Source organism: Protopterus annectens, chromosome 1.part1 (assembly GCF_019279795.1).
Source record: "Protopterus annectens isolate FY-2018-M chromosome 1.part1, PAN1.0, whole genome shotgun sequence".
Taxonomy (NCBI): domain Eukaryota; kingdom Metazoa; phylum Chordata; order Ceratodontiformes; family Protopteridae; genus Protopterus; species Protopterus annectens.
The window spans coordinates 975,174,300-975,246,388 of record NC_056726.1 but is presented as its reverse complement, the minus strand read 5'-3'; positions in this window follow the sequence as shown (position 1 = coordinate 975,246,388).

Sequence of the window (72,089 nt, the reverse complement as noted above, 5' to 3'; positions counted from 1 at the left end):
CATGCAACATACAATTAAAACTGTTATTTGATAATACAGCAAGCAATACTCATGATATGCGACTACGTAAACCTAGTATTTTTGTCCCTAATTTACATCCACTTTTGGATGCATTTTGTAAAATTGTTGAAGAAGATATATATTCTAGTTATAAAGATGTACACTTCAATACTAAGAAACTTAATCTATCTTTTCAACAGAAAAGGGCATTAGTTAACCTTAGGAAAGATAGAAATATCTCAATTAGACCAGCAGACAAAGGTGGTCCTATAGTTATTTTAGATGCTCAAGATTATAATAGATATAGGCATGAGATGTTGAGTAACACCACATTTTATTTGTCTATTAGAGAAAGTGATGTTCAAAAACATGTCTCTATGGTATACAGTGCTTTGCATGAGTTATCCATGAGTGGATTTATTTCCACAGAAATATTACATTTTTTGTTAGTTGAGCATCCCCTAATCCCTACCATCCAAGGACTACCTAAGGTACATAAAAATCCTATGTGACCCCCTATGAGACCTATAGTGGCAGGTAGAGGTTGGGTTACAGAACCCCTTTCTGTATATGTAGACAAATTATTGAGACCTATAGTCAATTTAAATCCTGTTATATTAAAAGATACCAAACAATTTTTATTTGAGTTAAATAGGGAAACAGCTGAAATACCAGATCATCTACCATATATGTTAGTAACCATGGATGTTAAATCCCTTTTTACAGTTATACCAAATCAGCAAGGTGTACAAAGCATACATAACTATTTAACTAAATATGCAGATTTTTTGGATACTAAAATTGATCTCATTTGTATATCGCTTAAAACAGTGTTAGAAAATAATATTTTTCTTTTTGATAAAAAATTGTTTCTCCAAAGGGATGGCGTAGCTATGGGCACTTCTTGTGCCAATAGCTACGCCAACCTGGTGATGGCAGTATGGCAGAAGGACAAACTTTTTCAGTTACCTAGTTATAAAGAATCTGTTATATTTTATAAACGGTTCGTAGATGATACGTTTTTTCTCTGGAAGGGTAATGAGGTTGATTTATGTAAATTATTTGAAGAAGTGAATTCACTCACTAACTACTTAAAGTTTACTATTACTATGTCACGTTACAATATTTCTTTCTTAGATGTTCATGTTGAGCGCCTTACCAATGGGAAATTAAACACAGGGATTCATAGGAAATCATGTCATAAGAATACATTATTACATAGACATAGCATGCATCCTGGATACATCTTTAAAAATGTAGTAAAAGGACAGGCAATTTGAGCTGCTAGACTGAACCCATTACAGTCTAACTTTGAAAGAGAATTAACTGACCTCAATGATAGGTTAGTAGCAAGGAAATATAATGTTAGTGAAATAAGTCATAGTTTTCTGAGTATAGAGAATTTAAGGTCTAGTCGGGCATGCCCATATTTTTCAGAGGAAGGGAATAATAGATATTTAGAGCCTGATAACTCAAATAATAATAATAATATATCCACACAGAAGTTATCATTATTTTTTACACATGATGTCCATCAGATAAAAGATATAATATATAAACATTGGAATTTATTAACTGCAGATCCCCTCATTAAGGTTATTGTAGGGGAACAACCACAGTTTTTATTTAAAAATAAGAAAAATTTGTTTAGACTTTTATGCCATCCTTCTAATAATGTGCATTCCCCTCAAGATAATTTACATCTAGGAACTAGACCTTGCTATAATTGCAATTTCTGTTCATTATTATCAATTATGTTTGATATAACAGCTGATTGTAACACCAAACATGTTGTTTATCTTGCTGTGTGTTCCTCCTGTCCTGCCTTTTACATTGGAAAAACTGACAGGAGACTTAGAAACAGGGTGAGAGAACATTTGTACCAAATACGTATTAAATCAGGCACAAATGCATTGTCAAAACATATTATAGCCACTGATGACACACATTATTTTAAATTTATGGTTATTTATACTAATATACCTAGTTTAAGAGGTGGTGATGTTAGGAATTTTACAGAGAGGAATGAAACGAATTGGATCATCAGACTTCAAGCCCATTTATACCCTGGTTTAAATGAGAAAATCCCTATTAAACCAGCTCTTAAAAATAGGAGGCTTGTTTTTAAGTAAATTTTATATATGTTTAAGTAATACATACTATATATATATATATTTATGTTTAATGATATATTTTTAATAATATATTTTATATATGTCATCTATTGATTAAATCTCTCTGATATATGTGATTTATATATTTAATTGTATCTTGTATTTAAACAATGTACTTTTGCTGGCATATTTATATCTTTTATGTTTTCCTTATGGGATACTTGTGGTACAGATGATTTAAGGTTGAGGAGTATGTGGATTCATTTATTAACTAATTAATCTCATGTGCTCATTTACCAATTGTGATGTCATGATTGAATAAGTTATCCACCTACAAATAGTGAAGTACATTCACTCAAATTGTATCTTTGAGGTCTGAAGAAGCCACTTTGGTGAAAGCGCTTGCTTACCTGTTTTTCATTTTCAAATAAAGGGTTTTTACTTGAAGTCTTTGCGATTCCTTTTTGAGTTATAGAGTGGATATCACTTGGTCTGAATAGACATCTATGTGGTAACTGCTACTGACTGCCAAAGGTTGTCACTGAGCCTATTTTATTGTTTATTGTTATTATTATCAGCTGCCAAAATATGCTGTGAACTGTTTTTTTTTTTTTTTGGTGTTTTGAATTGTGATTAGACTGTTGTTTGATGTGATTACTATGGTATGGCTGATTGGACGATTGATTGTTTGATGAAATATACCTTCCAAGCTAGTAACAGTCCATTGGAAATGTAGCCTTACTTGTGCAACAGCTAACTCAGTGAATGGATTCTTATATTTCTTCTTCTTCTTAACCGAGTTCACAGCCTGGACATCCAAAAGAAAACTTGAGGCCTTCAAATATCCCAGCAAGCAGTGAGCATTCAAATGGGAGAACCGGAATTTCACCAGGTATTTCTTCTGTTTCAAACATTTTGGCAGTTGATACTAATAACAGTTTAAGACAACCTAGTAATGGTTTTACAAATAATCCACCAGCTTTAAGTGAATGGTTGCAACATCATTTTAATCTAATTGTAAACCAATAGACTGGCTAAAATCCAAATCCAAACTGGATAGAAAACAAGCTGAGTGAGTTTGATTATAAATGATCAAAAATTAAAAAGTTGCAATTAGAGAATGCATATTTTGGGGAATGTATAATAGCTAATATGGTACCAAAAGGTTTGAGGATACGGCAGTACCCTTCTGGACTTTCGGCAGGTTCCCCATTGCATAAAGAACTTATGGTGTTATTCGATCAGCATGGGTACGATTATATGAATTCACTAATTAAATATAACAGCATGCTGATCAATGAACTAAATAAAGACATCCAATTACTGGATGCAGAATTTACTATTAATAGTCAGTATGAAATTCACAAATTTGATCATGGACAAAATTTTACAAGCACTGATGCAGATATACAGTCTATAGGAAAACATAAGATAAAAAAGCTGGAGAGAGAGAGACAGAAAGGATTACACCTGTAATAAGGCTTACCCAAACCACCCACCCTCACAAAACTGAGGAAGTAGATTTAATTCAAACCAATTTCCAAATAATTCTGAACATAGAACTGATATAATAAATGTTAACCATTCTCAGGTCTCACAACTTAATAATTAGTCTAGACAAAATGTTTTTAGATCAATAGGAAAAATTTATCCCAAGGAGATTGTAATGCCTCAAAGAGATACAACACCACCAAGTGCAACAATCAAATAACTAAACTTTATCCTACCTCCTGGGGAGTGGCAGAGGAAGAGGACAGTACCAGAATCAAAGGGTTTAAAAATGCTACATTAGAGGCACCAGTGTCTATTGTTCAGAATATGAGTGGAGATTTTAAAGTGCACAGTTATTCCTCACAAAATATTAATACCACATGTTGTGATTTATTTGCAAGGAGTTTTACATTTATCCCAAGAAAACTTGCTAATATAGCTAATACATTAATAGACTTGAAATGATATGGGCAAAAACTTAATTTTAACATAATATTTCAACAAGTGGATGAAGCTTTGAGTACACTACATGTTTCTAGCACATATAATTCCCCCTTACATCCAGCCATTCATCTCTATGAGAAAATGTATGAACTAGACTTCAGGCGACAACTGAATTTAAGGCCTAAGGTTCCAAATTTCAGTAATCCCACAAAGGAAGAGATGACCAGCCTACATGAACTCATGAGCAATTCAGAGATTAGTATTATGAAGCCAGCCAAGGGAGGAGGAGCTGTGGTAATGGATAAGAGAGATTATTCCAACAGGTTGAAACAATTTTTGACTGATAAAACTTACTGTGAAACTTCCAGTAATTAATTAAATGGGGCATACAGACAAATATGAGGTAACATTCAATACCTATTTATAGATTGTCACATCACGTAGATGAATTCACTTATTTGAATGTGGCATCCCCTTAATTCCATCTATCTTTGGGGTGCCCAAAATTCATAAAAAACATTGAGCAATCTCCAATAAGACCTATATTAGATGCACAGGGATCAATTTCTTATCCCAGTGCAAAATTTCTTGGTGAAAAACTAAAATTCCTAGTCATGGATGAGGAACATGTCTGTAAGGATTCATGGGAGTTTTTCTATAAGATGAATGGCTTACCATTTAAGGAGTCATATAAATTTATCACAATAGATGTAAAGTACCTGTACACAGTCATCCCACATGAATTGGGGATGGAGTGGTTTGTTGAATATTTGCACCAAAAAGGGATACAACAAGATTATATTAATCTTTATGAGAATCTATTGGAGATGGTGCTAAAAAATAATTACCTGGTCTTTGAAAAAAAGTTGTACTTAAGTACTTACAAAGTAAGGGTATCATTATGCATTCATCGTGTGAGGATCTGTTTGCCAATGTCATAATGGTCCAGTGGGAGAAGAAATATTTGTTTCCTTCAGAATTCTTTTCCCATTGTAGATTTTATACCCAATTCCTGGATGATATGTTTATCCTCTGGGATGGGCACAGTGAAGACATCCCAACATTTATCGAGTACATTAATGCAACTACAGAGTTTTTAAATTTTACACATGAATGTAACAATGACCAGATTGCCTATCTCGGTATCCTTTTGATGAAAGATACAACAAATCAGATGTTTGTGTCTGAAATTTATAGAAAACCCACTTATTCTAACAGTTTCTTTCAGTTTGCCAGCTCTCATCTGTTAAGTCAAAAGAGAACAGTAGTGAATGGACAATTTGTTTGGGCTGCAAGAATGGTGATAGTTGATGAAACTTTTTGGGATGAATGTCAGAGGTTGAAGGACATGTTCAAAGTATGAGGGTACCCAAATGAATTCATTGACAATGTATGAAATCATGAATAAGTGAGAACAAAAGATATTTGATACAGTTTGGGAAATATGAAGGCTGTCTGACACAAAAATGGGAATTGGAGTAAGACGATTGAGTGTACTACTACCCAGACTTCAACCACACCCCAAAATCAGAGGACATTTAAGTGTGCCTTTATTACCACTTTTACAACTGACAGTATGGTGATAAAGGACATTTTGGTAAAGAATTGGCCCATCTTAAGGAGTGAACAGGGAATAATTGAAAATGTTGGCTCATGGCCACATGTGGTATATAAAAGGGGGGTGAATTTAAAGGCAATGTTCGAAAAAGAGTTGAGTATACCCAAGGTAATTATTAACACCAACAACCCTGGAATATTCAAGTATGGAAACTGTCCTGAATGTCAACATATTCTTGTTAAGAAGGACTGCATTATCTCCACCCATGAAATCACAATTAGAGGGCATTTCAACTGTAATACAAAACCGGTGGTATGCTGCGCTCTTTGTTCAGCATGTACATTCTTTTACGTTGGCAAGACAGAGAGAAGACTCAGGTTGAGAGAATCTATGAACATATTTATGACATTAAAACAGAAAAACACAGATGTACTGTTTAAACATGTACACCAAAACCTTTCCCATTGTTTTAAATTCATCATACTCAAACAAATTGCAGTGAATGAAAAAGGGGAACCTTGAACTTTAACCCTTGAAAAGAGTGAACTGTATTGGCAACTTTATTTGAATGCTGATCTCCAGCCGAGTTTCAATGAAAATTTATCAATAGCTTGTTTATTAAAACTAAGGGCCCAACAGATATAGTAAATGTATTTAAGTTGGTTTTATTGAGGAGCAACATTCAATGATAAGTTTGAACTTACATTTATAAAAGCTAACTATTAAGGGGTGGTGCTGGGCTGGGTGCTGTGGTGAGGCATCTGGATCCTGATGGCTTTCCCCAGATGAGAGTCAAATCTTGCATCTTTTGCTTGTGGGGTGGATGCCTTGACTGCTAATCTAATCTCACAACAGTGTGTCATTCAAATTTTGTAAACTGCTATGAAGTAAACGTGTTTTATGAATTAAGTGGAGCTTGTTGAGAGGCTTGAAAATCACATGATTTTATTAAGTGATTTTTGTTGGTTTAACATACTTTTTAAGCATGAGTGTAATTTGATTCTTTGTCTGAGGAATTCTTTCACATAAAAAGATGAAAGTGCTCATCATTTTATGTATAAAAAATGCACTGGATTTTAAATCTATGAGCAGTGATTTTAAAAACATTTTTTAAGGGAATTTTCCTTAAAGTACAGTTCTGGTGCCTGCATTTCCAGCTTTCAGTGAGCCGTTTGTTCCAAGTTGTTTTTGATGTTTTGAATTGTGATTAGACCCTATTTAAGCATAACTTGGACAAATGGATGGGAATTCATAAATTTACCCCGGGAGTTTCACATATGTCCCTTTTGAACAGTAGCAGCTAGTGCTGATCTTAGATTCGCATTGTAAATATAGACTATATATTTTAGTCTATAAGGGAAAAGGGTATAACATGGCTAAGGTTGTAAAGTCTCTAGGGCCAATAGCCTAGTAACCTCCTATGATCATATGAGATATCATCATTACGTCTAATTGTAAGGAAATTATACAAGTAAATTTTCAACAGGTTATTGATAAAATTATGTCTAGTCACAAGATGGGATAAATTTGTCTTTACTATGGAAGAACGCTTAATGTTAATGAAGATGATAATTCTCCCTAAAATATTATTTATAATGCAATTATTAACATTGTCTCTAACAAAAAAATAATAAAAATGATTAATAACATTCTACTTAAGTTTCTCTGGAATTCCAATAAGTCAAGAGTTTCTTTTGACCGACACTCAAAAGGTTGGAATAGGATTCTTGATATTCATTTGTATGCCACTTCAACTATTGTGAAAATCATTCCATTATGGATACATTCATCATATAAATCAAAATAAAATGAGTACATCAGGTAATATTATCTAAAAATAACAAACATATTACTACTTGTCATAAACAGTTCGCTAACAATTTTGTGTGACTATTAAAAGATTATTGCTTAAATGGAAACATTTTCCTAATTAAATTCTCTTTATAAATAATATTCTTTTTTCCTACCAGGCATTCATATATTCTAATTATTGTATTAAAGACATACCCCCAGATTATCTATGCCTTGCACTGCATGCAAGATCAGTGCAGGAGCTCTAGAAGGCAATATGTCTGCAGTGCGATCCAGGAACAGCCTGCAGGGGCATGCACGAGCGCTCCTGCACTAATCCTGCACGGACTAAGCCCCTGTATGCAAATCACCCCATTTGCAGGAGAAATCCATGCAAATGAGGTGAATTTGTGATCCAGGAAGCTTGCAACCTGGCTGTGCAAGACTAGTGCAATCTGCAGAAATATACTAGGTTAGTAACCAAGTACATTTCAGTAAAATCCAAAACAGAGCTGTGACAGCTCCAAATAAAAGCTGCACATCAGTTAGGAAGCATGCCAATGGCCAAGAATAAGGCCATTGGCATTGCAAACAGCCAAAAATTAAAAATCAACTTTTATTTTTTTTTTTAGCCAATCTTGGCTGTTTGAGCGTAGGGCAGCGGCGCGCAAATGGAATCAGGGGGAAAATAACAAAATAAACCTAAATTAAGCATTCTAACTAAAATCACTATTCTGCCATGCAAGTCAATGGCAGGCAGAAGACAACGTGGCCAGTGAGTAGTGGTTGCTAAGGGGGGAGGCTCAGTGTGAGACATGTAACTATCCATTAGCAGGCAATCTTAGGCAAATGAGGGGAATGATAGTGAATCCCAGTTTTCCCTAGCATGCTAGTCAAGTCCCAACAGTGTAAGAGTAGGAATATTTTGGTGCAAGCCTAGGAGTTAGCTGACATCATGGGGGTGTGTGTCAGGCATATTGTAAGCGGATTGGAGCCCTGTGGCCTGAGGTTGCTCTTAGCTTAGCACAGCTAAGCTAGGGGGTGTGTCTGAATCTGCCTAACACTCTTTACATTGCCTAAGCAGGTGTGCATGCCACGCACTAGATTTTAAAGGTTTTAAAACAAAGTTAAACCAGGAAATAGCAGCAGTGTGCACATTTGAGCACTCTGTTTGTGTGGCGTGCCCCCGTGCTTAAACAGGAAGACAATGGGAAAGGAAAACAGTAGTAGGAAGGTAATCAAGCAGAACTAGCATAGCTGGCAGGTGAAATGTTTCAGAATCAGCCAATTACACAGGCATCAGCCCAGCCCAGCCCAGAGCACTACTATAAACTATGCAAACACCTTCCCCTCTGTTTTTTCCCCACACTCTACACCACTGAAGTAAACATGCGGGGAACTTTTAACACTCACAACAGATAAATGATATGGGCTGCAAAAGCTATCATACAACAAGTTGTGGAAGAGGCTGAGGGTGGTGAGGATGTTAATGCTGTTGACCAACCCACAGTGAGGAGAAGTAGAAGAGTGTACAGATCTAGGGTAACCTGCCAGAAGCTACATGAGCTGGAGATAGTAGACAGCTACAGGGTGGACAGCGACCTCCTACAGCAAACTGTTGAGCTGTGCCGGCCATGCCTGACACACAGAACTAACAAAGGGGAACCCATCTCAGTGGATACCAAGATATGTGTAGGCCTAAGAATACTAGCTACAAGTACTTCCCAAAGGCCAACTGAGGATATGATGGGGATCTTACAGGCATCAGCATCCAGGGTACTCCCCAGTTCCTGGATGCCACGTCAGCACATGTCGGTGAGCACGTATATTTCCCCAACATCCATGAGGTGTTGGCCAGCAATATGCAACTGTTCCATCAAATAGCAGAATACCCTGAGGTAGTCGGTGCTATAGACTGCATGCACATATGCATCAAAGCACCACCCAGTGAGCGGGTTGGGTCTACGTCAACCACAAGGGCTTCCCCTCCATCAAATGCCATGTCATGTGGGATGCCCAGGGCATAATAATGAATGTGTGTGCTGGCTGCCCTGGAAGCTATCATGATTCCCACATCTGGCATCTGATGCAGCTGTACCAGAGATTTTTCCATAGGGACATGCCTCATGGTCACCTAGTGGGGGATGATGGATACGCACTGGAGTCGTGGCTGATGACACCCATCAGAAATGCACAGACACCCAAACAAGAACTCCATAATGAGGACATGCACAGACCAGAATTATAGTAGAGGGTGTGTTTGGGATGCTCCAGTCATGGTTCCAGTGCCTGGACACATCCAGTGGAACCTTGCAGTACTCACCAGCTACATGTACCCAAATTGTCCTCATATGTGCCATGCTACACAGTATGATCCTGCAGAAACAGCTGCAGCAGGAAAAGCATGGGACAGGGCACACAGCCCCCCACCATTGCCAAGGCCTGCACAGGCACAGAGTGATTCAGAGGAGGAACAACCTGAGCCTGCCCCAGTAGGCAGAAGCAGGCATGCCCAGTATGCCCTGGCCTTGGCAAAGAGGCATCACATAACACATACACTGAAACAGGATGGACTCAGGGAATAACATCTTTCTCTGACTCTCACATACAGTAAAAGGGATGCCAAACCTTACACTACCTGTGCTCAACCATGTGTAAGGCGTGTACTATGTGTATCCAACATAGGCAGCCCTGCAGCACCAACCTCAATACTGAGGCACTCACAAGGTAAGTGACTCACACATGCCAGTCAGGGTGGTTCACATACCCAACAACAGTCACAGCCAGTAGGACAGATGTAGACAAACACAAACAAAGGCTGTGCTATGGCCTTTGAATGAGGCCTATGGGTAACCCCCCCCCCCAAGCCAACATAGACTACAGCAGGTCAGGCAGTGGGACATCAGTTCTGAAGGGTAGGAAGTCAGAAACTAATATGTAGGTAAATGAAAGCTAAGATCTGTAGTGCACTGGTATGCCTCTAGTCAGCACGATAAGTAAGACAACAGAATGAAATGGAGTACCTGACATACCTGTACAGTCATAGCAAATGTGTACAAGTGTCAGGTGTGCCCCCCCATCCTATGAAGAAATGTAGAAACAGTCAGGTGTGCTACCCCAATCCTCTGTAGAAATGTAGAAATAGGTGTGCCCCCCCATCCAATGTAGAATGTAGTAACAGTCAATGCCAAATGATCGATGGATACCTTGCAGTGACAATATGCTACCTGTAGGTGTACAACACATAGGTCAGCACTGCAGTACAGACTACCTGGACTTGATCCACACATTCAATACACATGGGCATACTGGGCATGCTCATACTCTTAGAGAAATTAAGGCAATGTCAGTCAACATACTGAAAGGTCATACTGGGCATGCTCACACACTTAAACACATGAAGGCCATGTCTTCAAATACCAGTGGACCAGACATATCTGGCAGTTGCAGATGTTAGTGCAGACACTCCTCAGTATGCACCACACATGCTTTGCACACACAGTGAACAGGAATACAGACATATATCTAAAGACAACACACTATAAAAAGCCAAAGGTAGACGTACATAGATGTGTAGAAGAGGGTGATTGTGACAAGGAGCCATCCAGGCCTGTTCCACCCAGCACACAACCAAAGGGCCACAACCGCATGAGGTTCAAATGTCACTCACTGTAGATACTAGCCACTGGTATCTGTCAGCATTACAGACTATGTGGTGCACGTGCTAGCTGTGCAACATGACTGTACAAAGAAGTGGTCATCTAGCAGCTGTATATATGTACCTGTGGAATATGACTCTGTGTGTATCTGCATGTGGTGTGTCAACCTCTAGATGAATGGTTTATGGCCCATGCACCCACACTGCCCTCCCCATAGCCCTACAATGACAAGCCTGCTGAGGTCATCCACTGTGAAATACATCTTTGGGAGAGTTGTAGCCCAGTAATCTCCGTGGCACATCCCATAACTGCATACTGCTGTAGTGTGATAAACTAGTTAGGTAGGAGTTCCAATCCTGGACATGGTAACTGTGTGTGTGTGTTTGTGTGTGTCTCTGTCTGTGTAGAGAGCAATGCTTTTTAGGGTAGTCACACTCCCTACAATTCAAATGCTCTACTTTGGCAAGGCTGCTGATGTCATCCACCTAGAAATACACCTCTGGTAAGTTTGTAACCCAGTAATCTCTGTAGCACGTCCTATAACTGCATACTGCTCTAGTGTGATAAACTAGTTAGGTAGGAGTTCTAATCCCAGATGTGGTAAGTGTTTGTGTGTGTGTCTGTCTGTGTAGAGAACAATGCTTTTTAGGGTAGTCACACTCCCTACAATTCAAATGCTCTACTTTAGCAAGGCTGCTGATGTCATCCACCTAGAAATACACCTCTGGGAAGGTTGTAGCCCAGTAATCTCTGTAGCACATCCTATAACTGCATACTGCTGTAGTGTGATAAACTAGTTAGGTAGGAGTTCTAATCCCAGATGTAGCAAGTGTCTGTGCTTGTGTGTATGTCTGTCTGACTCTGTCTATGTAGAAACCAATGCTTTTAGGGTAGTCACACTCCCTAAAAAAATTAAAATGCTCTACTTTGGCAAGGCTGCTGATGTCATCCACCTAGAAATACACTTCTGGGAAGGTTGTAGCCCAGTAATCTTTGTAGCATGTCCTATAACTACTTACTGGTGTAGTGTGATAGAATAGTTAGGTAGGAGTTATAATACCAGACCTGGAAATCGTGTGTGTGTGTTAGGCTAGTCACACTCACTACAATTCAAATACCCTACTTTGGCAATCCTGCTGATGTCATTCACTGAGAAATACACCTTTGGGGAAAGAGAACTCCAGTAATCTCCATGGTGCATCCTATAACAGCATCATGCTGTAGTGTGATATAAAACTCTGGTAGGGGTTCTATCCCCACATGGCACTGGTGGATGTTTTGTGTGTGTTTCTTTGTTTGTGTAGGGAGCAATGCATTTTAGGCTAGTCACACTCACTACAATTCAAATGCCCTACTTTGTCAATTCTGCTGATGTCATTCACTGTGAAATACACCTTTAAGGAAGGAGAGCTTTAGTAATCTCTGTGGCGCATCCTATAATGGTGTAATGCTATAGTGTACTATACCAGTTAGGTAGGAGTTCTAATCACAGACATGACAGGTGTGTGTGTGTGTGTGTGTGTGTGTGTGTGTGTGTGTGTGTGTGTGTGTGTGTGTATGTGTGTGTGTGTCTGTGTTTGTCATTTGTATCCTGTATGGCAGTGGTTGTGAGTGTGTAACAACTAGATTCAATGTGGAGCATTTTTTGCAAACTTCTTATATGGTGGGCCAAGTATATATCACAATGTCCACCGTACAGGGATAACAGATGTAAAACATCCAAGAAGCTGGGATGCAAATCCATACCCCTAAATGGGACATCAATGCCAGCTGAACAATGTTAGCAAGCCTTGTATTGCCCAGGGTACACTCTCAACCCATGTCTCATACAAACACACACACACACACACACACACACACACACACACACACACACACACACACACACATGACTAGGCAACAGCCGCTATGTTGGTAGTACCCTGCATATTGCCCCCTAATTGTAACTGTGGTGTGATTGCAGTGGGCTACAGAGGGCATGGCACCCTGTCCATTAGTCCAATAGGCATGTATATGCCGACAGTTCACCTCCCCCATGTTCCCCACTGAACACCTGCAACACCTGTGGTGCCATCAAATGTGACCCACAAAGGACATAACATGCCTGAAACAAAAGCCCTGTATGGACAGATGCCACTGACACCAGGGAATACTGGTATCATGCTTTCAATGTAGGTGCAGGGCCAACCCACTATCCATGAACAGTTCCCACCACAAGAGGCCAGTACTGGCACATCTGATGATAATGATCAGTGTACACAACATAGGCCAGACGCCCCAGGTACAGTTCCACATGTCACTGTACATGCATGTGGGAGGTGTGTCCATCCCAGGCACTGTCCATATCATTGACTAAGGAACACATACATACATGGCAAGCAATGCACAGCATTGGTCATATGCATTAGTCACCCAGGTGACTGGATGGTGAATACAATACCCACCTGTGTGGGCAACTCCAGACACTACAGCCCTGAGCCAAAATGCAGACCATTGTCATGTGGCCTGATGCCAAGGTATACCCATCACCTAGCCTTGTATAGCCATCTGCCACTGTCAACCACAACACAGCCATGAAGCAGTGCACACATGCATGTCAATACTGGCACCCGTGTCTGTGTGGTGTATCATGTGTATGACCACATTCACACTCACTACAACCCCCATTGGCATACTGAAGCATGTTGTCTGATGTCAGACACCTCCACATACCCTTTGCACATATAACCTTCATATGACCCCTGTGGTGCATGTGATACCTGCACAGTGCAGTGATGTGGCAATCCCACTAGTGATGAGTTGTATTCCTGGCCCTGCTAAGCATGGAAATGTGTGCGTATCCCTGTGAGAGTGTGGCTGTGTTGACGCTGACACCTGTTCATGTGGGCAGGCATGGATACTACACCTACCACATAGCTACCATATCCCTGTTGCAGATGTCACTCACCATCCCATATACGTTCTGAGGGCTCCCCAGCATGTAACCTATGTGGTGCATCCAATAACTGCATGGACATGTGATAGCACTGCATAGTCATTGGGGGTTTGATACCCTGTACTGGTAGGTGTGTGACACAAACATGCATAAGTTTTACTCTCCCACCCCTCCCTGGCTTTCCTGTGCCTCTATCTTTCTCTCTTACTCCCTCTCTGGTAGATGTGGAGACTTACACCTGCTTTGCTTAGGCAGCAGCATGTGTATTTTAAGTGATGCTCAGGATCAGCTGATGGTCTCTGCATGAATTGCAGCCCTCCTCTAGCAGATTGCATGTGGAACAGCTGAGGCAACATTCCCATAGCCAATTGCATGGAAACACACACCAATATCTAGGAACATCATGTTGCTGTTGGGTGTTTCATTCACTGTGAACAGGAACTCGAGCTGTTGTTTGGCAAACAGCATCTGAGATGGATTGGGGTGTACCTCTAACAACATACACTGCACAGTCAGGCCAACACACAGAAGGGGGATGTGCCTGACCTGACTACAGACTATAAGTGCTGCTATACTGCATTTGGGGTAATGTTGGTTTAACAGAGTGTGTGTGGATATGGCTGTCATACATGTTTACATACCTGCCATGTCAGTGCTATGTTAATGAGGGAACACCCATCTGTTGGGCCATCTGCAGACTGGCCAGTATGTGGTGCCTTTTGTTTCAGGTGTTACCCACTGAGCATCTATCTGTGAACTGCAGAAGGTAGTGTGAGGATTGCAGTCTGTAGATGGTGACAGCAGTAAGAGTTACTGACTTCAAATCCCTCATAGGACATATGGTGCAACAAACCCTGTTACAACAGTAAATGTATGAGGTTATCACAGCAACATGTCAATACTGTATATGTGCCTCCAGCCACAGCCCTGACAACCTTTGTACATATATCATGCAGTAAGGGCTGCATATGTACTGTACAACATAATTAGTGACATCATATCTGGTAACAACCCAGTGAGATATCAGACTGCTACACATGTAATGTATAGTAGGGGTTATATTTGATGACATAACCTGGACATTCTGTGGTTGTGTTTACAGTAATGAGGTCTTTGCACTTATGGTGATTGTTGGCAGTGTGCGTATTGTTAATATGTACCTTTGTAGAGGTACAAACTGTGGTAGAGGTCATTGTTCTTGGTCCTGTTCGAGCTGATGTTACATGCTGCTCCACTGTATGTTACCCTATCGGCTTACATGTTTGTAGGGCCATACATGCACATGTCCCAAACCACAGACAAGCAGTGAACCACAGTGTGTAGCGGCCCAGTATATGTAGGGTTAGTGTGTGGGTGGCACATATGAGGTTGGTGTTGAACAGATAGTCCATATACTATAATAATACGCTAGCATGCCATATGTAGCTGTGGCTGTGTTCACATTGGTTGTGGTGATGCACTTACACACAGGTGTATGTTACTGTGTGCTGTGACATGCCTGTAGAGCCTGTTATGCCATACAGACTGTTCTGTTTGTCAGTGTGCTTGTGATGGTGTCAGTTGTGCCTTGTTATATAACAGTTACATCCCAGTGTGTCAACAGAGGTCTTTACGCCCTAAGGATTGTCTACAAAGTGTAGTTAGAGGCTGTTGAGCTATACACCTGCATTACTTACTGTTAATTGTTTGGTATCCTGTGGCCCAGTCTGTCTTGATTATTGTACTACTTGATGGCCTTGGCCTGGACAAAAACATTTGTTAACATTTCCGAGCTACTGTATTACTATACCTGTTTCACAGTTGCATTACTCAGTTTATATGGATGTATGTGTCTAAACAGCTATATGACATGGCATATACAGCTATAATCATACACAAATAAAGCTTTCCTATTTATGCACACCTGTGTGTGGTGTTATAACCTTTGATATCTCTGTGGGTATATGTTAAAGGCAATGAATGTCATTTTTATGGGTGGTTCATACAGTCTCCAGCTGGTAAGGTGGTAACTGTAGGAATAGTGGCTGTTCCATATTGTGTGCACATACTACATATGTAACTTAATGTATATATATAGCTGCGTGTATATGTGTAGTTACATTATATGTATACATATATATATATATATATATATATATATATATGTATACATATATATATATGTATACCTGTATCTGCATATGTGTGTCTGTGTATATGTATCCTAGGGATGCCCATGCCGTGTCTGGTCCTTGTTATGGGATCTGCAACACTTGGTAGAGTATTGGAGGGGGGAATGTGTTTGGCTGTTGGGGTGGTATTCCTATTCGTTCAAGACTTATATTGTTTGGGCCATCTCAATCCCATTAACGTTGCATGTGGACATACATGTTTTTGTTATGTCCCCATTGTTATCTATGGATGTATGTCTGTATATATATATATATATATATATATATATATATATATATATATATATATATATATATATATATATATATATATATATATATATATATAAAACCTGCCGTATATATTTAGAAATATAGATGTAGACATACATATCTATAGCTGTAGACAATTGCATGTATATAATTTATATATATATGTATATATTTATATATATGTATATATATATATATATATATATATATATATATATATATATATATATCTACATATATAGATATGTTGTATCAGTATAGATATTAATATATTTACACACACAGATACATCTAAATGTTGAATACATTCTCTGTACTGTTGAATGACTGGGCTGGATGATATGTTTTTGAAAACATCAGGGCTATGTATATCTGACATGGCTTAGTGGTAAATCACTTTGGCTATGGTGTTCAGGGTCCTGGGTTTGTGCCTTGCAGAGGCTGTTTATTTTGTTGCTGGGCAGAACATGGGCCATTGGATACAGAGTGATTAAGGCACTTTAAAGCAGTTGTAAGTGGGTTTGCGTGGAGGTAAGCACTGCTAACCTCCGGTTACAGTTTCTTATACTCTGTTAGCTTCTGAATTGTTTAACCTGTGTAGGCATTGCTTACCCCCGCGCAAACAGGCTTAAACCTGCTTACTGCTGCTTAAAAGTGCTTACTCCTGCTTATCCCCACACTAATTTCTTTAAAAGAAAAGAAAAAGGGGTTGATAGGAAAGTGGTGAAAAAAGGGCACAAAGAGGGAAAGACAGTAGGGAAAATAGCCAGGGATGTGCAGGAAGGGTATAGGGAAGGTCTATAGCTGCCCATTACTTCTACAGCAACAGCTGTGCATATACACTGAATTTGGAGGTAGATTTGGACACTCAAACCCCTGGGAGTGGGTGAGGACAACAATAATACATTGTGATGCCAATTACACCAGATTACATGTGTCCAGTGGACATGTGTGCAAAATGGACAGCTGTGTATGGGGTGAGATTTTTTGTGGGAACAGATTGCCCTTTTTTTCAGGTGAGAGTGGGCTGTTGGGGAGGGGTAGTAGATATATTTGGGGAGGTAGGTTGGGTAGGTTAACAGACAAGACAAACAAGATGCATACAGGGGTGGTATATGACACATATGGGGGATAAACACCTTGATTGGGAGGGGTGTTGGGATAGCAGAAGCCCACAAGCCCCCTAGTGGTAACAGTGGGACTGACGTGCCCACCAGTGGGCAGTCACCTTCACAGCTCCGAAGGTGGCTGTGCTGGGGGCTGAGTCACAGAGCAAGGCTGACTAACCATGACATGCAGCCCTTGAGCTAGCATAGAAGATCACCAAACTGCTGGTCGATCTGTCTACGCACCACGGCCCCGACCTAGTGATGGGTGAACGGTGCCTGTCCATGCCCACTCCCAGGGGGGGATGAGCCCCATCCTTTGAGGCGGTTCCACCTGAAGGTGGTGCAGGACCAACGGACAGGGAGGTCCCAGGTTGGGCCCCATACATGCTGGTGCCCGGTGCCATGGCCAGCTGAGGTGGGACAGGTGGGTCCACTGGGACCAGCCTTCCCAAGCGTGCTATAGTGTTTAGATTTCATCATCATATGTGGGTTAGTAATAGTCAACACATTTCAGGGTTAGGTATAACAGCATGCATAGATATTCACATTAACGCCGACACCAGATACGGAGCAGTTGCATGGCAAACAGAACACATGCATATATGGGACCACAGTGGTAATAAGAACAGCATGCAGGTACATTAATGGTACCATGCCACCAATGTTGGAATAATTCAGTATTACACATGCATGGGAACCATTAAAATATTTATCAAACAATTGGACATTATCAGTGTCATTACATACCAGTTGGGGTGGGTATGTTGATTATTGTTGGAGATATGGTGGGGGGAGAGAAAGATGTCAATTAACAACTAGTATATTCCTGTAGTCCACATTAGTTTCATAGTCAGTGCTGTTATCTGTACCTTACAAGTCTTACTACACTACCCTATAGCCTTAGTTTGGACAGTGATATGGCTGTCATCATCATTACACATGAACTAGTTTTACCTGCAGTATACAGCTCTTACCTGGTATACCTGTGGAGGGACTGTTTGTTGACACTAACTAACTGTTTCTTCACATACTCCTGGATTCCAGGTTGATGCTTTGCACATAGCTATCCAACTCTTTCTGCACAGACTCTGGCCATGTGTTGACCACATGCTGGTGTGCCAGGACATATCTAGAATATTGCACTCTTCCACCTTTATTGACCTGACACACACATATACATGCTTTCCTACACAGTTATATTATGTAGCACAGTGTGGGTAACAGTGACCAGTGATACTTTATTATTTAGAGAAACAGCAACATTCACAATTCCCTACAATACCAGAGTGAACAGTACCAGTACAGGTTATAATGGTCTGTATTCCTCAGCACAGTGTTTGTATCCAACGTACCTGTGGGAGCAATGTTTGTTATCACTACCTTACTGTTGCCACACAAAGTTCTGGATTACACATTAGTATTATGCAAATACACCTCACTCTGGTAATGTACACACTCTGGTCACAGCTTGAAAATATGGGAGTGTAGACAGGACATACTTGAATTATTACTCTCCTAACAGTTTTGGGGGTTGCTACAGTGACAGGTGTGTTCTCATAGATGTTTGACAATCACTTTTATTTCCTATTTGCTGGCTAAACATCTGGGATCATCCCACAGACTTACCAGGGGGACAGGCAGCAGATACGGGCACATATACTGGACATTCTGGCCTCATCTGTACAGTTGTGAGGTATGATTCTGTATGCAGCCTAATTCCACTCCCACGATTCAGACCATGGCTGTGTCTGCTACAACTTAAACACTGTCCATCATAGTTGTGTCTGCTATATAGATATTGCTGTATATCTCCTATCTGCTTTCTGTCTTATTAATCCCCTGTGCTTTTGCATTCTGATCTTGTATTACAACACTCTTATACAGATGTCCTAGACAGTTATATGTTGTAGGACAGCATGGGTGACAGTGATGTGTAATACCTCATTATTCAGAGCAACTGCATATCATTCTTGCATTTTTGGGCACAGTGTTGGTACCTGACAGACTTGTGGGAGGAATGTTTATTAGCACTACCTGAATGTTCCCATACACAGTACCAGATTCCACATTACTATTATGCAAATACATCTCACTCTGTTACTGTACACACTCTGATCACAGCTTGACAAGTTGGGGTGTAAATGGGACATACATGTCATCTTACTCACATAAGGTATTGGGGAGTTGCTAGTGTGCCAGCTTTGTTCTCATAGATGTGTGTCAATCGGTTGTACTTCCTGTTTGCTGTCTGTACATCTGGGATCATCCCACTGAGGGGGTCAGGTTGATAGGCAACAGATATGGGCCACTTTACTGGACATTCTGGACATATCTGCACAGTTGTGGGGTATGATTCTGTATGCAGACTATTACCACTGGCAGGATTCGAACCATGGCTGTGTGTGCTAAAGAAACAACAGTTCACATCTCAGTTGCATGTGCTATTCAATTTTTGTTATCTGCATTTCCCCTGTTTATTGTCTATGTGTCTCTCAGTTGTACTAAATGGCCTCTGGGGATTACACCTGTCATATACAGGCATTACTACACATTCAATTTATGGTGCACAGTGTGAGTAACAGAGTACTTACTACAACAGTACTATTACATGATTGCGAATCTACATTACCATATGATACCAGAATATACACATGTAGTCCAGCAGTTAGACCTGTTTTATCAGGCTATTACAATTTTATTGACATACAAACAATATGAGACTCTTTCTCCCATATTCTGTAGTGTATGCAGTACTTGCCTTGAACAATACAGGTTTTATACAGGGAATTAATTTACTACTACTTTTAGTTTTATTTCCTATGACAGTAAATGTGTGAGTATTACTGACTTGCCTCATGTCGCAACCTCGTCAGGCGACTGATGTGGGCCTCCTGGTTCGTGGCCCACTCCATTGCAGCTGTGGGGGACATAAGAGAAATATTAAGCCATACATATCCATGATATACCTGAGCTGGCAGTTATTACAAACATACTGGGGTGATACTTACACACGACTGGAACATCCCTTGCCGCTCTAGCCCCTTGGAGCCACTCCTCCAAGAGGTCCCCCTTACGCCGCTTCAGGTTGGCATAGTGGTGCCTGACATGCTCACCAGTTCAGGGTATGCCAGTGGAACTGGTGAGGTCATGGGGGAGATGGTCCCAGGCCTCTGCCTTATATTGGGAGCCCTGGTAATGGCCCTGAGCAGTCTCTGATCATGGTCTTTGACAAGGAGTCCTGCCATGACCTTAGACTCCTGGATGCACTAGCACTGTGCCTGAAAGCACATACCTTCTCCCTTTACTGACATAGTACCTGCAAGGGGAAGCTACAACCAGTTATGAGATGTATTCCCACCTCTTGGGTTTACGTAGGGCCGATTACCCACACTTTTCCGTGATTGGCCAGTTTTGAAAAGGCTAAGCTATGGACAAACCTGCTTACCTATGGCTGGCATTGTTTAAAGGGGTATACCACTGGGCAGAATGAGTTAGCTGCCCTACACATTGCCTACACCTCCTAAGCAGCCCTGTGCAATGCTCTGTGTTACTTACATTAGACTTTGCATTATAATTCCTTTTTGGCATTGCGTTATTATTCATTACACCTTATATGTATGCCTGGTATCCATGATTAATGTGTACATTCACACAGATTCAGTTTTGTTTACTATGGTGAGGATGTGCTTGTTAATACCACATTCATCTGTACTTCTCTGATGGCTTGGTGGTTAACTACTGTGACTATAGTGTATAAGGTCCTGGGTTTGAGACCTGCATGGCTGTTTATTTTGTTGATGGGTAGAACAAGGGTCGTTGGATACAGAATGATTAAGGCACTTTTGAGCATTTGTAAGCAGGTTTGCATGACAGTAAGTACTGCTAACCTGCCGTTACATCTGCTTACAGAGAGTTAGCTTTACAATTGCTTAACCAGTGAAGGCATTGCTCTGCCAAATTGTAGCATGTTACAGGCCACCCTCACAAACTCAGGAACCTCACATGGCCTTCCTGAAGACACTAGAGGGTATAAATGTATCACCAAACACCATCAAACTAGGTGACTTCAATTACCCAAATATAGACTGGGAACATTACTCAAGCCCAAACTTTCTAGCCCAAAGTTCCTGGAATTCATAAACTCAAATGCCATGGAACAACTAGTCACTGTTCCCAAGAGGAGAAAATATACTTGATCTCATTGTCACAAACATGGGGACACAATGCTCAACACGAAGTATATCCCTCACTGGTGAGATCAGATCATAAACTAATCTCACTGGAGGTCCTCATCCCACCCCACCTGAAATAAAAAGACCACAGTGAAGAACTTCCCAAAAGCAAACTTCACACTTCTCAAGACTGGTGTGGTCTCCTTCAAGGCCCCTGAGCCAGGAAACCACAACCTCAAGCTGAATCACTTACAAATGCCTTCTACCAGCACCTGCAGGACTGCATGGATCAGGCAATCCCAAATAAAACAAAGACTCTTTGTACCAAAGGCAAGCGTCCAGTCTGGTGGACCCCAGCCATAAACAAACTCTACAACAAGAGGAGGAAGCTACTACAAGATAGAGCAAAATCCTTAAAAGGTAAGACACCCTTGATCACTATAAGTAAAAACTAAGAGCTCTCATAAAATCATCCAAAGCAAATTTTGAGAGAAAAATAGCTAAAGACTCAAAGGACAATCATAAGGCCTTCTTTAGCTATGTTAGAAACCTAGGAGGAAACTCCCAGATATGCTCAGAACTAGTTCAAAATGATGTGAAGATTACTGATCCTACAGACATTGCCAACATACTGGCTGACAGGTTCAGTGCAAACTTCACCCTCTCCCCTAAAGAAGAGATATCTATACCAAATGATTGCAGCCTCCCAAACATCTCAAATGCCCAAGTGAAAACTGCTCTCTCTAAAGCAAAAACACAGCATCCATGGGACCTGATGGTGTCCCGGCTGTGTGCTCCACGAACTCAATGAGGAATTAAACCCACAGCTAGGACAGCTGTTTAATCAAAGTCTTACCTCTGGATACGTACCCAAGGAGTGGCGCACTGCAACTGTGGTCCCACTTCACAAAGGCGGTGCCTCCACCGACCCTGGTAATTACCGCCCATTAGCTTGACAAGCCTTATCTGCAAAGCCATGGAGAGGATCATAATGGACCTCATAAATAAAGACATTGGGAATTTGCAGACTTTGGATCCAACCCAGTTTGGCTTTGTCAAAGGCAGATCATGCCTTTTAAACTTGGTTGACTTTTTGAAACAGTCACCAAAGCCATTGATGAGGGAAAGGCAGTCCATACAGCCTACCTCGATCTGGCTAAGGCCTTCGATACAATACCCACTCGGGTATCATTGAAAAACTCATCAGCTTAAATGTTAACCCATACATCACAAGATGGGTTGCAAACTGGGTGAGTGACAGAACCCACAGGGTCAGAGTTGCTGGCGCCATGTCAGACTCAAAGCCTGTCACAAGTGGTGTCCCACAGGGCTCAGTCCTGGGCCCACTCTTGTTTGGCATCTACTTTTCTGAAGTACAAGCAAACACAGGAGGGTTATGGCTGACAAAGTTTGCAGATGACTGCAAACTGGGCGCCATAGTAGAAAACACATCTGACACAGATATCCTTCAGAAGGGTCTCACAGAAACGGATAACTGGTGCCAGAGCCATGGCCTAAAGTTAAATGCCAAAAAATGCATAGTCATACCCTTCGGGAAAAACAAGGTTACCCCTAGCTACCAAATAGGAGGCAATCCACTGAGCACAGAAGAAGTTATCAGGGACCTGGGGACCCAGGTTGATAGTAGTCTGTCATTTGACACCCATGTAGCTAAAGTAGTTAGGAAGACCTTCTACATTGCCCACCTTATCATGAAGGGATTCTCATCTAGATCAAGTGAGGTTATAGTCTCCCTTTACTCATCACTCATCAGACCAATGATTGAGTACAATGCCCCATTTGGAATGTATCTGACCCGACACTTGCAGCAGCTGGAGAGACCCCAAAGTTCCTCACCAAAAGGATGAAGGGTCTCAAAATCTGTCATATGCTGCCAGACTGAAAGAACTCCAGCTCTATTCAGTCGCATACCGCTGCTCAGAGGTGACCTTTGCCTAACATACAAGGCCATGTCAAACCCAGATTTGATGAATATGCTTCACCTCAAAAATCTAGATCCATCAAAACCACAAGAGCAAGACTTAAACCTCGACACGGCTATTAATAGGACGTGCTGGAGGGATAGATTCATCACCAAAGACTCCCTATGCTGTGGAACAGAATCCCGGTACATGTGAGGCAGAGCACCTCGCTGGCCTTGTTCAAGAGAAATCTTGACCAATGGATGGGAGATCGCAGATATACCCCAGGGATTACCTCAGTGTCACTGCTCGACAGAAGCACAGCAAAATAATGGGTATAGTTCCCCATACTAAAGGGGTGGCGTAAGCCACAAAACGATGGGCTAGGCTTGTAAATGCTCTCGGGCAGATAGCCTAGTATGAACCTATGAACCTATGAACCTATGTATGCCTGGTATCCATGATTAATGTGTGCGTTCACTCTATGGGGTCCTTGTGTTTTACTGGGGACCTCAACACTCTATTATAATTACACCTCACTTCTGGGCTTACTGCTGTACTCCAATTCACATATTTATGTTATGTAGTGGGTTATGGAACATATGACTGTATACTGATTCCTTTCACAGATTCAGTTTTGTTTACTATGGTGAGGACGTGCTTGCTGATGCCGCATTCGTCTGTACTTCTCTGATGGCTTGGTGGTTAACTACTGTGACTATAGTGTATAGGGTCCTGGGTTCGAGACCTGCATGGCTGTTTATTTTGTTGATGGGCAGAACAAGGGTCGTTGGATACAGAATGATTAAGGCACTTTTGAGCATTTGTAAGCAGGTTTGCATGACCTTACAGAGAGTTAGCTTTACAATTGCTTAACCAGTGAAGGCATTGCTTACCGCCAAACAAACAAGCTTAAGCCTGCTTACTAGTGCTTAAATATACTTACTACTGCTTATTTGTGCTTAAACCTGCTTACTAGTGCCTTATTCATTATGACACTGACATTTCACATGTGCATTTGCTGCAGTACTCCAGTTCATGAAAATACGTTATTTAGTGGGTTATGCAACATAAATATTACTCATAACATGCTTTGCCATGGAAAATGGAATGGGCTGCAGTGGGACTCGAACTGGAATGCCTGCCCATAAGGCGAATACTCTGCCCACTACACTATTGCTATGCTGGTTCATTTGCATATATCTTTCTTGTTATCCTCTTCAGCCATTTAAGCTGCATTAACCGTAGCTAAGCAATAGGCACACCTGCGCACCTACGGGTAGCTTTAATCGGATTTTTACACAAGGGGGACTGTTGATGGGGATATGCGGTCACCTATGAGTAGTCTCACTCATTTCATACCCCTTTCTGCTGTTCTTCATTGTGGGAGTGTATATATTCTGAGAGCTCTGCTCTCAGAAATGTCCCCTGCACTCTTACACGCTCCTTGTAAGCCTAGAAGCTCAGGCAGCGCGCCTCATTACTATGCATGGCGTGCTGCCATCCTGCTCCTAAATGGCCACCTCCATGCATGAATAAGCTAGTCCTGCATGGAGGAATAATAAATCCGGGGGCTAATCTTTTCAATTTTTCCAAGAGCATATGCACATGAATGCTTAGAATCTCACAATTTCACTAGAATCTTCTTCTTCTTCTTCTCCTTTCGGCTTTTCTCGGTTAGGGGTCACCACAGTGGATCACCTGTCCGCTCATGGTTGGCAGTGGAGTTTTACGGTGTCAAGTTGCCAGCCTGGCACCCAACCTTCCACAGAAGGCGCACACATGCATGCACTCACGCCTAGGGCCAATTTAGAGTGTCCAATCCTCCTACAGCATGATAGATCTAAAAGAACCAAATAACTTCATTTATTGGCATCAATTTTTTAATGGAACCGGAATACATACTATTGAAAACTGGATGTCTAGATACACTCATGATTCTAATAACTGGTTAATACTAATATGTAGAGATTTTGTAAACACAAAGCTAAATAAGATATGTGACTTGAAGGAGTAATCTTTCCCCAAATATTAGAATTCCTAATTAATATTAATAATAGAGCAATGGAAAATAAATTTTACTTATCACAGATTTATAGAATTCTTTGATCAGACTTCTTATACTTAGACAATATTTTTTGGAATTATTCCACAAAAATGAATAACAGAAATTTTATGGTGATGATAAAAAACGGTATGCAAGTCAATAGGAAAAACCTACATCCTCTTTATATTGGAAAATGTTCACCTGGAAATTCTTGCACAGGGTATTTATTACACCTAACGAGGTTACAATTATGCATAAATCAAGCAGAATCAAATGTTGGAGATGTGGTTTTAAAGTAACAGTAGGTTGGATACATATGGTATATGAATGTGAGGTCATCTCCCCTTTTTGGAAAGAAATTAATAACTTTATTCAAGCATTGTAGTTGGATAGATGTAATATTTCCACGTCATTGATTTTATTTAATGCTCTGATCACCAGAATAACTCCAAGAACTCAAGTGCCTCTTCTTTTGTCAATGGGGGAAGTAAATATTGTGGGAAGAAATAGGGAATTGTTATGATTAGGCTTGTATAGGCCCTAGGGCCTATAGCCTAGTACCAGCCTATGAACCTATGAACCTATGAATACTAGCAATAGCTAGGAAAATAATAACCAAGAATTGGAAGAGTAAAACTATTCCCTCTTGTACTGAATTTCTTTGTATGGCAAAAATTATATGTAGCAGTGAGCTGCATATGATTAGGACGAGAACTTCAAATACTACTCATTCATTTAAGTTGTGGCTAAAACATAAAGATTTGCTTGAAAAATATTAACTGTTATTAATTTGTGTTGCATTGATATATTACACACCTGTGGATGTAGGTGAATAGTTACTTGTTTGTTTCATTTTACTTTGTTATTAAAATAAAATAAAAAGTTTTTTTCAAAAAAATAAATGCTGTAAGCATCAAGTTAAGAATGTTAGCTGTGTGAGTTTTGGTATCAATCCTTTCTGATTCTGCTATGATCTGGGACTGTCCCATTGCAAGGCATTCCATAATGCCATCATTAAAATTATCACTGATGCTAATGTACTCAAGGTTAATGTGCTTTATCAGGCGTAATGTCAGTGTGTCTGATGTACATGTATTTATCTGGTCCATTGTGCATTTTTAGAAGTGCTTTTCTTCCTTCAGTAGTTGCAGGCAGAGTAACATGAATTTTAACTAATGGAGTCATGCACAAGAACTGTAATTCCTTCTACTATCTTACCAAGTTAATCTTTGTAATAGGCATAGGTTATACTTATTTGGAATGTTGAATTCTTTATCCTAGGTATATGTTTTTTATCCACATTTCAGAAGCATTTAGAGTATGTGGACTGACAGCCGTAATCCAAGGTTGCAGGTGAGATGTTTGATTACCAATACTTTGTACATTTGATGTTGGATTACCAATACGTTGTGCATTTATGGGTATATTACCAATACTTTTTGCATTTGTGGGTATAATTTTCAACTATTTTGATTATTGATACAATATGTCTGGGTCATATAACAAGAGGTAAGCAAGACATTTGTCCTGGATTGCTTTTAGTGTTACCTGTGTGTATAACAGGATTACTTGTAGTAGTTGTCATTTATTAATCTTTTAACAGCAGGTAGCTAACATATTGCATTGATATAATCTGAATCTTCTGTTTTCATTGCTCATTAATACTTGAAGTAATGGTAACATGTTGTGTTAGTGTTGTTCAAAGTATACATGCATGTAATTGTTGTTGCCAGTGTTTGCATAACTTAATGGACTTCATATTCTTTTAAAAGACAATTTGCTATCATGCCTAGTGTTACAGTAATAGCACTTAATTGTAATGATGTATTTCAGTGAAGGGAATGTTTCTGAGTATCAAGCATGAATTAACATGACAGTCAATAGAAATGGGAAGGGCCAATTTAGGAAGTTTTAGATAGGTTTTAGTAAGACTGCAGAAACTGGTATGATATAATGACTTAATGAAAGTATAACAAAGTGGAGAATGTGTTACAATTTATAACTTATAGTTAATGAAGTGAATATTATTATTTAAGCTATAGATAGGCAAGAAGGGTGTTGAAATATGAGTATGACTGTTGTCGTGCATGTGCTCTGTCATTTATTAATATTATGATACAGGGTGGTAAATGGGAATTGGGAGTGGGTAAAAGAGCAAGTATGGGACAATCAGTTCATGTACATTTGTTTTATAATCAATGTGAGTTGTAATGCCAGCAGATGTAAACCCAGTGCTGCAGTGTAAATGTTTATAGAAATATCTGCTTACATTTTAAGGAGCTACACACTAATGCAGAGAAAAGTATGAGTATAGGACACAAAACTGTAGAATCCAAAAAGAAAAAACAGAGATGGAAGGCCTCACACGGCTGGAAACTTTGCTTACAATATTTAATTATCACTCTATCTTAACCACCTAAATAGCTGTTCAACTCTTCTCCTTTAATTTCCATGCCAACTTTTTGACAGCCACCTTTCATGCATTGTCTCCCTAAGTCTGCTGTTTTCTTTGTCAACATTAACTTAGGTTCATAGGTGTGTACTAGGCTAATGGACCTGGAGCCTTTACAAGCCTAGCCCATAGAAGTGCCCTGGCATCGTGCCACCTGACTTTAGTTCCCAGTGCCTCTATCAAGTAGAGCCACTGGAGTGATCCCCAGGGTGAACTTTCTATTACCCATCCACTCATCAAGAGTTCTCTTGAAGAGGGACAGCGAGGTGCTCTGAGATTCATAATCTACATCCATTGCTAATCCTTAATATCCTCCAACTTCTCACTGACTTTCCATTGCCTTCGTGTACATTAAATAACCCCCACCTCACTTTATTCTTCCTTCACTTTCTTCAGGTATGGCATGCATAATTTCATCTTTCCAGGCAACCTTCATACCATCCCTTTCCAATGTATGCTTCTCTTCCCTTGCCCCTTTTAGATTTTTGCATGGATCATTTCCAGTATCATACGTATCTACTCAAAGCCTATGACCCCTCTGCATTTTCAAGGATTCCATCTCTATTGCCACAGTCTAAAAAAGTATTCTAAGCAAATGTGATACTCCTATCCTCAAACCTCAACTTCAATACCTCCCCAATTTCCTTATCCACAATAAATCAAACCAGTATTCTGATTTTCCCTGTAGGTTCATAGTTTAAGTATAAGGCGATCGGTCTGCACACAATTTCAAACCTAGCCAAAAAACCCAATTCTAAAGTTCCTTCAAGTCTCAAGGAGGGCAAGACAAGATGGACTGAGGAAGAATTTGAGGCTGCATATGCAGTTTTTGCCTTACTCCTGGAGAATGTAAACATTTCCATTCAGAATTCCTCAACCTCCACACATTCACAAGAGCCAGGACATCCATATATTTTATTATAACATTCCCACTTCCTGCAGCAAAACCACGTTTCTCTATTTTTTTCAGCCCTGTCATTGCCTGAATAGGTTCAGATTTCTCACATTCCATATAATAAAGCAGACTCTATTAATCTCTCTCCCTTCAAACCCCAAATTTCCCTGACTATTGCCTAACTCTTTGTGAGATAGACCTGTCCAATCTTGTAAGTCCAGATTGCCCTTAATGTCCACCCTCCTATGCAACTGGCTGCATACAGTATACATTTCTGCCTACAGCCAAACTCACTGCTTTCTACCGAAAGAACCTATCACTCTTTTCGGTATCCACCATGCTAAGTTTTATTTGTAACCACCATCCACTCTGTCATACTACCTCTGCAATCAGCTTCCTAGAAAAGCAGAGTCAGGGACACTTTTTCAGATGAATAAGTAAAGTCTGGCTAAATCGTATCCTCCCACATAATCTAAAAGATTTCTTCCAAATTTTCAGCCTTCATTCAGCAACACATAAGCTACACCCCCTTCATACACCCATACATGCACCCCTTGTTGCATCCAGTCTGTTAAGAAGCCTTAGCTAGATGAAACAACACTACACAAACCTTACATATGCATCTAGCCAGCAAAATTCTGTTTTAGACTACGTCAAGCACACACACCTATTCAGTAAATCCACACTCCATACTGTACTACCATAATGACCCACAACAACTATACTTCACTAATGACCCCAAAAAGGGGATTAGGAACCTCATACCCACATGCACTCTCCTTAACAACCTTCATCTTTCTTTCCATCTCATAACTAACTTTCAGCCCAGTAATGCAGCAAAGTCACAGAATATCAACACATGCTTTGTATAAAAATGAACATACTTGTCAGCAATACCAGGCATACTCTGGGTCATGGTTGAAAAGGGGCTTCAGACTAGGCTACTTATCTAATTAATGAATATATATAAATAAATAAATACACAAGACAGAGTTGGAATCCCCAATGCATCACCCAAAGGTACACTCTTAAATAAAGGTCTACCCAGATAATGATTCACAACCACACTTCCAGCACACTTAATCATTGCATGCTCAGTACCTGTCCCATGGAAAGATCTGTAATATACAATGGAATATTTTTCCCTGACAGGTAAACAATTGACAACAGTTACAGCACTACCAGAAATACAAAAACAACTCAGAAAGTCACATTCCTTACCAAACATAAAAAGCTCATACACATATCATAGGCCCTCTTTTATGCTCAAAGTGTCATAGACACTTTTATATAACCACTCCTCACCATGCACGCCCTGTCACTTCCATCCAAGAGCCCCCTACAACTAGCTGCATGCTACCTTTGCCCTGATCAACAAAAGAAGACTCACTTCTCTAGTTCTACCTACCTGGATAAGAGACCCCAGTTATCAATGTCAATACCTTTCTAGTAATGGTTAGTAGGTGACACCACTGTCTTGTAGAATCGAGAAAGCTGAAAACTGCCTAGTGGTGCATATTGATATTATGTGATACAAATGTTATGAAATACTATAAGCAAAAAACAGAATCACAGCCACAGGCTCAGTTTGGACTACCTTACCTCAGTGTAGATGCTCCTAAGTTTTGCAAACAGGCCCACATCAGACAGACAATGACCGACCATCTATATATCCCTAAGCTACCCACTGCAGAATGGCAACATATACCTACTTGCAATACTCAGAAGACCGCAATATAAACATGCTTATCACACAACAAACTTCCTGTATAAGCTCTGAGCACTCCAATTACTCTCTGAGAAGGGATCTCAACTATAGTTATATAATAGGACACTTATCAGGTTTAACACCCGAGACTGTGGGTCCTGAATGTAGAAAAGTGACCTATGATACATAAGAAAGCAGCAAGTTTTCAACATGAGAATATATGAGCAATACTAGGCAAGCCATCACTGGGACCATAAAATACCTAGCCATATACATCTTTAAGCAGACACATTTAAAAGTTCTTGTCACCCTTTTGAAATGTTTAACAGTTTTTTCCTCTCAAATCAAGTAGGGTCATACATGATAAAGATTTTGTAAATTTGTGTCAGCCCATCCAGTCATGAAGACTACTATTCGAAGTAGACAGAGTGGTACTTTGTTTGGCCTGTAATGGTAATTTATTCTATAGGCTGGGAATACATTAAATTAGGAATCTATCCCTTTAATGAGTCATGTTTATTTCTTGATGTACATTTTGTTCGCTTGGGGGGGGTGATTATTCAGACTCTGGTTTTGCAAAATATTGGAGATAAATTAGGACTGGAGCTTTTGTAAAGTGAAAAGCAAGACACAGGTCACCTTAGAGGAGGCTTTAGGCTACTAAGAATAAAGAGAGTCCTGTTAGTCCATAAGGACAGATGAAGGATTTAAGGCCTTTAATTTTCTTGGGCCTTTCCAGATGAGCAATATGCTTTAATTTATACATGCCTAATAGGGTACTGTAAGTGATTATTGGTCTGATTAGGGAAGACTGCAGCTGTGGGATAATTTCTTTGGATCTTGAAGATATCTTCTGGAAATAAACTTACTATTACACTGCTAGAATATTTTTCTGAGAGAGGCTTTGCTCACTGCAGCCCCAGTATAGGTGTCTGTGTCCCCACATCCCTGTTACTTGCATGTACTAACATGATACTGCTGTAATCTGAGGTAATACAAACTTGGACTTAGGGCATATATACTTCAGTTTCACATGTGAAGTATTACTATTCTGAGCATCTTGGGTATGTTTTTCAAAGTTTCAATAGGTACCCTTCAATACACTTCATCCTTTTACCTCACTTTGGAGAGGGATAATGTCAAAACAAAACCTAAACCTGTATTTAATTTATCTATTTGTTAACTGTGAAAATGAATTGGTCCTTTCTGGACCTTTTTCAGCCATGACCTGCAGCACAAGGCAAGGTAAATACAACATGTGAATGGACTACTTATTATGGCCAATTAAACAATGTCTTTTTTGACAGGAAACTAGACCACCCAGAGAAATTCATACAAAGAAAAGGAGAACTAGATAATTTCCACATAAAGAGTGACAAGAGGTCTGACTGAACCAAGGCCCTTGGAGGTGTGAAGCAGAGATCTTACTCATAAGCTAACATGATAACAGTGGGTTCCCATAATATAGTACATACATGCAAATATATATGTGGGTGTGTGTGTGTGTGTGTGTGTGTGTGTGTGTGTGTGTGTGTGTGTGTGTGTGTGTGTGTGTGTGTGTGTGTGTGTGTGTGTGCATATATATATCTGTATATATATATATATATATATATATATATATATATATATATATATATATATATATATATATATATATATATATATACATATATATATATATATATGGATCTACTTCAGTAGATCGGGTCTATATTACATCGTCGAACTCACAAGAGTTCGAACAATGTAATATCGACCCATGAAGTTTGAAATGCAAGAATTACGAAAAAACAGAACAGTGATTTTTTTCCAAGGGAAAAGAATCGCTGTTCTGGTACAAAAAAAAACACTTACACTTTAAACTTAAACTAATGTGGGGGACTTTGCCCCCACACCCCCAATGTGGGGGGCTATGCCCCCCACAACCCCACTACTTAAATATACCAACTCCGAAATCGTACCACAGTGGAGGAAATAGCAAAGCCCCGAAAACGGCCCACCGATTTTTTTTTCCTGTGAAAAAAATCGTTGTGCCGTGTCTTTGCTGTTTTCATATTTCGAACAATGTTCGGACTCCTGTGAGTTTGTCATTGTAATATAGACCAGTGTAGATCAACTTACCTTAACACCGAAGCCCAGATAACTGAGACGAAAGCACCGAACAGACCAGGATACTGAATTGCAAAATATTAGAAGTTTAATACAGGAAAAAGTCAGTGGCCGACATGGTGACCTTTGCTCTTTTCCCCACTGCAGTGCGATCTCAGAGTTGGTATGTTTAAGTAAGGTGAGGGGTCTGGTTTGCAAAGCCACCCCCCCCCCAGTTGGATGGGTTGAATTTAGTGTGGTTTGTTTTTGTGGTGGTGCTGGACTGTTTTCTCAGTGTGACTTTACAATGTTTTGTATGTTCAGAATCCTCGTCTGTTCAGTGTTTTGTCTTGGTTATCTAGGCTTCGGTGTTAATGTAAGTTGATCTACTGAAGTAGATCCATATATATATATGTATATATATATATATATATATATATATATATATATATATATGGGTCTACTTCTCCTCACCAAATGCACATATTACCGAATCACAGAAACTTGACTTGAGATACGAAAAGTACAGTCTCAACGAAACTTCTCCGAACGAACTGCACATCCGAAAATTAAAAAAAAACATGAAAAAAAAAAAAAGCAAACAAAAAAATCAAAAACAAGCATTTGCAGCGGGGACAAGCCCCTAACAACCCTAACCCTATAAACTTCCAGTATGCCAGTACCAAGAAGGTATATATCATATAAAAATATATATATCCTGTTCTACCTTTACCGCTATGTACACCGATATACCATACTACACACTCCATAGTACTTAAAAACTACAAACCCACACCTTACTTTTTTTGCATATAGTAAAGAAGTGCAGAGCATTCTTTCTTTGATCATCTTTTTATTTAGAACTGAACTTTCTATAATCTTTAGGAATAGAATTTCTGGGTGGTTCTGTATATTTGGTATTCCGTGGTGATATATATATATATATATATATATATATATATATATATATATATATATATATATATATATATATATATATATATATATATATTTATATTGGTATTTTTATTTATGGGTTTCATTTACTTCAAATTTTTTTAGGAAGAAACAAACCCAAAAATGGAACAAACTCAAAGAGAAAAAAAAGAAAAATGGAAAAATCCTCATAAAAAATAAAATAAAAAATAAGTAAAAAAATAATGAAATATTAAAAAGGTTATTAACTAAAAACCAACAATAAAATTATTGTAATTATTAAATTTTTATAAGCAAAGGATAATAAATAACTACCATAAAGTGGAAAATAACAATAGAAATATAAATAAAAATCAAATAAAAAAATAATTATAAAAATAAAAATACAATATAAAAGCAAAATATATATAAAAATAATATTAATATATATATATATATATATATATATATATATATATATATATATATATATATATATATATATATATATATATATATATATAGTTATTAGTGGTGCTGATATAGTGTTGTTGTCAGTTCAGGTGTGTGAGACATCGTTGACCTGTTGCTAAGATTCGTCTGAGTGTCTGAATGCCAGCTAGAGGGATACGAATGTTGACCAAAAAATGGGCACATAAAAAAACATTGGGGCACATAAAAAAAAAGCTACCAATGGAAAAAAAAAATCTAGCTGACAATATATTCTGATATATATATATATATATATATATATATATATATATATATATATATATATATATATTATATATATATTATCAATATATATATATCCATCTATGTAAAATGGAACATCAAATTCAAACTTCTAAATCAAAATGGTCAAAAAAATATGATCCCAGTGTCTTGAAAACTCAAGCATCAAAAAAAAAAACCCCAAAAGCAAACCCCTGCTTCTTTTTATGCACAGCTAATACACGCGCACATATCAGTCAAAGTTTGCTTCCTGATTAAAAATATCATGGCTAGTGAGATTCAAACCTCACACTTTATCACCATGATCTCCATGGGTCTGATCAATATAATGATCATATTTCCTAAAACTGATCAATATGAATATATATATATATATATATATATATATATATATATATATATATATATATATATATATATATTATATATATATATATATATATATATATATATATATATATACTATTATATATGAAATGAATAATGTTGACACTTTGAATTGAATTAAGAAAAAAATATTGAAATGAAATGTCTACATGCATAATGTACTAAATGTCACAGCCAAAACATGAAAACTATATCACCCCACTGTTTGTAAACTTCTGAAATGGTTGTTAACATGGTGCTTGTGGGGGGGGGTCCTTTCTTTACACATATACGAGTGAGTAGGTATTTTGATTTCAACATTTTAATGTTTTGCATTGGCAATAAGTATTATAACTTTCAGAATGTGGTCAAATTATATATTATTTTCAAATTTGTGTTTTGTTGGGTTTAGTTATCGCATGTCATTATTATGGAATGAGCTCTTAGTGAAATGGTAAAGTTCAGTAAGTTGATATGTTGATTTGTATGACTATAGAAGTTAGTTTTTTTTTTTTTTTGATTTGTTAGTTTTACAATAAATAGTGGAGTATGATTTTTGTGGATTTATGTAATGGCTGCTGGAGGTGACATTTGTATAATAATTGTAGCTTCCAGTGTTGTTGGCATGGATTTATGCCACCAATCTTTCCGAGAGAAAGAAGAGTTTGTGAGTAATTCAAGTGTATTTATTTATCTTATGTGAAGGGTGAAGTGTAAAGATGGGAAAATATTCAGCATATATAAAATTTTCTCTTTCTTTAGAATTTATCTTGTTGAAGATGGATGCTGACAGGCTGGCTCTGTCTTTAATTTCCTTTTCCTGTAAGACAGACACTGTCAACATGAATATTGCCAGAATAAAAATGTCCACCGTGGAAGACTGGAACTTGTGCCAAATAACGGAAGGCACAGTTAAGGGGTCTGCAGATTAATGCAACTCTGTTCAGTTTTAATTGATCTGTGGCTATAGCTTAAGAGTTACAAAATATTCTGCCTAGAAGTGATAACAGTATATAAAAGAATGTGAATTTGGTTGTGTTTGAGAAGAAAAGACCTTGATTGCTTAGTCTCCCACGTACGTCTTCTTTGCAATTAAGATTATTCTACTCCACTGAACTGTGCTGTCTTGGAATGGGTGCTTTTATAACAAAACTGCTTTAATTTACTTGTATGTTTTGTCCCAGATACATGCTTATGTTTTTGATATAACCATCTATCTTATTCAGTATTCTTATTAACAGCTGGTCAGAATGTGAAGCAGCATGTTCCTTTTGTTGCTGCTAAAACCTAATGTTGTAAACTGATGCTTGAGGATGGGCAGGAGTACTGGCAATAAGTGGAGAAGTATTAGTGGAATTGGTAGGAAGGCTGTCTGACAATTGTTCCCCTATCTGCTCTCCACGAGAGGGAGGGTTGTCCACTTCATAAGAAGCAGACTGGTCATAAGGGAGAGAGAGAGCTGAAGGAATTAGAGGCCAGTTATCAGACAAATCAGGTTGAATTACTTTTAATTTTTCTGTTTTAAAGGATAAAGAACCTAGGTACCCTGATATTTATCTTCTGCACATTTCTGTAATGTATTTACTGTTCTACTTAGCTGTCTGCTGCTATGTTTTCAATCTAGCTGAACTGTGTTTTAAACTTCTAACTGCTGATTCTTTTTCCTTAATTTTAGATGCTTCTTGCCAGTCATTAAAAGCTGACCAACAACAGGCAGGTGCTTTATTTCCTTTCTATTTTATTTCATTTAAAGGTTCTCCAAAATAACCTTGTCAAAAGTGAGAATTACAATGCAGTATCATTTTACTGAGCTCTGACCTCTTTATCAAATAATTTACAACTGTCTCAACCATATTTATTAAGCATATGTCTGGCTAGAATCCCAAACTTTGGCTATTTTAATACACCCACATCCATACCCATTGTAATACAATGATAATACTAACTAAACATTGAAACATATTTTCATTATGCAACTACGATTAAAACCCATTCACATTCTTGTTTATGATTAGACACACTTTCATACAGAGAAGGATGTGCCTTCCTTTTTATGTGATTAGAATACTATTATATAAAAGATATGCATTGTAACCTGCTCTCATACTATTTAACTCACCCTCATATTATTTTAACCCACTTTCATACAATCTAATAATCTACTGTAAAGATTGTTTAACGAAAGCTTACCTGTTGAGATTTTAAACTCGGCTGAATGTGATAAAATATAGCTGTGTGCTGAAATACCAAAAATGCACCAGACAGAAAACCTGTCAAGAATGAGCTCAGAGGTGATTTTTGGTGCAGCAGCTTGCAGATTCATGGGGAAGGAGGCAAGGAAGGAGAAATCTCAGAGGTAGAGGTAGATTAAAAATTCTTCCCACAGCAAAGCCCCAGGTCAGTAACAGCAAAATGTTTACCCTCCTACTTCCCCACAGATTAAGCAGAATGGACAATACATTAACCCCCGCTTTAATTGAGGTCAGAGTGAACATTGGTGCAATGAATGTCTTTTCCCACAGGAAACAGATACATATTTTTATCCAACCATTCCTCCAGTTATCCAAATATCACATCAAGTGGAATGACAGCCTCCTACATAGAGTACCATTTGGCAGCCACTGACATGGCAGCAAGATCATTAGGAAATCCATAAACAGAAGACATAGCTATTTCCTTTGGTACCAGTGGGCCAAGAAGATCCCCTTGCTAATGTTACAGTATGAAATTCTTCTCTTCTGATTCTAGTTGACACAAGAGTGACTCAATCTATGATCACCTCATGAAATGCAGGCCACCTCCCACTCTCTAGAAAATCTATTTGGGGTGTTGGAGTCTCTGGGGATCCTTTGGATTATACAGAGACAAAACCTATTCCCATTCCAATAGGTCCAACTGCCTCTTCTCTATCCTGCAGCATCTACATCTTAAAGTGATTGCAGCTGAGAAGCAGCTAGACTTAGCCTGTCAACGTGACATACTGCCAGTGGACATGGTTTTTATCTGAACCTTCATCAGGAAGTATTCAGTTCAACTGAGATCAACAAGATCCTTCCTGTTTTTTCTTGCAACCTCTACTACCATCAAAAGTGAAAGATTGCCCATCTGGATACAGGTGTCACATGTCAGGAAGGCTGTCCCTACTGATGGATATTGATGAGATGCCATCAACGTCATTCCTTTTACCGATGATGAACCAATCATATCCCACACCAGGAGAAACAACAAGGAAACCAATGAATCTAGAAGTGAAGCCTATTTATTTAGCAACGTCATCATGGATGGAGATAAAACTTAGTGATTCTTATTCTTCTACGTCAACAATATTATCATTAACAATGCAGTTGGAAGTGAAGCTTAATGATCTGGTAACAAGACCGTGTGGTGGAAAATGTCCCATCATCGGGACAATGATTCAAGAGACCAAGCATCACTTGTAGAACTGCAATCAGTTTGGAGTTTAGGGTAGATTTTTTTTGAGACTCAGTGCCGTGTGGATTAGAAAAAAGTTTATCATCTGTGTTTGAAAATCAGCCCTGACCTGCTCAATATTAACTTGTTATTGGACTCTCTATCATGGTATCCCTCACTATTTTATTGAATTGTCTCTTTTTAGCTGAAGTCATTAGAACTATAAGTACTGAACATTTTTTTTTTTATCAGAAATAAACATTTGCATAAAATCAGAGATGGAGCATAGAATTCCAGACTGGCATTCTAAGTTGAGTACTTTCTCTGCTGCATTGTATACATGCACAGAAAAATAAATGTGAGTACCAGTAACTTGGCAGAAATTGGAGCAGCATTTCATAAATTCTAAGTAGGGAACAGTAACGTGGATGAAGGCAAATCCAAAGAACACCAGTAAATGAGCAAAAAACAAATGGACTGACCAACATGGCTCAGATAAAAATAAAAACTTTAATATATTGGTAAACGCTTTCATGCCTGCTGGTGCTTCATCAGACCATAAAATCACAATGAATCACAAATATATATATATATATATATATATATATATATATATAAAATTAATTGTTAAACAACTTCTAATAAATCAATGAAAAAAATCATGCGACTTCAATGTCGGTTTTAAAGGTGCAACATCATTTAGACCAGACCTTTTATCTGCCTGCATCATAATAATCCATCTCATTTCAGCATATTCCATTCTATTAATAAAATCTCCCCCTCTCAAATCATTAATAATAAGCTGTAACACTAAAAATGTAAAAGAATATGAATTTCCACATAAATGAGTATGCTTCGCCAGTGCACTAGAAGTCCTGTTTTTGCATATGTCATAAACATGCTCTAGAATATGTTTTTCAAATGCTTGTTTTTTGGAAGGTTTAGTTATGGAATGTCATAATTATGAAAAGTGTTCATAGTTAAATGATAATATTATTTAAAAACATGACTTAACAATGCTGATGCAGATCTTCTGCTCCTGGCTTGATTTGTTTTATTCTTTCTCTTCTATTCTCTTTCTTTCCATTACTTTTGTCTGTTTCTGTCTTCTCCCTCAAATATCTTTACCATGAACACCATAATTGTATTAGCAATGAACATATTAGTGTGTAGCTGGTTTAATTTTTCCTCTGCATGTTTCAAAGAGAAAGAATTCTGATTTTTTTCACTGCTTCATTTTTTTATTTTTATTAATCTTCTATACAGCTGGACAGTTTCTTAAATAAAGTAATATATGTATTCCTAACTGATTTTTTTTTTAATTTAGACATCTACCGGCACTACATAATTAGCTTATGGAACACAGTATAACACTATTGTATGCTTAATCTAACACAGTTACCTATTTAAGATCTTGTTTTTTTTGTGTGTGTCACATCATATTATAGAAACCTACAAAGGCAGCTTCTACCGTCCTCTTTAAATAATGTACTATACAAAAACCTGATGAAAATCACTGCTGATGCTGGCGCTAGTGACAGAACATTGTTAAGTCTGACAGCTGTAACGAGATTACAAAAGCATAAGTGCAGCACTTTTGGATCGACTCTGAGTTTCTGACCATTTCATAAATAGCATCTCATAATTACAGCTACAAATTCAACAGCTGTTCCAACACCTGGCATATGCTCTGGCATTAATTTACTGTTTCATGATTTACTGCCTCTGACTGCATAGTGAACTTTTCAAAGGCAGACCACTGATTAGTTTTGAAAAGCAGGAAGTGCAGTGGCTGCTGCCGTTTGATAAAGAAAAAAATGTTCTTTTTGTTTTAATGAATAGGATGTTGGTCCCAATCAGAGATGAATGACATGGATACAGATAGTGACGCAGGCTTTATAAATGCAGTCACAGACACATTTATTCAGTATCTAAATCTGTGATTGTAATGAACATTGAATGTGTATTTAAATGTGTTTCCTTTTTTTTCCTCTGACACAGACTGGCCTTACCTGCAGTACTGAAAGAGTGACTCATCAGTACCATAGCTGAATTCAAAAAGAGTGCTTATAAAACAGCCAGTTTCTGATTGCTAGAAACTGAAAACATTATGTATGTTCTTTAAGGTTTATGTGCAAGAAATGCATTTAATATCACCTGTTTCAAAGAAAAAAAAATAAGCATAACAAATGAATAGCTCCTGTGTTTTTTCCAACTAAAATAGAATTATAATAAAAAAATAATAGAAGTTACTAAAGTTATTCAAAGTTTTATAGATGGTGGGAATAGTCCCAAGCATTTCAGGTATGAAGATAACAAGCACTAATTTAAATATGGAAAGTGCAGTGCGTGGTACTTCTTTGATACATACTCAAGTGCAAACAATTTAGAATTGTACATTGATGATCTGAGGCAATACTTAAAATATGTGTAAATTACATCTATTTATTTTATGTTATCCAGTTAGTGTAATCACTGTACATTTTAAAAGGACAGTCAACAAATGGCATGAATGTTATACCACGTTACTTCTGCAGACTTCATTTAGAATGCCAATCAAGCCTGTCCATTTGGTCAGAATTATGTCATTAATCATTTGGTCATAATTATAAAATTATAATTTGGAGGGCATATATGTAAAAATTATATGTGATAAGTCCCTAAGCTTATCAAAAAGCACTGTGACACATCTCTGACAGAAACTGACATTAATGCTCAGGGGAACAGAAACTTCACATAATAATTCAGATCCATGCAGAAGCGTCAAGGTTCTCATCTTCTCATCATCACAAGGCCTTGACCATGCATGACAATCTTTCTCCAGTATATGCGGCCATTCTCTTCAGTAGAAAGGATCACTAAATCAAACAGATGGAGAGGCACCTAGTCTGAATTCACAATGACCTGAATATGAAAATTATTTTCTCTTCTGCCTTTCAGTCATACACTTTCTATTATCTTTAGTTACTCTAGATGGTGTTTAATATATATATATATATATATATATATATATATATATATATATATATATATATATATATATATCTGTATTTGCTATTTATTTTGTTTTGTTTGTTTTACTCTATGTTTTAGTGTTGTATTTCTGTAAACTCATGTGTCTTAATTTATCAGCATTAATTTACTGACTTCAATGTCCAGTGGCAGGATGACTACTGGTAAAAAAATCTCTTTGGTTGATTCTTTACACTGTTTATTCAAGCTGGCATTCAATTATGGCATTAGATAAAGTTTAGTAGTAGACTAGATAAAAGCATTACTTTTAGCTTTATTAATTTTTGGCTTATTCCTAGTTATTATGATGACCATCTGGCACCCCCCTCCCCCCAATTCCTGGGTTTGAATCCTCAGATTATCAGAATGATGAATCCAAATAAATACTTTCCAGTAGCTCTACTGATACTCAGTTTAGAATTAAGTTAAGGCATTATCACAGTCACTGTATGGCTCATGCAAAGCTCCTAAGTAATGAGCAGTAAAGTTTGCCAAGAAGTATACTGTTCATTTGTAGAATGACTATGCCGGCATTAATAAATCAGTTATAAAGTATCTACAGAAAATTTAAGGAGACGCAAAAAGCAAAAAAATCCTGAAGGTATTACAAAGTGTTATATGACTGATAAATGAAACAGTACAGTAAAGGGAAAGATATGGATGCTTGAACCCTCCTTTATTTTTATGGGTCAAGTCCATATGTTCAAATTTGTAAAAGTTTGAGCGTGTGAATGGAAATCTCCATGAGCGGAGGTTTCCAGTCACTTCAATGTGGTGTGATCTCAGAGTTGGTATATTTAAGTAGCGGGGGGTGTGGGGGGTGCAGGGGGGCTTGCCCCCCTGCATACAACAATTTTTTCTGTCTGTTGTATTTTTATTTTTCTATCTGTAGTCGAAGTTCTGTAACTTCGAACTTAGTGGTTCGACCATTAGGTGTCCGGAGTTACGGAACTTTGCCTATCTGATATAGACCCTATTTTTATGAGATTGACCTTCAGATTGTAATTCTGCCATAGAAACTTCCAAATAATTTTGTTCACAGTCCTGAAAAAAAAATTGGTAGTATGTGAGAAACCAAGTTATTATAATAAGAGGAAAATATTCATTTTTGTCATAGAGGACCTTGGTAAGAGACAAATTTAAGCACAACCTGGTCTTCCTATATTCAGAGGAATACATATCTGATATATAATTCACTGCTAAGGATTTCAACTCATTTTAACATATACTGGTGGGTGCGGCAGAGGAGGAATTTGATAACACATTAGGGTTCCTGAAAAGAATGCAAGTGTATTTTTCTAAACTAACTTTGCAGTTAGATGTTTTTCTGCAGTTGATTTTATCTCTTGGAGACTAGGGCTAGTGACTTTTCAGTTCTGCAGATATGAGAAAATGTCATTGACAAAAAGCATGATGCTAATGTATGAGATGCCAACAGCAATTCTAAAGAAAGAACAGAAAGCTAGGAGATGGATGACATTTTTGCCTTGTATGCATTACAATTCGACTGGTTCTAAAAGCTGGTAAAGAATGGATAAGATATGTAGATGCTGGATTAAATGGAATCTTAATAATGTGATTATATTTTAGGGGAAGTATATCTGTATTATAGCAAAAAGAAAAGCACACAAATTGGGTCAGAAACTTTACTAGCATCAAGGGCAAAGGCTACTTGATAGTTACTCTTATTTGTGATTCTATACAAAATTAGTTTCAACATTGTATTGTTTTCTTGTGTTTCTATGTAACTTAAATAACTTATTCCGACATTGTCCAAAGAAATTTAGCTAAAATCGATGCAAACATTTTTCTAACTAAATTATTGAGGTTATCACTCTGGTGGCATAGAGGTATAATAAGACCCTGATTACAGTCAAGCTGACCCAGGTTGGCATATTAGCTCGGGGGACTGATGAAAGGCAGTTGAGATTGGGTGTGCTCATCCTGGGTGGAATAGGATTTGATGACACTACCTAAGGGAATCGTGGTCCAAAGAGGGGAGTTGTCTTTGGATCTAGTCAACAAGCATGGGAACAAGGAAAGGGAGATGGTATGGCATATAAAAGAAAAGAAAACCCACCAGACAGAAGCACAGATGGTTCAGCCCCCAGGATATCCTTAGGATTTATGACTGGCCCCATCAATGCCAGAGTAAGTCAGGTGCATACCTCCCAACTGTACCAAATTACTCAGTTTTTACCGAGTTTTGGGTCCAAATAATGGGGTGCCATAATTCCCGAGTGGCACCCCTTCATTTCCGATTTTCCCAGCGTTTTTTAAAAATATTTGTTCACGTTTTGAGCTGACATCATCACGTGTGCGATGATGTCAACTCCGTCAGCCTGTCAGGTTTCTGCCTGGGAAGAACTTTGAATTTTCTGCAACTGTTTCAGAGAACTGCCCTTCTGTGAGTGCGAGCAGGAACCGGGAATTGAATGCTGGCATATTGCCGAGCTACTTGCTTTGAAGGTAATTTAAGGATGTGCTCAGGAAGGATGTTTACTTCTGTGAGTGTGAGTGGGAACCAGATGCTGGCATAATGCAGAGCCACTTGCTGGACTTGTAAGATAATTTAAGGATGTTACTTGCCAGGAATTGAAGGCATATTGCAGAGCTACTTGCTGGACTTGTAGTGTGTGTGTGTGTGTGTGTGTGTGTGTGTGTGTGTGTGTGTGTGTGTGTGTGTGTGTGTGTGTGTGTGTGTCTATGTGTGTGTGTTACATGAAAATGCCCCATGTGAATACACCTGTTAGCTACAGGTACTCAGGCTCAAACCTTGGGTACAGGTAAAAAAAGCCTAAAGTCCCTAGCCACCACCACTTGTGAATTCATGCCTCATATTTTTGTTCTTATGCCTCATATTTTTGCTCTGCTCCTCATAAAATCTGTGGTTTTCAGGACTTTTGGGTCATATCAGTGAAGAATTGAATTCACTAATGACAGACATCTGAATTTCAGAAGGGAGAACTGAATTCAATAAATGATAGCCATTTAAGTGTTAGTCATTGAATGCTTCAGGAAACTACTGATTTGGCATAGTGGTTTGTTGCTCTGACTGTAGTGCCCAGAGTCATGAGTTCAAGTTGTGGCAGTGAAATGCATGATGGTAACATAACATTTTAGCGTCTATATCATAAGTCCGAACGTTGAATTGTCCGAATGCTGAAACTTTGAACTGGGAAGTTCGAAATCTCAAAATCGCAAAGCCGTGGAACACCAAATATTTTCCATGGGGAAAAAATGTGGGGGGCCATTTCCGCAGCTTTGCTATTTCCTCCACTGTGGTGCAATCTCAGAGTTGGTATATTTAAGTAGGGGGGGTGGGGCGGGCACAGCCCCTCACTTTGGAGGGTGTGGAGGATGAAGCCCCCCACATTAGAAAGAGTTTGAAGTGTTCGTTTTTTTTTGTTTTGTGCCAGAACAGTGATTTTTTTCCCCAGGGAAAAAGTTACTGTTCTGAGCATTCGAACTTCTTGCGTTTTGAAGTTCCGGGTTCAATATTTAAATAGTCAAACTTATGACAGTTTGACTATGGGATATAGACCCACATTTTATTCTAGCAACTTTCCAAAATTATACAAGCAATTTTTAAAATGTGTCCCTGGTTTTTGGCCTTTCGTCCCCCCCCCCCAAAAAAAAAACTGAAATTGAAAATAAGTGCGAGAAGCTGTGCAAGATGCCTATGGCTTACACTACTGTCATTCTATTTTTATATATATATATTATGTGTGTGTGTGGAAGTAGACTTTTATGATGGAAATGTTCTGAATTGGGCAGTTTTGTCATCATTAGTTCATGCATTTTGTTTCATTGCCTACTGGAAAAATGTTCAAACAATAAATTTAAATTGTGCTCTAAGTCTAACAAGTGTGCTGTATTATACAAGGAATATAATTTAATAAACTCAGGAAGGTGTATCAAAGAACATATGTATGTTTCTTGTTTTGTGTGCAAGGGGCCTATGATTTAAAAACAGCCCAAAGTTAATCTTTATTCACCACTGGCCAGATGCATTTTCTTTGGATGTGGTATGGGTTTCAATGCTGTTTCAATGAATATGACTTTCAAGGGCAGAGAAGTTTTAATGTTAAGTCTATTTTCATTGTGGGACAGTATTGTTTGCTTTGTTTAGCAGATGTCTATTAATTTTTTTACATTGTGCTATAAAATGTAAAAATAAAATCCAAATAATCATTGTACCAGTAAAGCAGTATGCACACATTAGTGTTTACGGTAAATGGGCCAAATAGCCAGGTAATGGGACATTGGAATGTCTGCAGGTTGTAGGGGGAGTCTGGTGTCATACTTTGGTTGTCTTTTCTTCAGTTTGCATTTGAAAGTTGGTATCCCACAATTCCATTGGAGTGTGCAGGGTTACATAATTATGTATGCAAATTTTGTGTTAATCAGCATACAGATTTGTACCTATTTTTCATGCGCCTTGTCCAGATTTTTGATGTTTCCAGGTTGAGAGGTAAGTCGGGGATATACACAGATGGCTGGTAGACCTATCATGGTTGTGGATTACTGGGGGCCAGGCTGGTAAGATGAGATCTGATGGGAGCAAAAAAACTATATTGTTGAGGTAGATAGAATTCCTATTGAATAGGGAATCTAAAATAGGTTTCAAAATTAACTTCATTTAAGACTGCTTTAGGTATTTATCTGATATAGCAATATCAATATCAAAGATATCATGGGAGTGAATTGGTGTTTAGACTTTCTGTTGAAAGTGACATTGTATCTATCTGGTCTTAAGACTTTATCTCATTTGAGAGTGTGTAGTACATCTAAAATTGGCAGAGAAATATCACTATGCAAATTAGCTTTATTTTCTGATACAATACTTGCAACAAAGATGCCTAGGAATTGTTTGTGTTGATATGAGAGTTACACTATGCATAAATGTTAACCTAAGTTAACCAACTGCACCATTACTTTAACCATTACTTTAACTGTATAATACTATACCTGTAGAGAAATAACTTTTTGCTCTTTTGCAACATCCAATCATTTCCTTATAGCCTTTGTAGTACAGTCAGTGTATTCAGTTTTCCCTTATATGTTACTAGTGATGTTAGATAGAGTTTTATACAGCTTTACCACAGCATTTTGTATATCTACTGCAATTGATCTGCTAGGTTGCTGTTTCCAACTTTTGTAAATGATATCTTCTGGGTTGTTGCCCTCCAATGTATGTGAATAAGACATTGTATTAAGTTATGCTCTGGGTCTTGCCTGAAAAGGATCCTTGGACCAGTGCATTTTCCTGGGTAACAAATGTATAAATAAAGTAAATAAAATAACCTAAGTTTCATAAATGTCTGATAATATATCCTGCAGGCATGTGTATAGGTTAGTATAATGTTTTTATTTAGGCAATATTACTTTAACCTTGATTCAGCCTGAGCAGGTTTGCTAGCAACTTAAATGCAATAAGAGCCAATTCTGCATATCTGGCACCTATTTGAACTTCAAAAGTAACTTGTATAAATGCACAAAAAGCATTAAGCTAATGCTGAATATCCATTAAAGAGTTAAATTTATTTGGGTAATAGCTCCTCAGCTACAGAGTTTTATGTTTTCACTTTCACACTTTCTCTGGCATGGTATACTCCTTATAGTTGACTCGAATGCCACCCATCTAATATAATTTTCAACATTGCTGTCAAAGATATCATGAAGTTGCATTTGAATTAACAGAGCAGTTTGATCAATAACATTTTGTTCCTTTAGCAGATGAGAGCTTCATCTGCAATTAGATACTAGTAGCAATTTCAAAGTGACTTTCTTTTAAGATGAAATAAGCAGTGATCAGAAAATGCATAGAGTTCAGCATAGCATTTCAAGCCAAATGACTTGGAGATGACAAAAAAAGCAGTTCCTGAGCAATAGCTATGTCAAGCTGAAAAGAAGAAAAGTCCTGCCATTGATGATACAAAGATCAGTATGACTCAAAAAGGATGCAAACATTCATGAAATCTTGTAGCAAAAAATACATTTGTGCTGCATAAATGAGGCCCTTGGCTATCCAGTAGTAAACCTATGGCCAAATTCTAATGACCCCTTATACTACATCACAATTATTAAAATGGATATGTAATGAAAGAAATAAAGAAACTAGATCCTTCTGAACAAGTTACATGCATAGAATCCACAATAACTGGAAAAAAAGAGGTAAGCTCAGTCGCAAAAGCATATCTACTTTTCAAGCATTCCTTTACCTACTTTACCTGTGAAGGATAATTCTTTATACTTAGGATTGCTAGTGCCATATTATTAATATAATTTCCTGAAGCAAAAATGTACAGACCCATTTTTCTTTAAAGGATCAAATTGTAAGAGACACATATACAATCTACTGTATAAGACAAATATTAGCATTTATATGTAATGGATTGCCGAATAGTTTCCTCTAGTTAGTTACCTGCAGATCTCACACATTCCAAGATGAAATAGTAAGTTTGGTCTCCACCTTTTCTGTTTCACCACTTTTTTAACAGTTAAGTTTCAATAAGACAAAAAAAAACACACACAACTACAAACTGCTAGCCTTCCATCAGTACGACCTAAGCTTGCTGTAAGCTATGTAACCAAATAATCAACTAGAGCAGCATTTCTTGCATGATTGGTAAGAATTGTTAGTTTCATTTGAAACTGTACTACCACCCAGCATCACAGCTAGTAGACAATTCTATTATTTTCACAAACATTTATTCATGGTAAAGGTGTATTATGTGAGTCTAAATGGAATAAAGTAGTGTTAGCATTGTCGCCTCAAGGCAAGAGGTTCTCTGGTTCGATCCTTGGCTGGAGTGCCTTCTGTGCGGAGTCTGCGTGTCCTCCCTGTGGTCGTGTGGGTTTCCTCCAGGTACTCCAGTTTTCTCCCACATCCCAAAGACATGCTGTAGGTGGACTGGACACTCTAAATTGGCCCTAGTGTGAGTGTGTGCATGTGCGTGCCTTCTGTGGAAGTTTGGGCGCCGGGCTGACAACTCGACACCATAAAACTCCACTGCCAATCATGAGCAGAGAGGTGATCCACTGTGGCAACCCCTAACTGGGAAAAGCCGAAAGAAGAAGAAGAAAGGGAATAAAGTAGTATAAGTAATAGAAGAAATGGACTGCAAGTGTGTGGGCTCAAACAATAGTCCCATAACTAATAACAACTTTATAGCTTTTGGTCAAGGGATATACACACCTAGAAAAGATGTGTTGTACAAAACAAACTGGTATAAATGTCATTAGTAGATTTGAGTCATAGATTCATAGGTTCATACGTGTTTACTAGACTAACAACAAGGGCCTTTTTAAGCCTAGCCATGCATCCCAAGTCACTGACAAGTTCTGATACCCTTGATAAGTGTAAGCAAGCACTTGGGAGATGAACCATTTACAAGCTAAGGCCTGGGAGATGAACCATTTACAGGTTGCCTGTGTCCATTAGAGACATAGGTGCCAAGCCTGGGATGAATTTCCTGTTCCCATCCAATTGTCCAGGTTGCGCATGAATTGTGTTAGGGAGGTCAGGCGTCCTTAAATATTAGCAGCATTAAGATCACGTCCTTACTGATTATAGCTGCCTAAGAATTTGCATATACCTATGCTCATTGAAGGCAAACATACTTCAGATCAGAATCCATAAAATCAATTATCAGCTTTATTAAACATTTATCTTACCTTTTCTTACTTACTTAATTACTTACTCTTTGTTGACCTGGTTAGTTCCATTAGGCCAGTGTTCTCTTTTCTGTAGGTGTCCTGTAGTGGTATTCATACTGACTAGAAGAAATCCATACTGACTAGAGGAAACAAAAAAAACAAAAAAAATCCGATCTCTCTACTCGTTTCCCACCTTTCTATAACCAGTAGAGTTTGGTTTTCGGATTTTGCTGAATTCTGAGCTGTTTTGTAGTTTCTGTGTTGCCCAGACCTTACTAAGATAGAAGGAAGCTTCTCTGTTCATCAGTGAGAGTGCTGAGCTTTGAGCAACCTATCTGTCACTCGTGGAGTGGTTTCAGCTCAGAATCTGTAGTTTTATTGGCCATTTTGGCTATTTCTATCCCTTTCATCTTTCGGTTTAAAAACCCATGTTTGCACATTTTTTGTGCTTGTATTACCTCAGCAAGATCCTGCCTGGGTATCCTGCAGAATTCTAGAGCAGCAGACAGAGAAAAGGGAAACTTTGAGTGGATTAAGTACCTCTGTTTTTGCTTTTTATTGCTTATTTTTGATAGCCATTATTCCAAGCATTTTTTATTAACTTTGCAACTTATTTGAACTGTTTTTTGAATTCTGATACTGTTTGCACTTTAACTGATCATTTTTAAGTGTTTTTCAACTGTTGAACTGTTGAAGGCTACAAACTCAAGTGCGATAGCCATTTTTCTGTTTTAAAGTGTTTGTTTTACTGTACCTATTTTAATTTTTGAAAAAAAAAAACAAAAAACAAAAGAAAATCCTATCTGTTTTGTAGTTTCTGTGTTGCCCAGACCTTACTAAGATAGAAGGAAGCCTATCTGTTCATCAGTGAGACTGGTGAGTTTTGAGCAGCCTATCTGTCACTGGAAAAGTGGTTTCAGCTCAGAATCTGTAGTTTTATTGGCCATTTTGGGCTATTTCTATCCCTTTCATCTTTCTGTTTAAAAACCTGTGTTTGCACGGTTTTACACATCACCCAGCACCATTTAACTAGGGTTAAACTACTCCCAGTGCCAGAAAGTCTGCTCTTCTAATTTTCCCTTAGAACTAGCTAGTTTTCTAGTTTTAGCACTTAAAACGGTTTCCTTGTGCTCAGCACTTGTTCAAAACTCATTGCAAGCACTAAATAATCTACAAATTACTGCATCGCTCAACTTTCCTCACTTGTTAGGAGGAAAACAGTTTTTAGTACTTAAATTAATAAGCACATATCCAGGTATGTCTTAGGGTCAGCTCCCAGTATTTTTCCCTATCCACCTGATGAATCTGGGCATCTTGGGGCAATGTAGAAATTGCCTCATGTACACTGACAACCCTCTCCTCCTACCACTCAACACTACAACCTGTGAGAGATGCACTTACATAGCCAAACTGGAAGCCAGGCTCTCTCCAGCCAAGAATGTACTAGACAGTCAAGAAGAGAAGGTAAACACCTGCACCACACCACACTCAACACATAGTCTATCAGAACCTACACCACCTAAACCCACACATATTAACACAAAACACACCTACATTCCATGAAGGCTCTCAATAAAAATCTGCCCAAACAACAGAGACCTCCAAAGCTGAAACACAAGCAACCACCACTCCCCAACACTACCCAAATGACACATAGCCCACAAAATCAGTGCAGCACTCAACCTCAGCCCATAAGGCAATACAACGTATCTAACACTCTAGACATAGGTGACTCTATAGTCAGGCACACTGATGTTCCACTCACCAGGCTAAACAAGGAGAAAGCTTGTGTCAGCTGTCTGTTGGGTGCCAGGATCCACCACATAACATAAGCACTCAGGTCACTCCACAACAAGTACAAATATGACTCTGTCATTGTCCATGTTGGTGCGAATGACCTGAGATGCACCTTCCTGGACTACTTGAAAACAGACATGGAGGAGCTCTTGGATCATGTAACCCAGGCAGGCATGACCCTACCCTGAATAGCATCCTGCTGTTGCCCAGAATGATGCCACAATACAAGGACAAAATGATTGACTTCAATAATTGGCTAAGCTTCTGGTGTCATTCTAAGGGGATCCAGTGTCTGCCTGGGATGACATGATCAACAGACCATGATGCTTTGCCAGAGATGGCCTGCACCTGTCACAACTGGGATTCCAGATACTGGCTAAGGCTTCTGCCACCCCTATAGTGTCTTTTTTAGGCAAGGTTCAAATGACAAACTCACCACCATAGCTGGTATAAGCAAGCAAAATCTGAGGGTAATGCTACTCAATGCTAGAAATCTAAAAACCTCAAAATTCACTCATTCGAGGCACTCCTTAAGATGGAGAACATCGACATCTGTGCAGTGACGGAGACCTGGTTCAAGGCTCCAGAGAGCACTGCTGCGTTACCAGGCTATAACTCATACCACACTTTTCGGCCACCTAGCCTGGACTGAAACACTAAAGGAGGATGCGTGGCCATATTTATTAAGGCTATCTACACCTCCAGGCTAGTTGCTCAACATATTTCATCCAAAATTATCCAAATGCAACTAACACGGAACAAGACTGCAATCCAGATTGTATCTTATTACAGATCCTCCACCATGCCCCAGGATGCCCACTCCACATTTCTTGATATACTGGGTAATACTAAGGTACAGCCCAATACCCTAATAATGGGCAATTTTAACTACCCCACCATCAACTGGGGAAACTACTCATGTACTAACTCATTTGCTCAATGCTTTCTAGAATTCATAAATTCCAATACCCTGGATCAGCTTGTTCATACCCCCACCAGGGGCAGCAATATCCTGGACCTGGTCATTACCAATATGGGCAACCGATGTTCCATGCCAAAGGTCAACTTCTTGCTGGTCCAACCACAAGCTAATCCCCCTAGACATCAATATGCCGGCCCCACCCTCCCTTTAAGGAAACCACCGTAAAAAACTTCTCCAAAGCCAACTTCATGCTTCTTAAGACAGAAGTGACACACTTCCTGACACCCATACAGATGGAAAATAGAGGTATGACTGCTGAATCCTATACAAATGCACTGTATAAGCACATACATGAGTGCCTGGATCATGCCATCCCCAACAGAACCAAGACGATATCCTCCAAAAAAAAGGAAGCTGATCTGGTGGTCCCCTGCCATAAACAAACTCTACAACAGAAGGAAGAAGCCGTTGCAAAAAAGAATAAAATCCCCTGATTGCAGGAACTCCCTGGTCAGCCTCAGTAAGAAGCTGAGAACCTCATAAAATCCTCCAAAGCTAGTTATGAAAATAAAATTGCCACTGATTCTAAAGACAACCACAAAGCATTCTACAGTTATGTCAAGAATCTCAATGGCAACACAGATCTGCTCTGAGCTACAGCACAATGGCACTAGATATACAGATCCAACTGATATTGCCAACATCCTGGCAGATAGGTTCAGTGCAAACTTCACCCCCCCCACCCCCCAAAGGGCCCATCACTATACCGGAAGAATGCAAAGCCTCTGTAATCATGGCTACATAAGTAAAGACCGCACACTCCAAAGCCAAGAATACAGCATCCATGGGACCTGACAACATCCCAGGCTGTGTTCTGGATGAACTACAGAATGAACTGGCACCCCACCTATGTACCATGTTCAATCATAGCCTCACTTCAAGTTTGTGCCTACTGAATGGTGCACAGTGGCAGTTATCCCACTCGATAAAGGGGGTGCCACCACGGACCTCAGGAACTACTGCCCCATTAGCCTGATGAGCCCGGTCTGCAAGGCCATGGAACATCTCATCTTGGTGCTTATAAACAAGGCATAGGTAACCTCCAAACTCTGGACCCCTCTCAGTTTGGGTTTGTAAAAGGTAGGTCATGTCTCCTAAACCTGACTGACTTCTTTGAAGCAGTCACCAGAGCTGTGGATGAGGGTAAGGTGGTGCACACAGCCTATCTTGACCTCGCCAAGGCTTTCAATACCATCCCCAACTCTGGAATTATAGATAAATTCACTAGACTGGGCATAAATCCCTATGTCACAAGATGGGTGGCCAACTGGCTCACTGACAGAACCCACACAGTGAAAGTAGCCGACTCCAAATCCAACTTCAGACTAGTGACAAGTGGAGTACCACAGGGCTCAGTACTGGGTCCTCTCCTGTTTGGTATCTACTTCTCAGAAGTCCAGGCTAATACAGCAGGCTAACAAAGTTCGCAGATGACTGCAAACTAGGTGCCATAATAGAATCACCTAATGATATGGACATTCTACAAAGGGCACTCACTGAGACTGATGCTTGATGTCAAAGTCATGGCCTCAAGCTCAATGCCAAGAAGTGCATTGTCATCCCCTTTGGGAAAAACACTGTACCCATGAACTACCACATAGGCAGTAGCCTACTAAACACCAAAAGTGTGATAAGAGACCTTGGGACACAAGTGGACAGTAGTCTCTCCTTTGCTAATCACATTGCCACAGTAGTCAGAAAATCCTTCTACATGGCACACCTCATCACAAAGGGGTTCCCCTCCAGAAAAAAAGAGGTCATTGTTTCTCTCTACTCATCCCTCATCAGACCCATTATAGAGTACAATGCCCTGTTTAGCATGTACCTTGCAAGATATCTACAACAAAGATAAAGGCCACATAAATAACTCACAAAGACGATTATGGGCCTCAAACAGATGCCATATATAAACAATCTCAAAAAACTCCAGCTCTTGCTTATCACCTACTCAGAGGTGACCTCTGCATAACATACAAAGCCATGTCAAACCCAGATCTGTTGGAAATGTTACACTTAATGAAACCCCAATCCCTCCGAGCCACATGCTCCAGGGACCTAAACCTTGCCACCACAATAAACAGAACATGCTGGAGGGATAGATTCCTGTCCCAGAGACTTCCCATGCTCTGGAACAGATTACCTATTCATGTCAAGCAAAGCTCCTCATTAGCCCTCTTTAAGAAAAATCTCGACAATTGGATGGGAAATAGGAAATTCACCCTGGGGATCACTTCTGTGGCTCTGCTAGACAGGGGCACAGGAAAATAACTTTCTTGGGTGGTGAAAGCTGGGGAACTTTTTTGGCTAGGCTTATATAGGCCCCAGGGCTGATAGCCTAGTACCTACCTATGAACCTATGTGACCAAGTCACTGGGGAACTTCATGAATGAAAGGTGGAAAGCGTTAAGATAATAAAGCAGTCTCACCTTTTTGGAGGACTCTTTATGAGGTGTCATTAGGTGGAGCCAGAGGGCTGTTATCAGTCATCACTGAATTTAAGATGGATGATGTGGGAGGAGTTGACCTGGAGAAGGAGAGAATGGAAAGTTTTATTTGGAATAAAATATATACTTTGAAAGTAAATACTGCAGTATCTGGGGGTCTGGATGACTATACAAAAAAAAAAATGAAGGTGACAGAAAGACAGAAGGATGCTGCAAACAATGGTATGGATAGAGATAGGGCATGTTCTGCCAATAAAGTAATTGGTTTTAAGGGCATGCTCTGTATTGGGCTGCAGGAAGATGGAAGACTAACAACAAGAACAACAATAAAAACTTCTGCAGTAGAAGGTTCCAGTAAAAACTGCAGAAACTAAAGGATACACAGGTGTAGTGGAGGTTGACTGAAGCTGTTGAAAGCTGAAGGAAAAGGCCAGTGGTGAGAGTGAAAATAAAGGATGCACAGCAAATAAACAGGTACTGTATTTTAGACACTGTTGCTATTCCTTTAAGATTCACTTTATCTGATATCATGAAATGAATTCATATAGGAACTGAACCTTTCTGCAAATTAAATTTTGAGATAATTGCACTAACAGAGAAATTTGTTAACGAATGTCAAAGGAGAAGCAATATATCTCCTTGAAAGGACTATGTTTATCAAAATGTAAAAATATAGTTAACAAGAAAACTGTTGCTGCAATTTAGAATGACTGAGATTGAAGAAAATGAATTGAAATGTTTTCTAAGCTTATATTATCATAGCATCAACGTTATAGAAAGTCAAACTCTGGTCAAGACCATATGATTAACATTCTGTGAAGTTGAAAAAGCATAAAATAACCAGAATCTGTGTTTTGCAGGGGGGGGGCAAGCTCCCTGCATCCTAATATGGGGGCTGTGCCCCCAAACCTCCTGCAAACTATTTATACCAACTTTAAGATTGCACTACAGAGGTATAAATGGTAAATTTTCCTATCCCCACTCTACAGTAATTTTAGTATAAACACTTTGATTTTCGGAATGTCAATAATATGGCCTCAACCATATGGAGTCTGAATTTCCAAAAAGTCAGTCTTCTGAAGGGGAACCCAGGAAGTGCATGATATTAAAAAAGTTGTAGATTTATTTTTATTTTATTTTACATTTGTTGACCAGGCTAGTCTAATTGGATATAAGTCCATTTTCAGTAGAGGCCGGGGACAAAAAATATTAGCAACTTCAGGTACACATAAACAAATAATATTATCAACTGCAGGTACAGTACTAATTTAAGGTGAAGAATACAATTGTTATATAGCAGCATAGCAATTTTTAAAGTAGGATATAATAAGGAAGAGAAATGAAAACACACTAACAAATAATAGCATCTTCAGGTACAGTAGTATTTTACAGTATAAAATCCAATGGATTATATAGCAGCATAGCAACTTTAAAGTAGCATATAATAAGAAGAAAGGGAAAGAAGTTATTTATAGGTATCTATAGGTGAAAACATGTTCATACAGTAAAAATGCTTACTATATCAGTTCATACTCTGTAGTGGTTCCTATATAAGAGTAAGTTGTTAAAGACTTTAGTTAGCTTAGTTTAGCTAGATGACAGTAGAGTATGGACTGGAGGATGAGAGTTTTATGTAACTTTAAAAAAACATAAAATAACAAATTGCTGCATGTGAGTAATAGGATAGTAATTAATGAAAAAAGAAGTATAAAGCAATGGGGGCAGCAGAAACTGTTTTTTTTATTTGGTTTTAAAACAAGAAATAAACAAACAATTTATAAAACAAACAAATAACTATTTATATAGGTCCACAGCTGATCAATACATCAAAGTTATATATCAACAACAATTAATATTTTTCAAGCAAGTCTTTAAGTTTAAGCTAAGATTTATATGAATGTGTAATATTAGAAGTTTTCAGCTTCATAGTATGCAATTTACTACTGCAAACAATTTTTGCCATACTAATACATTTAACACTGTGGGGATAATTCTTATTTAATCTGGGATTTTACAAAAACACGGTGTGGACAATGTAGGGCATTTGACTATTCCAGAAAACAAAACAAAACAAAACAAACAAAACTGTAAGCCATGCTGTAGAAAATGTGGAAACAAGGAGCATCTTTTGTTTACTGTCCACTAATTAATGAAGAAAGAGAAAGGGAGAACAAACTGTTAAATAAAAAAGTTAAAAGAGAATGATGAAAAGATGGGGTTGCGGGTGAGGTAATAACAGATAAAAATACAGAAAAAGATGCAGTGTGTGAAGTCCAGAAACTAATAAATGGAAAAGAAATAGATAGGCAGATAATTATTAATTAGTTATTTATTTGACATTTACTGACAGGGATAGTCCGACTGAGCTGATGCCCTTTTTCAGTGGAGGCCTGGGGAGAAAAGCTCCACAATCATTCACAGCAGATTAATACCTTAATAAATATAGCAAATACATAGTTCACAAGTAAGAATAAACAAAGTTTTACATCACATGGTTAGAAGGATAAATCAGTTTGTACAACTGAGTACACAGAGCATATTAAATGCAGTTTGTCAAAATTATTTACAAGATAGATTCTTACGCACAACAGGAGAAACTGCAAAACCATATACTCTGTCAACAACTACTTATTACTCAAAAGATCCTATACCACCCTAACAACACCCCTATCCTCACTAATCTAATGACACCATATACAAATCTAGCTACACTACGCTCTGCTAATAAGCTTCTAGTTTCCTGGAATAAAGCTAACAACAAAGCCGGGGATTCACTTTTCTCAAACACTGCAGGAAAAAACTGGAATCAGCTTCCTTCAGCATTATCTACCCTTGCTTCTACTTCTCTTTTTAAAAAACATCTTAAAGAACATCTGAAAACTCATTGGCTTTGTCCATGCACTAACCCAGACTGATATCTTTTTCACTTTTTACTTTTACCCCTATCCCTACTCCTGTAACCTATGCCTCCAAATCTAGTTACTACTCTTTCTTGAAATATGAGGATAACATATATGTGATTTTCCCTTAACTGAGTCTTGCTCATATCTTCTACTGTGTTTTGTATAATTGTTTAGTATAATTTTTAATAAAATTGTTATAGTTTAGAAATGTATTATTATAACTGTTCTTTAGACCAGTGCTACCTCTGTATTGTGATTCTTCATGTTTCTCTGCATTGTTAACTTTGTCACTGTTCATGCTTGGAGCTTTTCTCCCCGGGCCTCTACTGAAAATGGACATATATCCAGCTAGACTAGCCCGGTCAACAAATGTAAAATAAATAAATAAGTAAATAAATAAATAAACTGGTTGTTAGTAAATTCATTTGAGCAGGCAGTGTATAGAGCAAAGATAGAACATTGTGAGAGATGGTTGCATTAAAGTATTTTATATACAATAGAGGGACTGTTGGAGCATTTAAATTCGGTAGTCAGTGGTGAATAGCAATCTTGAGAGAAGATTTACAGGAGTAGTGAAGGTTGGAAAGGAAGAATGAGAGAGGAAAGGGAGAAGAAGTATGGGTATTAAAGGAGGTGAGTTTGAGAGGAGGGTGTTTAGTAGGGTCTGATGTGGTAGTTAAACTGGGTGAAAATATTAACAGGAAGTTCAATGAGGATGTTTACAGTGGCATGTCCAGGTGTTAGAAATTCTTTGAGAGCAATTTTGAATTTTTGTGGATGGTTTATATTTCTAATGGACATGGGGAAGTTTGTTCCAGGAGAGGGAAGGAGAGTAACTGTAGAGATTTTGTCCAATTCTTTTTGGCTTGTAAATGTTTAATGGATTTTAGTCAGAGCTTCTGAGGATTATGGGAGGAGTGTAGAGGGACACTAGTTCAGAGATTTCAGGGCAGAAAGAGGGCTTTTAGAGGATGGAATGTACAATTATTAGTTGAGAGAGAGAAGCAGTTGGTGTGGGAATTCTAACAAGTTGAGTACTGAGAGAATGACAGAGGTAAGATTTAAAGGCTTGGTTGGTAGCAAATCTGGCAACTTTATTGTAGGTGGTTTCATGTTTAGTTAAAATAGAAGTCTGTAGGTTAGTAAGAATTTGTGAGCTATAGAAGAGACTAGAGAGAAGGTAGGCATGTGTAAGGGAGATTTGAGACTCATTAGTTAGGAATTTTTTGTTTCTGTAAAGCAGCACTATTTTTTGTGGGTTTTCTTGATGCAATTGAGCATATGAAGGTCAAATTTGAGTTGGTGGTCTATGATGGCTCCCAAAAGCTTAGTATGTGTTTCTGCCAAGATAGTAATATTGTTAAGGAATGAGATGGAGAAAGAAGGTTTGAGGTAGGTGATGGATTTAGGAAGGAATAGCAGAAGTTTTGTCTTTTTTGGATTTAGTATTAGCTGGTTCTTAGAGAGCCGATTTTCAATGGATTTGAGTGAGGGTGTTTAGATCAAAGAGGTTATCAGAGATGGTGATGACTGTAGAGTCATCAATATATTGTATGAGAGATGTTTGAGGACAGGATGTATATAGAAGATTAGCAAAGATGTTGAGTAATGAAGGACGAAGTAGAGATTATTGAGGTATTCCCATCTTGAGGGGGGGGAGTGGGGAATAGTGAGGAAAATCATTTAACAAATTTCTGTATTTCAGTGAGGCAGCTGGCAAACTAGGAGATAGTTGAAAGGTTTAGGTCAGAGAGTTTAGCAAGGAGCAAGGGGTGGGAGACAGTGTGAAAAGTTTTGGAGAGGTCAAGGAAGAGAAAGGAGATGAGTTTGTTGTTGTCTCTGGCTAGCGAGATAGTGTTGGTAAAGGAAATGAGGGCTGTTGAAGTATGGCTAGGACAGAAGCCATGTTGTGTAGAGGTTAGTATATTTTCATGATTAAGATGATCCAGGATTTGTTTATGGACACATTTCTCCAGTATTTTAGAGACTGGGGCAGAATTGCTACCAGCCTATAGTTAGAAAGTTTGGAGTTACCTCCTTTGTGAATGGGGAGAGTGTAAAATTGTTTCCAGATAGAGAGCACTGTGGATTCACTTATAGAGTAGTTGATAAGGATAGAAATAGGAAGGGCTAATGAGTTAGCAGCTGTCTTTAGGAAGAGTGGAGGTAAATTATCAACTGAAGAGGAGCATTATTTGAGCTTAAGAAGTAGGTGTTTTGTATAGCTTGTGAGTACTGGCTTTAGAGAGAAGGGGTTGTTTTGTTTAGGGGCTCAGTGGGGTTAATGGAATTGGAGGTTTGTATGAGTTTACTGATAGTGTCAATAAAGTAGGAGTTAAATATGGATGCAGTTTCTTCGGCAGTATTGTTTGGACAGGGGATGGGAGTTGAAGGGTTACCTGGATAAAGTACTTGATTAATGCAATTCCAGAAATGGACTACAAAAATTCCAGAGGAAAAAAAATTACTGATGGATTAAAACAAATGGAAAGTTCTACTAGGCAAAGGGTGAGTAGGAGAAAAAGGAGACAAAACAATGAATTAAAAAAAACATGTGAAAAAAGAAAAGGTTAAGATAAATATAGCATCACTGAATGTGACTAGCACTCCATCATGTGACACACTGATGTCCATTTCACCAGGCTGAGTAAAGAAAAATCATAGTTAGTTGCTTATCAGGGGCTAGGATCTGCCACAATACACATGCACTCAGGTCATTGGACCACTAGTACCAGTATGACTCCATGTGGGACTAAATGACTTCAGATATACCTTCCTAGACTATGTGAAGAGAGACATAATGGAGCTCTCAGAATATGTGTCTCAGGCTGGTATGAGCCTAGCATTGAGCAGCATTTTACCTTCTCCAATGATGATGCTCCAATACAAGAAAAAGATGATTGACTTTAGTAATTGGCTTAGTCTCTGGTGTTGTTCAAAGGGGGTGCAATATTTGTCAGCATGGAAAGAGATGGTCAATAGACCACACTGTTTTGGCAGGGATGGTCTGCACTTCTCCCTCTAGGCTTTTGAATATTAGCTAAAACATTGTCTTCCCATATACTGCCTTCTTTAGGCAATGCCAAACTGAAAGTACTTCTGACATGACAAATCAAAACCAAGAAAATGTAAAGGTATTGCTGCTCACTGCTAGGCATGTAAACAAAAAAACTCCACTCCCTAGAAGCTCTCTTCACCCTAGAGAATGCTGACATCTGTGCAGTCACTGAGACATGGTTTAGAGCCACTGAAAGCACACCAGCAGTGCAAGGTTATAATGCCTTCCACACATTTAGACCAGCTACTTCACAGGCAGAGACTAAAGGTGGAGGTGTCTCATTGTACATCAAAAATAAATATACCTCAAGCCTGGTCAAACAGGACAATGCACTTGAGGTGCTCCATGTTCAGATCACCATAGGTAAAATCCAGTACTACTTCATTGCAAGCTATAGGTCCCCCTCTATGACCCAGGAAACCCATACCATGTATTTAAACTTATTAGAAACACCAACCATCCAACCCAATGCCATATTCAAGGGTGACTTTAATTACCCCACTATTAACTGGGAATCCTATATAACACCAAACTAACAGGCACAGATATTCCTGGATTTTGGAAACACAAACTCCCTGGACCAGAGAGAAAATACACCAACCAGGGGTTCAACCATACTGGATCTGTTCCTCACTAATATGGGAAATTGATGCACACTCCCTACTGTAATGTCTTCCTTAGTAAGGTCAGACCACAAAATGGTCTCCTTTGAAGGAAAAATAAAACCTGTACCCCCAGCTTCTTCTTCTTTTTTCAGCTTTTCCCAGTTAGGGGTCACCACAATAGATCACCTGTCTGCTCATGATTGGCAGTGGAGTTTTACGGTGTCAAGTTGCCAGCCCGACACCCAACCTTCCACAGAAGGCACACGCATGCACACACTCACACCTAGGGCCAATTTAGAGTGTCCAATCCACCTACAGCATGTCAGAACTACTCTAAGGTTAACCAACTGCTATGAAGCAATAATCTGGAAACATTTCAAGCCACCATAAACCCTGAGAACACTGCTGCCTATGCAGAACTGTTCATAGAAATCCTGTACAAGCATGTTAATAGCTGCATAGATGCAGCTGTACCCACCAGGAAGAAGTACAGAACTAACTCAAAAAAACAAGCCACCGTAGTGGAATCACAAAATCAGTTTGCTGTATAATAGAAGGAAGAAAATTATGGTAAAACATAAGAGGTGCAGCACCCAGCAGGATAAAAGCACTCTTATCCAACTAAATAAACAAACCAGAGGACAAATAAAGTCTACCAAAGCCAAATTTGAGTTAAGTTGGGCCACCCAGGCCAAGGACAACTACAAAGTATTCTTTAGCTATGTCTGCAACCTCAAAAGCAATAAACAGTTGTGTGCAGAGGTCATTAAAAATAGAGCCACCTATACTGAGCCAGAAGCTATAGCAAACCTCCTGGCTGATAAATTCAGGTCCAACTTTACTCCTCTCTCCCCTCAGCCATCCCTCAGGAAATACCATCAAATATAACTCCCCCTACTATCACTATGGAACAGGTCCTTAATGCTCTCTCTAAGACCAAGAACACTGCATCAATGGGCCTAGACAATATCCAAGGATGCCTTCTAAATAGCATGAAACATGACTTATCAGGGCCTCTGGAATTCCTATTTAACTGTAGCTTCCAAACAGACTTCATGCCTCATGAATGGAGAACAGCAACAGTCATCCCTCTGCACAAAGGTGGGCCATCTACAGACCCTGGAAACTACAGACCCATAAGCCTCACTAGTTTTATATGTAAACCCATAGAAAGAATGATCATAGAAATGATCAAGAGAGATATAGTAAACCTCCAGATGCTGGAACCAACCCAGTTTGGTTTTGTCAAGGGCAGATCATGCCTACTCAACCTGGTGGACTTCTTTGAGAAGGTAACCAAAGCAATGGATGAGGGAAAAATGGTTCACACTGCCTACCATGATCTGGCCAAGGCATTTGACATAATACCACACTCAAGCATTGCTGACCAACTCAAGAGGTTTGGCACAAACTCATATGTCACCTGGTGGATAGCCAAATGGCTCACAGACAGCACCCAGGAAGTTAGACATAGGGAGTCTACCTCTACAAAGAGGCCAATCACAAGTGGAGTCCCTCAGGGATTATTCTTTGAACACCTCCTTTTTGGCATTTACTTCTCTGAAGTCAAGGCCAATCTCAGTAATCTCTGGCTGAATTTGCAGATGACTGGAAATTAGGAGCTGTCATTGAATCCCACACTGACACAAATGTTCTCCAGGAGAGGCTGACACAGAAAAACAACTGGTGTCAGAGCCATGCACTAAAAATAAATGCCAAGAAATGCATAATAGTATCCTTTGAGAAGTCATCCACCCATGGTAACTATCATATTGACAGCACACCCCTTAGAGATGACCCAGTAGTGAGGGACTTAGGGACACAAAAAAAAAAAACAAGTAATCTCCGTTGTATCCCCAAAGTCTCAAACAACCCACTAAACAAGTATAGTGGGTCAAAAAACAAATCAGTGTAAGAAACGTCTCTGTGTGGAAGATTTAAAGTCCTTATATCTCTAGTTAATCACTGTATATTAATCAGATCAGACAATAGTACTAGAAGTAGTGAAGTTAAACTCATTTTAAGTCAATATATATATATATATATATATATATATATATATATATATATATATATATATATACATTATGAAATATCGTACAGAATTACTAAGTATTTGAAAGTAATCCAAGCAAGGCAGGCAGTCTGTTTCCAGTTTAAAATCCTTTATTAAGTACATAGACTTAATAAAGGATTTTCAACTGGAAACAGACTGCCTGCTTTTCTTGGATTACTTTCAAATACTTCGCAATTCTGTACAATATTTCATATTTTTTATATATATATATATATATATATATATATATATATATATTTTTTACTTAAGATGAGTTTAAGTTCAGTGCTTCTACTACTATTGTCTGATCGGATTAATATACTGTGCTTAATTAGATATATATGGACTGACAATCTTCCACACAGAGAAGTTTCTTACACTGTATTGGACTTCGGGACACAAAGTACAGTAGACAGTAATCTAGCCTTTGACCATTATGTGTCTGTAGTAGTGAGGAAATCATTATATGTATGCCATCCAAGTCCAAGGAAGTAATTGTTCCACTGTATTTGTTATTCATCAGACCTGTCATTGAGTACAATGCCCCCTTTGGTATCTACCAAACCAGGCATATCCAAAAATTGGAATGTCCACAGAGGTTCCTCACTAAAAGAATACAGGACCTAAGTAAAATGTCCTACACAGACTGCCTCAAGGCCCTGTCCCTGTATTCTGTCTCCTACAGGCTTTTGAGAGGAGAACTATGCCTGGCATACAGTACATTATCAGACCCCACTCTGATGGGCCTCCTGTATATCCACAAAGCAAACAGCACCAGAATTACCCTTTCTAAAGACTTAAACCTCACTTGTGATATAAATAGGACCTGCTGGAGAGACAGGTATGTATCCCAGAGGCTATCCCATCTATGGAACAGGCTCCCCATCCATGTGAATCAGAGTTCCTCCCTAATCCAATTCAAGTGTAACTTAGACAATTGGATGGGGAACAGGAAATCCATCCCTGGTTTGGCACTTATGTCTCCAATGGACACAGGCATCCGATGAAAATGGTTCACCTCCCAGGCCCCTGCTTGTAAATGTTTCATCTCCCAAACCTCTGCTTACACTTATCAAGGGTATCAGAACTTGTCAGAGATTTGGGATGCATGGCTAGGCTTAAAAAGGCCTTGTGGTTGTTAGCCTAGTAAACACCTATGAATCAATAAACCTATGAATAGTGATGTTAGAAGAATGATGGTGTTTGAAATGTGTGAAAAAACAGACACAGAGGTAATTTGCTTAAAGTAAGATGTACAGATAAAAGGAAAAAGGTGGAATCTGAGATGATGTGGTAAATAAAAGTGGTGTGAATTATACGGAGTGATCCATGTTCAGGTACTACACTATTATTAAAAAAATGAAGAGACTAAAACAATAGATTACATGTTGGAGGTGGCTGGGAGATGTTCAATGTATGTGATGTAAGAAAGGGGCAAAAGGTGTTTGGGCTAATTTTATGAAGTATGCATATACACATTTAAATGAAAAAAGAAAAAAACTGTTTGAGGAAATTCAAAGTTAAGTGATAGTAAATATGTATTTTTTAGTGGTGGAAGACTTTAATTATAATTTAAGAAATGAGAAAGGCAAAAATAGCACAAGATGTAAAAATGTTGAGAGAGGAAGCAAATGATGGTAAGTTAAAAAAATGGAAAGGGAAAGAGGATGTTTGTTAGAGGGCATTACTTAAAACAGATTGATTACATATTGCTTTCAGATGACATGAGAGGAATAAAAGATGGGATGAGAGAATCAAAGTCTTTATAATACAGAGAGGTATGAGCAACGATAGAAGAGAATGAAAATATAATAAACGAAGGAAACGGGTTCAAAAGCCTGACAGTTAAAATTGCAGGAAGGGAATATCTTAAAAATTAAAGATGACAATTGTGGGAAGATTCCCCCCGGATTCTCAAAAGCTTGCACGGAGTGCATAATCAGTGCCGGAGCTCAAGCAGGCAATATGTCTGCCATGCGATCCAGGAACAGCCTGCAGGGGCGTGCACGAGCGCTCCTGCACTAATCCTGCATGGACTAATCCCTGGTATGCAAATCACCCCATTTGCAGGTGAAATCCATACAAATTAAGTGATTTTGCAATCCAGGAAGCTTGCAACAGTTTGTGCAAGACTAGTGCTATCTGCAGAAATGTACTCGGGTAGTAACCAAGTACATTTCTGCTAAATCCAAAACGGAGCTATGACAGCTTCAAATAAAGGCTGCATATCATTTAGTAAGCATGCCAATGGCCATGTATAAGACCATTGTCATTGCAAACATAAAAAAAAATAAATAAATAAACTTTTTTTTAGCCGATTTTGGCTGTTTAAGCATAGCGCAAATGGGATCCGGGTGAAATAATAAAATCAACCCAAAATAAACAGTCTAACTAAAATCACTATTCTGCCATGCAAGCCAATGGCAGGCAGAAGACAACCTGGCCAGTGAGTACTGGTTGCTAAGGGGGGTGGCTCAGTGTGAGACATGTAACTATGCATTAGCAGGCAATCCTATGCAAATGAGGGGAAGGATAGTGAATCCCAGTTTTCCCCAACATGTAAGTCAGGTCCCAACAGTGTAAGAGTAGGAATAGCTTGGTGCAAGCCTAGGAGTTAGATGACATCATGGGACTGTGTGTCAGGCATACTGTAAGCGGATTGGAGCCCTGTGGCTCGGATTAGCTCCTAGCTTAGTACAGCTAAGATGGGGGTGTATGTCTAAACTTGCTTAGCATTCTTTACAAAGCCTAATAGGGTGTGCGTGCTGCGCTCTGGGTTTTACAGGAAGAAAACAGAGGTTAAACCAGGAAATAGCAGCAGTGTGCACATTTGAAAACTCTGTTTGCGTGGCGTGCACATGGGCTTAAACAGGAAGGCAATGGGAAGGTGAAACAGCAGTATGAAGGTAACCAAGGAGAACTAGCTTAGCTGGCAGGTGAAATGTATCAGAATCAGACAATTACACAGGCAGCAGACCAGCCCAGCCCAGAACACTACTATAAACCAAGCAAACACCTTCCCCTCTGGTTTTTCCCCTACTCTACTCTACACCACCAGTGTAAACAAGCGGGGAACTTTTAACACTCACAACAGCAAAATGATAGGGACTGCAATAGCTATCATACAACTTGTGGAAGAGGCTGAGGGTGGTGAGGATGTGAATGCTGTCGACCAACCCACAGTGAGGAGATGGAGAAGAGTGTACAGACCAAGGGTAACCTACCAGGGGCTACATGAGCTGGAGATAGTGGAGCGCTATAGAGTGGACAGGGACCTCCTACAGCAAATTGTTGAGCTGTGCCAGCCACGCCTGACACACAGAACTAACAGACGGGAACCCATCCTAGTGGATACCAAGGTATGTATAGGCCGAAGAATACTAGCTACAGGTACCTTCCAAAGGCCAGATGGGGATATGATGGGGATTTCACCGGCATCAGCATCTAGGGTACTCCACCAATTCCTGGATGCCATGTCAGCACATGTCGGTGAGCATGTATATTTCCCCAACACCCGTGATGCATTTGCCAGCAATATGCAACTGTTCCAACAAATAAAAGAATACCCTGAGGTAGTGGGTGCTATAGACTGCATGCACATATGCATCAAAGCACCACCCGGTGAGCGTGGTAGGGTCTACATCAACCACAAGGGCTTCCCCTCCACCAACTGCCAGGTTGTGTGCGATGCCCAGGGCATAATAATGAATGTGTGTGCTAGCTGCCCTGGAAGCTATCACGATTCCCACATCTAGCATCTGACACAGCTGTACCAGAGATTTGCCAATGGGGACATCCCTCATGGTCACCTAGTGGGGGATACTGGATCACATCACACTGGAGCCATGGCTGATGACACCCATCAGAAATGCACACACACCCGAACAAGAACTCCATAATGAGGCACACGCACTATCCAGAATTATAGCAGAGTGTGTGTTTGGGATGCTCAAGTCACGGTTCTGGTGCCGGGACACATCCGGTGGGGGCTTGCAGTACTCACCAGCTACATGTACCCAAATTGTCCTTGCATCCTGTGGAAACAGCTGCAGCAGGAACAGCATGGGGCAGGGCCACACAGCACCCCCACCATTACCAAGTCCTGCACAGGCACAGAGTGACACAGAGGAGGAAAAACCTGAGCCTGCCCCAGTAGGCAGAAGTAGGCATGCCCAGTATGCCCTGGCCTTGGCAAAGAGGCAATACATAGCACATACACTGACACAGGGGGGACCCAGGGAATAACACCTCTCTCCAAATCTTACATACAGTAAAATGGATGCCAAACAGTACACTACCTGTGCCTAACCATGTGCAGGGAGTGTAGTATGTGCATCCGATATAGGCAGCCCTACAGCACCACCCTCAATACTGGGACACCCACAGGGTAAGTGACTCACACATGCCAGTCAGGGGGGTCACATACCCAACAATAGTCACAGCCAGCAGGACAGGTGTAGGCAAACAAAAACAAAGGCTGTGCTATGGCCTCTAAATGAAGCCTATGGGTAACTCCTCAGACCTACACAGACAGACTACAGCAGGTCAGGCAGTGGGATGTCAGTTCAGAAGGGTAGGTAGTACAAAACTAATATGTAGGTAATTAAAAGTTAAGATCTGTAGTACACTGGTATGCCTCTAGCCAGCATGATAAGTAAGACTACAGACTGAAATGGAGTACCCAACATACTAGTACAGTCCTAGCAAATGTGTACAAGTGTCAGGTGTGCCCCCCATCCGACGCAGAAATGTAGTCACAGTCAGGTGTGCCCCCCAATCCTGTGTAAAAATGTAGAAATTGTCAGGTTTGCCCCCATCCTACGTAGAAATATAGTAACAGTCAGGTGTGCCCCACCCAATCCTGTGTAAAACTGTAGAAATAGTCAGATGTGTCCCCCCATCCTATGTAGAAATATAGTACCAGTCAGGTGTGCCCCCCATCCTACATAGAAATATAGTAACAGTCAGGTGTGCCCCGCCCAATCCTGTGTAAAACTGTAGAAATAGTCAGATGTGTCCCCCCATCCTACGTAGAAATATAGTACCAGTCAGGTGTGCCTCCAATCCTGTGTAGAAATGTAGAAATAGTCAGCTGTGCCCCCATCCTACGTAGAAATATAGTAACAGTCAGATGTGCCCCCCAATCCTGTGTAGAAATGTACAAATTGTCAGGTGTGCCCTCCATCCCATGTAGAAATATAGTAACAGTCAGGTGTACCCCTCCCACAATCCTGTGTAGAAATGGAGAAATAGTCAGGTGTGCCCCCCATCCTATGTGGAAATGTAGTAACAGTCCATGCCAAATGATCAACGGATACCCTGCAGAGACAGCATGCTGCCTGTAGGTGTACAACACAAAGGTCAGCACTGCAGTACAAACTACCTGGACTCGATCCACACATTCAATACAGATGGCCATACTGGACATGCCCACACACTTAGAGTAATGAAGGCAATGTCAGTCAACAACATACTGAAAGGTCATACTAGGCATGCTCACACACTTAAACACATGAAGGCCCATGTCTGCAAACACCAGTGGAGCAGACATATCTGGCAGCCGCATGAAGGCCCATGTCTGCAAACACCAGTAGAGCAGACATATCTGGCAGCCGCAGATGTTAGTGCAGACACTCCTCAGTATGCACCACACATGCTTTGCACACACAGTGGATAGGAATACAAGCATATATGTAAGGACAATACACTATAATAAGCCAAAGGTAGACATACATAGAAGTGTGGAAGAGGGTGACTGTGACAAGGAGCCATCCAGAGCTCTCCCTCCAGCACACAGCCAAAAGCCCACAACCACATGAGCATCTGATGTCACACACTGCAGATACTAGCCACCAGTATCTGTCAGCATTACAGAGTATGTTGTGCACGTGCCAGCTGTGCAACATAACTGTTCAAGGAAGGAGTCGTCTAGCAGCTGTATACATGTATCTGTGGAATATGATCCAGGTTGTGCCCACATGTGGCATGTCAACCCCTAGATGAATGGGATATGGCCCATGCACACACACTGCCCTCCCCATAGCCCCAGTATGACAAGCCTGCTCAGCTCATCTACTGTAAAATGCACCTTTGGGAGAGTTGCATTCCAGTAATCTCTGTGTTGTGTCCCATAACTGCATACTGCTGTAGTGTGATAAACTAGTTAGGTCGTAGTTCTAACCTCAGCCTTGGCAACTGTGTATGTGTCTGTCTGTGTAGAGAGCAATGCTTTTTAGGGTGGGCACACTCCCTACAATTGAAATGCTCTACTTTGGTAAGGCTGCTGATGTCATCCACCTAGAAATACATCCTTGGAAAGGTTATATCCTAGTAATCTCCTTGGCGTATCCCATAACTGCATATTGCTGTAGTGTGATAAAATAGCTAGGTAGGAGTTCAATTCCCAGACATAGAGTCTGTGTAGAGAGCAATGCTTTTTAGGGTTGTCACACTTTCTACAATTCAAATGCTCATCTTTGGCAAGGCTGCTGATGTCATCCACCTAGAAATACACCTCTGGGTAGCTATAGTAGAGAATTCTCCATAGTGCATCCTGTAAGTGCAACCTGCTGTCATATGATAAATTAGTTAGGTAGGAGTTTTAACCCCAGCCTTAGCATCTGTCTGTGTAGAGCGCAATGCTTTTTAGGGTGGGCACACTCCCTACAACTGAAATGCTCTACTTTGGTAAGGCTGCTGATGTCATCCACCTGGAAATACATCTCTGGAAAGGTTGCATTCCAGTAATCTCTGTGATGCATCCCATAACTGTGTGAGGAAATAGTGTGGTAGGAGTTCAATTCCCATACATGGCAACTGTGTGTGCTTGGGTTTGTCTGTGTAGAGAGCAATGCTTTTTAGGGTAATCATACTTCCTACAATTCAGATGCTCATCTTTGGCAAGGCTGCTGATGTCATCCACTTAGAAATACACCTCTGGGTAGTTGTTGCCAAGTAATCTCCAAAGCGTGTCCTGTAACTACAACCTGCTGTAGTGTGATAAATTAGTTAGGTAGCTGTTCTAATCCCAGACATGGCAGGTGTGTGTGTGTGTTTTAGTGTAGAGAGCAATGTTTTAAGGGCAGTCACACTCCCTACAATTCAAATGCTCATCTTTGGCAAGGCTGCTGATGTCATCCACCTAGAAATACACCTCTGGATAGCTGCATCCCCAGTAAGCTCTGTAACTGCAACCTGCTGTAGTGTGAAAGCTTAATTAGATAGCTGTTCTAATCCCAAACATGGCAAGTGCGTGTCTTTCTGTGTAGAGAGCAATGTTGTGGATGTGTGTGTTTCAATGGCTGTGTGGGGAGCAATGCATTTTAGGCTAGTCACACTCAGTACATGTCCTGTGGCCTACTTTGGCAGTCCTGCTAATGTCATCCAATGTGAAATACACCTTTCGGGAAGGATATCTCTAGTAATTCCTGTGGAGCGTCCTATAACAGCTCTATACTGTAGAGTGGTATAGACCTCTGTTAGGGGTTCTACACTCACACGTGTCAGTTGTGGATGTTTTGTGTGTGTTTCAATGTCTGTGTAGGGAGTAATGCATTTTAGGCTAGTCACACTCAGTACATGTCCAATGGCCTACTTTGGCAGTCCTGCTGATGTCATCCAATGTGAAATACACCTTTGGGGAAGGAGTACTCCAATAATTTCTATGGCATATGCTATAACTGTGTAATGCTGTAGTGCTAAAAACTAGTTAGGTAGGGGTTAAACTCACAGACATGACAGGTTTGTGTTTGTAGCTTGTATCCTGTGTGACACCTGGGCCAAATGTGTGGCAGGTTTTGTAAATATCTTTTATAGTGGCTCTATATTACAATGTCCACTGTACAGGGATAACAGATGTGAAATAGCCAAGAGGCTGGGGTGCAAATCCATACCCATACATGTGACATCATGGCCAGGCAATCACAGTTAGCAAACCCAGTATTCCCCAGAGCACACTCTCAATCCATGTCACACACACACACACACACACACACACACACACACACACACACACACACACACACACACACACACACACACATGCTGAGGCAACAGCCAATATGTGTGTAGTACACTGCATATTGGTGACTGATAGTAACTATGGAGTGATTGCAGTGGCATACAGAGGGCATGGCACCCTGCCCATCTGTTCAATAGGCACATACATGCAGACAGTGCACCTTCCCCATGTTCCCCACTGGACACCTGCAACACCTGTGGTGCCATCACATGTGACCCACAAAGGACATACCATGCCTGAAAACATGCCCTGTATGGACAGATGCCACTGACACCAGGGAATGCTGTTATGCATGCTATAAATGTAGGTGCAGGGTTAACCTGCTGTCCATTATCAGTTCTTGCCACAGGTGGCCAAGTCTGGCACATCTGATGATAATCTGTGTACACATGGGCCCAACACCCCAGGTACAGTTCCACATGTCATGGTACATGCATGCGGAAGGTGTGCACATCCCAGGCACCGTCCATGTCATGGACTAGGAACACATACATGGCAAGCGATGCGCAGCATTGGCCACATGCAATAGCCACCCAGGTGACTGGATGGTGGATAAAATACCCACCTGTGTGGGCAAATGCAGAAACCACAGGCCTGAGCCACAATGCAGACCATTGTCATGTGGCCTGATGCCAAGATATACCCATCACCTAGCCTTGTATAGCTGTCTGGCACAGTCAGCCACCACATACCCATGCAGAAATGCACCCATGCATGTCAGTACTGGCACCCTGTGTATTCATGTGTGTGTTGTATGATGTGTATGATCACATCCACACTCACTACAACCCCCAGTGGCATACTGAAGCATGCTGTCTGATGTCAGACACCTCCCCATACCCTTTGCTTATATAACCTCTGTATGACCCATGTGGTGCATGTGATACCTGCACAGTAATGTGTTATGGCAATCTCACTAGGGATGAGCTGTATCCCTGGCCCTGCCAAGTGTGTCAATGTGTGTGCATCCTTGTGAGAGTGTGGCTGTGTTGACGCTGGCATCTGTTCATGCGGACAGGCACTTATACATCATCTACCATATAGCTACCATATCCCTATTGCAGATGTCACTCACCATCACATATATGTTCTGCAGACTCCACAACAGGTAACCTATGTGGTGCATCCAGCAACTGCATAGGACTGTAATAGCACTACATCGTCATCAGGGGTTTGATACCCTGTGCTGGTAGGTGAATGACACAAACATGCTTAGGTATTACTCTCCCACCCCTCCCTGACTTGTTGATGCCTCTGTCTGCCTCTCTCACTCCCTCACTGGTGGATGTGGAGACCTATACCTGCTTTTCTTAGG